This window comes from Lolium rigidum, chromosome 1 (genome assembly GCF_022539505.1).
Source record: "Lolium rigidum isolate FL_2022 chromosome 1, APGP_CSIRO_Lrig_0.1, whole genome shotgun sequence".
Lineage (NCBI taxonomy): Eukaryota > Viridiplantae > Streptophyta > Magnoliopsida > Poales > Poaceae > Lolium > Lolium rigidum.
In genome coordinates, this window is record NC_061508.1 from 90,317,380 (window position 1) to 90,379,512 (window position 62,133).

The 62,133-nt window shown below is 47.1% G+C and overlaps 2 protein-coding genes across 2 annotated transcripts; one reads left to right on the forward strand and one right to left on the reverse strand.

Moving 5' to 3' along the window:
- Positions 1-2,244: 2,244 nt before the first annotated feature.
- LOC124677574 (DNA damage-repair/toleration protein DRT100-like) lies at positions 2,245-3,387 on the reverse strand. The gene has a single exon (XM_047213556.1). The coding sequence runs from the start codon at positions 3,385-3,387 to the stop codon at positions 2,251-2,253; it is 1,137 nt and encodes a 378-aa protein (XP_047069512.1). The 3' UTR covers positions 2,245-2,250.
- Positions 3,388-23,331: 19,944 nt separating this feature from the next.
- Positions 23,332-38,328, forward strand: LOC124677584 (OVARIAN TUMOR DOMAIN-containing deubiquitinating enzyme 4-like). The gene is made up of 6 exons (XM_047213563.1): positions 23,332-23,830; positions 23,965-24,086; positions 24,176-24,216; positions 24,339-24,437; positions 37,177-37,373; positions 37,796-38,328. Exons 1-5 carry the CDS (start codon positions 23,332-23,334, stop codon positions 37,346-37,348), a joined length of 933 nt encoding a protein of 310 aa, XP_047069519.1. The 3' UTR covers positions 37,349-37,373; positions 37,796-38,328.
- The last annotated feature ends 23,805 nt before the right edge of the window (positions 38,329-62,133 follow it).

A 62,133-nucleotide genomic window follows, 5' to 3' on the forward strand; every position in this document is an offset into this window, starting at 1 on the left:
AGAAGATGTCCACGACCATGATCTGGAGAGATTGCCATCCCGGAGAAGCTAGTATCGAGAAGGGCTGGGAAAAAATCCCAGCTTTGACCAGACGGAAATGGGGGACAAGAAACTTACAAGTTGTACCTAATTCAGCTTCATCAGGCGAACGCATAACTTGAGGACACCAATATGCTACGACATCATCCCCTCCACTAAATACCCCCACCGTAGACAAAATACTTATTACGCCACACCTAAAGACCGACGATCAACTCCAAACTCCAACCCATCGACGCTCCTTCGTAGAAGAACACCGATCTAGGACGGGCCAAATGACCTTTATTCTCATCATTGACGATGATGCCCCTACACCTAGAACGAAGTACTCGGAGACTCTACAGAGACCGGTCATCAGATCCAAAGTTTCGCCATCTTGCAGTTCCCGTAGCTACCAATGAAGGGCAAGGGAAGCAGCAGCGACATCCGAGGGTACGAACTAGATCGCTTTAGGTCGGCTCTCTTAACGGAGCCCTAGAAAAACATACTAAACATGTTGTTAAGATGCTTTGTTTTGGCTTTTACTTTGTTGTCCCCCCTCTCCAAACTTTGGCTCCCTATGGACAGTTCGGATCTGGTGACACCCCTTCATAAGCTAACTTATCCCTTCAACTTTAGTGATGAGGAGGGAGGAGAGGAGACACCAAAGAACACCTCTTTGTTTTCTGATCTGCAAAAGGAGCACAAAAATTGAATGGAGAGAGTGGTCCAAATTTTTGATGCATTTGCAAGCTTGGTCACTGCTCAGATCTTGAGCTGGTAGTCAAGAGCAATAGTACGAAACGATAAGCTGTCAAAGTTCACGAAAGAAAAGCCTTGCATTTGTGGCCTTTCTTCTACCGTCTAGAATAGTAGTACAACTCAGGACAGTATTTTCATGTGATTGTGCCTTCGTGGGACACGACAGGACTCGGGAGCAGCACTTAACAACGGAATGAGCGGCTGCACTAATTACCGTGCAGTGTTGTCCAAAGAACAGGACAACGGAGCAGAGCATGAACCTGGGCTAGATAACTGGTGGCAGTAATGACAGAAGGGCCAAGCCCACATTCCGGTGATTATGCAACATAGGTTATAACTTACACAATTATCTTATTCATAGGTCGCTTTCTGTACGATGTCGACATGTGCTTAGCTGATGCGGTTGTATCCCATGAGCTCGTTGATATCCGCTCCACGTAATTCATACCCGTGTCCAGCACGTTGGACATTTGAATATCCGGATTCGTGGATAAAATTTACATCCTCATGGCTGTGGGCATCCGTTGATAAAATTCACATCCATGTATCTGCTGAAGCAAACATGCATATATACATAGTCATTCACATCCTCATGGCTGTGGGCATCCGTTGATAAAAATTCACATCATCGGGAGTGGTGTTTTGGAACATGGGTGCATATGCTCCCTATATTTTGAAATGCATATTATGTACATTTTTAATTTCAAAAAAATTAAAACAAAAATTTGTACGTACATCTTCACGTGCTACGCGCTCACAAAGTCGTTTCATAAAAAATCGAGTTATCATGTGACGTGTGTAAAAAAGACAAAATTCAGTGCTAAAAATAATGTTTTTCACAAGATAAAGTTTCTCCATTTTACTTAGACCACAAAAAATATTGGTTTTTCGTGAAACTTAGCGAATGCACATACATTATGGAGATGTACATGTATAATTTTTTATCTAAATTTTTTGACATTTCAAAATATGTTTTTCTGGTAGAGGGAGCATACGCACCCGGGAGCCGAATTGAATTTCCGACATCATTGTAGCTGCGGAAGCAAGCATGCATATATACATAGTCAGAGCCAACACCGTATATATCTTACACTTCTCAGAATCTGTCATTGACGAGTTGGCAGTGCAAATGCTTGTATACTTTTTGTTTGTACAGCTCAAACTTCACTTAAAGTAACATCATGCTTAATCCAAGTAAGAAATCACTAGCAAAAGAAGAAGAAAATATGAAAGTGAAAGTGAAAAGGAGGAAAGAATGGATTCTCCTTTTCCTCGCCGTTTCCTTGTTCTGCTCACACACGTTCAGCAGTACAATATTTATCTACGTACTTGACTTCTTCTATACCCAACTCGTCACGCACGACCACGCAGTTGGTACCCGACACACACACACACTAGGTCGCTAGTAAAGATCATCCGAATTCGGGTCGAAGCGATCGGACGGCCACGGTGAGCGCTCGCCACGTCCGTTCACGTGCACTTGCCGAGCGGGGACCCGCAGAGGCAGCTGTTGCTGGCGAAGGACTCGGCGTCGAGGTGGTCGAACGGCGGCCCCGCCGGGATGGTGCCGCACAGCCGGTTGTGGCTGAGGTCGAGGTGCCCCACGTACGCCGCCGACGCCAGCGACTTGGGCACGCCTCCGGTGAGCCGGTTCCGCGACAGGTCCAGCAGCATGAAGTACGACTTTGCTGTGAACACGTCTGGGATGGGGCCCTCCACGGCGTTCCGGCTGAGGTTCACGATCCCGAGCCCCTTGGTCGCCAGCAGCTTCGTCGGGATCCGCCCGGAGATGCGGTTGCCGCCGAGGTGCAGCGTCGTGAGCACGCCGGTGCCCGAGGAACCCAGGCTGTCCGGGATCGCCCCGGTGAGACGGTTCTCGGAGAGGTCGAGGTCGGCGAGCCTGGTGAGGGAGCCGACGGACGGAGGGATGGGGCCGGAAAGCCGGTTCCGACTAAGCAGCGCGCGGCTGAGCGTGGCGGCGAGGTTGCCGATGCTGGCTGGGATCCGGCCGGTGAGCTGGTTGTTGGCGAGGTCGAGGTGCTTGATGGAAGCGAGGGAGGTGACGGAGTCGGGGATGGCGCCGGAGATGAGGTTGTCGGCGAGGTTGAGCACGGTAAGGCGGGAGAGGCTGCCGATGGAGCGCGGGATCTCGCCGGTGAGTCGGTTGGCCGGGAGCTCGAGGATGCGGAGGGAAGTGAGGGAGGTGGCGATGCAGGGCGGGATGGGCCCGGATATCTGCTTCCAGTCGGCGAGGATGAGGGAGGAGAGCGCGTCGAGGCGGCAGACGCGGTCGGAGATGTAGCCGGACATGACCCCGGAGGCGGGGCGGCCGGCGGGGGCCATCACGGCGTCCTCCGCCTCGCCGCGGAGGGTCAGGTCGGCGACGCGGCCGTTGGTGGGGTCGCAGCTCACGCCGTACCAGTTGGCGCAGCAGTCGTCGCCCTTCCACGTGGAGAACACGCCCAGGCGCGCCTCCGACAGCGCCGCGCGGATGGAGAGCAGCGCGTCCCGGTCGGACTCTGAGCACGCCGCGGCGGCTGAGACGAGCACCGCGAGGGTGGCGAGCGTGAGGAGCGTCGTGGCCGGGCTCGGAGCGGGAGATGCCATTGCTTTGTCTCCAGTGGAGTGGAGTGGACAGTGCCGAGTGGAGTGAGCCTGCACAGCAAAGCTTTTAGTAGAGGCTTGGAGATTCATCAAATGGCCATTTTACCCTTGAGTAAGCGCGTTCGTGTGCATTTTCTTCCGTTACAAGTTACTCCAGCTTAGTCCTCGTACTAACTGGTCAGACTAGCATCACGTAGGCTACTAACGGTGTCAAGTCAAGTTCACAACATGTTTCCTGGACAACGTAGGCTAAAATTCTACGGCCAGCTTTCTTTATATCGGTTGGGCCAGAGTGGCCTAAGCCTGATGTTCCCTTAAGCTATCTCTAGCGGTTAGATTCATTTTAAACATAAAATATGTACGTTTTGGTTCGTTTAAGTCAGGTCAAGAGAAGTTATATCCTCCTATTTTCATAGGGCAACGGAGACACTAACCAATGGTTATTGCACAACCATAACTATCTCAGTGCAGGATTTTTTCTCCGTCCCATCCCTACTAAGTAACGAGGCAAGTTCTTTTACCATCCCATCTCCATCGGGTAAACAAATAACCATCGGTTAACCATTCCCGCTTTAGCTAGTAACAATGAGCCTAAAATAAAATGAAAACATGGTAGGATGACGGGGCTGACTGGATCAGCAGTTTAGGAAGGAGAGGCAAGCGTTTAGGAGTTAGGGTTTGGAGACTACGGCAGTTGGGGACGGGAGAGGAAATGTGAGCACAATAGGATTAGGGTTTTCTAATATCTATACATACCTATCTTGTACCCTAGTGCCACATGTCATGTGCCTAACGGAGATTTCATGGTTATCTGGTATGGTAATGGTAACACAGACCGATCCTCAGCTTACCTAATGGGGAGAGTTTGCCTCCAATAAGATCCCAACGGAGATGAAGAACTAACCAAAACCGTCCCCTAATAGGTGGATTACCCACCGGGGATCGGGGAATGGGGCCATTGCCAAATTGACTCCTATTACCTGTCTGGGCCAGAGGCAAACCCATCGGCATGATGTATTTGCTTGTGACGGTAAAGCACTAGTCCGTTGGGAACCCCAAGAGGAAGGTGTGATGCGTATAGCAGCGAGTTTTCCCTCAGAAAGAAACCAAGGTTATCAAACCAATAGGAGCCAATAAGCACGTTGAAGGTTGATGGTGGCGGAGTGTAGTGCGGCGCAACACCAGGGATTCCGGCGCCAACGTGGAACCTGCACAACACAACCAAAATACTTTGCCCCAACTTAACAGTGAGGTTGTCAATCTCACCGGCTTGTCTGTAACAAAGGATTAGATGTATAGTGTGGATGATGATGTTTGCGAAGAACGATGAGAACAAGTATTGCGATAGATTGTATTCGATGTAAAAGAATGGACCGGGGTCCACGAGTTCACTAGTGGTGTCTCTCCAATAAGAAATAGCATGTTGGGTGAACAAATTACAGTTGGGCAATTGACAAATAAAGAGGGCATAACAATGCACATACATATTATGATGAGTAGTGTGAAATTCAATTGGGCATTACGACAAAGTACATAGACCGCTATCCAGCATGCATCTATGCCTAAAAAGTCCACCTTCAGGTTAGCGTCCGCACCCCTTCCAGTATTAAGTTGCAAACAACAGACAATTGCATTAAGTATGGTGCGTAATGTAATCAACACAACTATCCTTAGACATAGCATTGATGTTTTATCCCTAGTGGCAACATCACATCCACAACCTTAGAACTTTCCGTCACTCGTCCCGCATTTAATGGAGGCATGAACCCACTATCGAGCATAAATACTCCCTCTTGGAGTTACAAGTAACGACTTGGCCAGAGCCTCTACTAGCAACGGAGAGCATGCAAGATCATAAACAACACATAGATGATAGATTGATAATCAACATAACACAGTATTCCATATTCGTCGGATCCCAACAAACGCAACATGTAGCATTACAAATAGATGATCTTGATCATGTTAGGCAGCTCACAAGATCGAACAATGATAGCACATGAGGAGAAGACAACCATCTAGCTACTGCTATGGACCCATAGTCCGGGGGTGAACTACTCACACATCACTCCGGAGGCGACCATGGCGGTGAAGAGTCCTCCGGGAGATGATTCCCCTCTTCGGCGAGGTGCCGGAGGCGATCTCCCGAATCCCCCGAGATGGGATTGGCGGCGGCGGCGTCTCTGGAAGGTTTTCCGTATCGTGGCTCTCGGTACTGGGATATTCTCGACGAAGGCTTTAAGTAGGTGGAAGGGTAGGTCAGGGGGCGACGCGAGGGCCCCACACGCCAGGGCCGCGCCGCCCTGTTCTGTCGGTGCCTCGTCGCCCCACTTCGTTTCCTTTTCGGAATTCTGGAAGCTTCGTGGAAAAATAGGACCCTGGGCGTTGATTTCGTCCAATTCCGAGAATATTTTCTTACTAGGATTTCTGAAACAAAAAACAGCAGAAAACAGCAACTGGCTCTTCGGCATCTCGTTAGTAGGTTAGTGCCGGAAAATGCATAAATATGACATAAAGTATGTATAAGACATGTGTGTATTATCAATAGCATGGAACATAAGAAATTATAGATACGTTTGAGACGTATCAAGCATCCCCAAGCTTAGTTCCTACTCGTCCCCGAGTGGGTAAACGATAACAAAGATGATTTCTGAAGTGACATGCTATCATAATCTTGATCAATACTATTTGTAAAGCACATGAGATGAATGCAGCGATTCGAAGCAATTGTAAAGACAATGAGTAAACAATTGAACCATATAATAAAGATTTTTCATGAATAGTACTTTCAAGACAAGCATCAATAAGACTTGCATAAGAGTTAACTCATAAAGCAATAGATTCATAGTAGAAAGCTTTGAAGCAACACAAAGGAAGATATAAGTTTCAGCGGTTGCTTTCAACTTCAACATGTATATCTCATGGATAATTGTCAACATAAAGCAATATAACAAGTGCAATAGGTAAACATGTAAGAATCAATGCATAGTTAACACAAGTGTTTGCTTCTAAGACGGAAGGAAGTAGGTAAACTGACTCAACATAAAGTAAAAGAATGGACCTTCGCAGAGGGAAGCATGGATTTCTATATTTGTGCTAGAGCTTTTATTTTGAAAACATAGAAACACTTTTGTCAACGGTAGTAATAAAGCATATGTGTTATGTATAAGATATCCTACAAGTTGCAAGCCTCATGCATAGATTACCAATAGTGCTCGCACCTTGTACTAATTAGCTCGGATTTACATGGATTATCATTGCATAGCATATGTTTTAACCAAGTATCACAAAGGGGTACCTCTATGCCGCCTGTACAAAGGTCTAAGGAGAAAGCTCGCATTGGATTTCTTGCTTTTGATTATTCTCAACTTAGACATCCATACCGGGACAACATAGACAACAGATAATGGACTCCTGTTTAATGCATAAGCATTCAACAACAAATAATATTCTCATAAGAGATTGAGGATTGTTGTCCAAAACTGAAACTTCCACCATGGATCATGGCTTTAGTTAGCGACCCAATGTTCTTCTCTAACAATATGCATACTCAAACCATTGATCATGATAAATCACCCTTACTTCAGACAAGACGAACATGCATAGCAACTCACATGATATTCAACAAATGGTAGTTGATGGCGTCCCCAGGAACATGGTTATCGCTCAACCAGCAACTTATTAGGAAATAAGATACATAAGTACATATTCAATACCACAATAGTTTTTAGGCTATTTTTCCCATGAGCTATATATTGCAAAGACAAAGAATGGAATTTTAAAGGTAGCACTCAAGCAATTTACTTTGGAATGGCAGATAAATACCATGTAGTAGGTAGGTATGGTGGACACAAATGGCATAGTTTTTGGCTCAAGGATTTGGATGCACGAGAAGTATTCCTCTCAGTACAAGGCTTTGGCTAGCAAGGTTGTTTGAAGCAAACACAAGTATGAACCGGTACAGCAAAACTCACATAAGAACATATTGCAAGCATTATAAGACTCTACACTGTCTTCCTTGTTGTTCAAACCCTTACCAGAAAATATCTAGACCTTAGAGAGACCAATCATGCAAACCAAATTTTAGCAGGCTCTATGTATTTCTTCACTAATAGGTGCAAAGTATATGATGAAAGAGCTTAAACATGAGCACAACAATTGCCAAGTATCACATTATTCAAGACATTATACCAATTACCACATGTAGCATTTTCTGTTTCCAACCATATAACAATTAACGAAGCAGTTTCAACCTTCGCCATGAACATTAAGAGTAAAGCTAAGAACATATGTGTTCATATGCAACAGCGGAGCGTGTCTCTCTCCCACACAATGAATGCTAGGATCCAATTTATTCAAACAAAACAAAAACAAAAACAAACAGACGCTCCAAGTAAAGCACATAAGATGTGACGGAATAAAAATATAGTTTCACTAGAGGAACTCGATAATTTGTCGATGAAGAAGGGGATGCCTTGGGCATCCCCAAGCTTAGATGCTTGAGTCTTCTTGAAATATGCAGGGATGGACCACGGGGGCATCCCCAAGCTTAGAGCTTTCACTCTCCTTGATCATATTGTATCATCCTCCTCTCTTGATCCTTGAAAACTTCCTCCACACCAAACTCAAAACAACTCATTAGAGGGTTAGTGCATAATAAAAAATTCCCATGTTCAGAGGTGACATAATCATTCTTAACACTTCTGGACATTGCACAAAGCTACTGAAAGTTAATGGAATAAAGAAATCCATCAAGCATAGCAAAACAGGAAATGCGAAATAAAAGGCAGAATCTGTCAAAACAGAACAGTCCGTAAAGACGAATTTTTTAGAGGCACCAGAATTGCTCAAATGAAAATGCTAAAATTGAATAAAAGTTGCGTACATATCTGAGGATTACTCACGTAAATTGGCAGATTTTTCTGAGTTACCTACAGAGAATACTACTCAAATTCGTGACAGCAAGAAATGCATTTCACGCAGATAATCCAAATCTAGTATGAACCTTACTATCAAAGACTTTACTTGGCACAACAATGCAATAAAATAAAGATAAGAAGAGGTTGCTACAGTAGTAACAACTTCCAAGACTCAAATATAAAATAAAAGTGCGAAGTAAAATCATGGGTTGTCTCCCATAAGCGCTTTTCTTTAACGCCTTTCAGCTAGGCGCAGAAAGTGTGTATCAAGTATTATCAAGAGATGATGCATCAACAGCGGGGTTTGGAGTTTTCTCAACTATGCATTGTATCTTGTATATGTAAGTTTCAGAGGCTCCCTTTTCATTAGTCTTAGGCTTGCTATTCTCATCAAACAAATTTTCAGGAACAAGCCAAGCATAGTTATTTTCTAGAGCTTCATGCATTCCTAGGAGCTTACTAGGTATCGGTGATTTAATCTCCCCACCATCATTAACATTATTAGTGTACCTTATTCTATCCATGTCCATCTTTTCAAGTGTTCTTTTAAAATCAGTGAACAAACCAAGCCTCTTATGCTTAATAAAAACTTTTCTAGCTTCTTTAGCTATATCTTCAAATTCTCTAACAAGGACTTTTAAAACAAAATCTCTCTTTTCTCCCCTCTCCATATCAGAAAGTGTAAGAAACATATGTTGTATTATGGGATTGAGATTAACAAATCTAGTTTCCAACATGTGTACTAAACAGGCAGAAGCACTTTCATAAGTAGGAGCAGCTTTTAATAATGGTATATCTTCAAAATCTTCATCCATGCTAACATGGGTGAAAAATGCTTCTATATTATCTCTTCCAATGATAGACCCTTCTCCTACCGGTATATCTTTCAGAGTGAACTTAGGAGGAAACATGATGAAATAAGTAAAGTAAATGCAAGTAACTAATTTTTTTGTGTTTTTAATATGGAGAACGCAAACATAGTAAATAAAGTAAAACAAGTAACTATTTTTTTTTGTGTTTTTGATATAATGAGCAAACAATGCAGTAAATAAAGTAAAGTAAAGCAAGACAAAAAACAAACTAAAGAGATTGGAAGTAGAAGACTCCCCTTGCAGCGTGTCTTGATCGCCCCGGCGACGGCGCCAGAAAAAGCGTTGTTGACGTGGGAGTTGAAAATCTTTGTGGTGTAACTTTTCTTCTTTCCCCGGCAACGGCGCCAGAAAAAGCGCTGCTTGTGACGGTAAAGCACTCGTCCGTTGGGAACCCCAAGAGGAAGGTGTGATGCGTATAGCAGCGAGTTTTCCCTCAGAAAGAAATCAAGGTTATCGAACCAGTAGGAGCCAAGAAGCACGTTGAAGGTTGATGGTGGCGGAGTGTAGTGTGGCACAACACCAGGGATTCCGGCGCCAACGTGGAACCTGCACAACACAACCAAAATACTTTGCCCCAACTTAACAGTGAGGTTGTCAATCTCACCGGCTTGCTGTAACAAAGGATTAGATGTATAGTGTGGATGATGATGTTTGCGAAGAACAGTAGAACAAGTATTGCAGTAGATTGTATTTGATGTAAAAGAATGGACTGGAGTCCACAGTTCACTAGTGGTGTCTCTCCAATAAGAAATAGCATGTTGGGTGAACAAATTACATTTGGGCAATTGACAAATAAAGAGGGCATAACAATGCACATACATATTATGATGAGTAGTGTGAAATTCAATTGGGCATTACGACAAAGTACATAGACCGCTATCCGAGCATGCATCTATGCCTAAAAAGTCCACCTTCGGGTTAGCGTCCGCACCCCTTCCGGTATTAAGTTGCAAACAACGAGACAATTGCATTAAGTATGGTGCGTAATGTAATCAACACAAATATCCTTAGACATAGCATTGATGTTTTATCCCTAGTGGCAACAAGACATCCACAACCTTAGAACTTTCCGTCACCGTCCCGGATTTAATGGAGGCATGAACCCACTATCAAGCATAAATACTCCCTCTTGGAGTTACAAGTAACGACTTGGCCAGAGCCTCTACTAGCAACGGAGAGCATGCAAGATCATAAACAACACATAGATGATAGATTGATAATCAACATAACACAGTATTCCATATTCATCGGATCCCAACAAACGCAACATGTAGCATTACAAATAGATGATCTTGATCATGTTAGGCAGCTCACAAGATCGAACAATGATAGCACATGAGAGGAAGACAACCATCTAGCTACTGCTATGGACCCATAGTCCAGGGATGAACTACTCACACATCACTCCGGAGGAGACCATGGCGGTGAAGAGTCCTCCGGGAGATGATTCCCCTCTCCGGCAGGGTGCCGGAGGCGATCTCCTGAATCCCCCGAGATGGGATTGGCGGCGGCGGCGTCTCTGGAAGGTTTTCCGTATCGTGGCTCTCGGTACTGGGATATTCTCGACGAAGGCTTTAAGTAGGCGGAAGAGTAGGTTAGGGGGCGACGCGAGGGCCCCACACGCCAGGGCCGTGCGGCCAGGGCCTGGGCCGCGCCGCCCTGTTGTGTCGGCGCCTCGTCGCCCCACTTCGTTTCCTTTTCGGACTTCTGGAAGCTTCGTGGAAAAATAGGACCCTGGGCGTTGATTTCGTCCAATTCCGAGAATATTTCCTTACTAGGATTTCTGAAACCAAAAACAGCAGAAAACAGCAACTGGCTCTTCGGCATCTCGTTAGTAGGTTAGTGCCGAAAAATGCATAAATATGACATAAAGTATGTATAAACCATGTGTGTATCATCAATAAAGTAGCATGGAACATAAGAAATTATAGATACGTTTGAGACGTATCAGTATTTCATCATTTCATCTTTCTTTCAGGATAGAAAACGTTATTCATTGATAGAAACCATCACTCGTATGGATAAATAAGAGGAACAATACATCATCAGTAAACCAAATGTAGAACTAGTACGTTGCGAAGTCTTTCTCATATCGGAGGGTTTGTCGCTGGACGACGGTGCGGGCGGGCCTTGGCCAGAACTTGATCTGCTTGGCCACGTTCTTCTTCAGTGGTGGGTGCTCGTCGTCGAAGCGGTCCAGCTTCTCCTCTCGCTCCTCGCGAAATAGCTCGGCCAATGGAAGCTATTGATGTCGTACTTTGGGTCGAGCCACATTACCTTCTTCTGCCTGCGGCGGAAGACCTCGTGGAAGAAGTTCTTGTCGCCGGGTAGTGGCGGCACGGGCACCCAGCCGAGGCTGATGGCAAAGCCCCTCGACACCATCACTTTTGGCATCACGAGTATGACGTACTTGGTGCACCTAGTGGACTTGTGCCAGCACAGCCAAAGACCGGTCCATGTCGACGGTGGGAGAAGAAGGCTTCAACCCCGGTTTTCTTTGAAGCAGGCATGACTGGAAATGGCAATGGCGATGGATGCGGGAACTAGCGCGTGCTGGCGCTTGACTTCAAATGGAAGGACGGCCAAGATCAGTGCCGGTGCATGAGGTGAGGGGTTGGCATTGATGGTGGCGCAGACCTTGACCTACCATTGCTGATGAGGTAGAAGGGTAAGCGGCCGTTGGGTCGATGTCCAGTTGTCCAAGGACCACTCAAAGGATAGTCTTGGAGTAGTTCGTCGGATCTTGTCGGCCGGATCTGGCGTGTCCTGGGATTCTTATTCTTCACTGCACTGCTCTGGTGGCAAGAGCTGTTGTATGTGGGGATGCAGATCTCAGGGATCTCCGAAAATAAGGCTGAGATCTGGAGTTTTTCCGTTTGGGTGGCCTGGTGCGGCACCGGACGGTCGTCCTTGAGTTTCTCCGACCAGCTTCCAAGGTGGAAGGCAGAAGAGAAGATCCTCAAGGCGAGCTCCTTCAAGTTCTTGTGCTTGTGCTGGAGGCTTTTGGAGATTTGGTGTTGAGCTTTGTTGTTTTCCTTTTCTCGCCGTGGTGGTGTCAGGAGGAAGAAGCAGGCTAGGCTTTCGCACTGTGGCATCGAGCTGCTCCGGAGTTGGGGAACCGCGAAGTATAGAAGAACACTCTCGGTGGCCGTTGTTTGCCAGCCGACCCAGATGGCCAGCAGGTGGCCTGCTCTTACGCCGGTGTCGTTTCCTGGCGTTCTTTCAACCTCCTTGGAGAGACCCTCATCGGAGTTCGCTGTGGCGCTTCACGTCGAGTCAGAAACAAGTGGTCTTGTCCCCGTTTCTGTTGCCGGCGGCTGCAGTTGGGGCTCCAGCTTCATCGGCGGTGGCAGAGGAGGACCCGATGGCTTTTCACTATCTTCTTGTAGGGTCTTCTATGCAAAAGTTTGGAACTGCTTTGTAATTTTTATTTTTTAACATGTTCCTCATGTAAATTGTTCCTGCTCCGCTTTAATATAAGTCGGTTTCTAGGCCCTTCGGGGCAGCTCTGGTTCAAAAAAAAAAGGACACGTGAGCGGTTCGTGACGCATCCGTCCCTTCGCATCCCAAATTTAATCTAGGAATGAGTATACACATGCCAGAATCCGTTTAAATTCAGTCTTTGGGTTGAGTTTTCCTTACCCGGACAAAAGATCCACCGTTTCAATTATTTTGATCGGGCCGCTGAAAATGGCTTACCTTCCTTTACAAGTGGTTGATTTGTACGGCGAATTCCAAATACTCCCTCTGTCCCATCAAGATTATCTAAGATTTTTTAAAATTTGAATATATATTGATGCTATTTAATATCCGGATGCGTTCAAATTTTCTTAAATCCTGGAAAACCTTTAGGGTGTGTTCGGTTCCAGAATCTGGAGGAATGGGATGGAACCGTTCCGCACCTGGAACCCGTTCTCGTGTTCGGTTCGGCAAAGGAACGGAACGAAGTGGTTCCCCGAAAGGGAATATTCCTCAAATATGCGGAACGGACTCGTCCGGCCGAATCGGTGGAATCGCGAGGAACGGCTCGCTAATGCCGAACTAATCCTCTCTCGCGCTCTCCCTCACGTAAACTCTCTCCCCTCTCTCTCACGCGGTTCTTCTCCAACGACGCCGGCGGGGGCTAGCGACGCGGGGCGGCGGGGGCTAGCGGCGCGGCAGCCGGCGAGCAGATGCGGCGGCGCGGCGGCCGGCGAGCAGATGCGGCGGCGCGGCCGGCCGAGCGAGCGAGGCGGCGACACGGCGGCCGGCAGCGAGGCGGCGGCCGGCGCAGGCGAGCAGGCGCCCGGCGGCGGCAGCAGCGGCGGCCGAGCAGGGCGGCAAGCGGCCGGCAAGCGCAGGCGGCGGCCGACCGAGAGCGAGCGAGCGCCCAGCCACGCGGCAGCAAGCGGCAGCAGCGGCGGCCAGCGAGAGCGGCAGCGGCGGCCAGCAGGCAAGCGGCGGCCGGCCGGAGGCGAGCAGGCACCCAGCCCGCGGCAGCAAGCGGCGGCCAGGCACGAGCGGCGGCCTGAGTTGATTTTGCCCTTTTTGACTTTGATTTGCAAAAAAATCATGTTTAGCTCATGTTAATTTTGATTTGGACAAATAAAATCATATTTAAGTCGTTCCGTTCCGCTGTGGAATTCCTGAACCGAACAGAAAACGGAACCATTCCGTTCCTCAACTTTTTCTGAACCGAACACGGGGTCGGAACCATCCCATGCCATCGGAATGGAACCATTCCGTTCCATTCCTTCCGGTTCTCAAACCGAACACACCCTTATAGAACGGCCGGAGCAGTGACGCAGTGTTGTACTGTTACAAGGGCATAGAGGTAATAGCAAGCGGGTGGGACAGGATCGAGTCTGTGCGGGTCACGTGTAGTACCGGTGAGGGGCATTCAGAGCGCCTTTAATCTGCTCTGGCCACGCAGGTTTGTCTGCGCCACACAGTACCAGTGCGCTGCGTTCTGCGTTCTGGTAAACAGGGCAAGCTCCGTACCAAGCCTATTCAATGGCAGCACACCACAAGGCCCGCCTTCGCCACCGTTGGATCCCGATGACAGAGCGAGGCCCTTTACCGTACGTCGCCGATCTCTCCGGCCGGCCGGGGTCGGGACCAGAGAATAGAAGCTACGTCCCATTCGCCGATCTCTCTCAGCAGGCCAAGCGATATCCGAAGCAATCGAGTGGCGGCACCGGCCGGGTAGCGAGAGGAGGATGATGACATGCAATTAACGAGATGAGCGGCGGTACTCACATGGGCATGTGCGTTCCTCGTCGCTGTGCACGGGTCGATGATGGATGTATGTTGCATTCGGCCGGAGATTTGATGTGATATACCAGCGGGGAGGGGACCGCGTGCTCACGTGAATGGGCTCGATGGGTTCACGTCCCCGTTCATGCATGCATGGCATGGGCTTGCGACGAGAAGGGCGGGCACGCGTCACGCGGTTCGCTTTCGGACACACATGGAGAGTAGGTCGATCTGTCATCTGTGCGGCTCACATGGAGAGGCCGTGCGAAGCGACACGATGTGACTCGGATTGGGCTATGGGTATATGGATGAAACTCACATTATTGCGACAAAACTAGGACAGCCGGAGGGGTCCCGATCGACGCTCATGTGACGCGCGGGCCCGGATTTAAGAGGACTAGTGCCTAAACTAGAATCTAGATCCAAGGTGATGAGTAATCGATCAGGCAAAGCTAAACTAAACTACTCCAGTACTAATCCATGCTGCAAACACGAACCGGCTGATCCGGAGACGTCCCTCCGTCCTGAACGGTACATTTACCCGTCTCTCACCAGTATAGGGCCGTGTCGGTATTGTCCGTGTGCCCGTGTACCACATGATGCATGCATCTGCTTCGTGCACCGTAGCTAGCCAGCTGGTCCGGACATGAACGAATTTCTTTTGCAGCGCCATCTCTATCGAACAGCCCGCCTACCTGTCAGGTGTCAAAGATTATGAGCAGACCACCCTTTGCTAAAGCTCGTGGCAAATGCAAAAGAGCCGGCTAGCTTTGAAATAATGCATTTCTTTATAATGATGATGTAGCCACGTGAAAGTGAAAATGCGCGAGGTCGTGTTTTGAACTATATACGCAGTTATACACACTATGCTGCATTTAGAGAGCTAGTATGGCATATCCAACGACATCGATCAGTATGTGTTTGGGCAAATAGCATCTCAAGTTTGAAGGCCCCTTTGATTCATAGGAAGTGTAAGAGCATCTCTAGCAGAGTACCGTAAATATGCGAACTGTAAAACTCGAGTTTAGGCTATCGAACTCGTATTTATGAGTGAAAAAGTGCCGGCGCAGATCAGAACCCGTAAACTAAAACTGTAAAAAAAGCAAATTTCTAAATATGCCACTAGACCCACATGTCAGACGTTTTTTTTTTTCCTTTCCTCCTTCTACCTTTCTCCATCCACCCACGTCTGCCCACGCATGTCCGGCCGAGCTTTTCTGTTTGCATACGATCTCCGATGAAAAAGATTTTATATGAAAATGTATCTACGGAAAATTTTACATCCGATTTCAGGTTTTATAAAAAGTTGCAAAAAAAATCAGATAAAACATACCGCTGGCACACTGGCATATTGGTGCGCCGGCAGTAACCTATCCTATATATTGAAATGAGCCAACTCTCCTCCTCGTTCTCCTTCACTTCTCCTTCTCCTCCTCCTGCTCCTCTTCCCTCCAGCCACCTTCTCTTCTCCTTCCCTTTCCCTTCTCCTTCTCCTTCTCCTCTATCTCCTACTCCTCCTCGTCCTCGTCCTCGTCCTCCCCTCCCCCTCCTCCTCCTAGTAGTGTCCTCCACTTCTCACCGTCGACCACATCTAAGGACACCTAGATCAGAGACCACCTACCCAACCTCCCTCTAGCGACCACCTCCTCGACCTCCCTCCGACGACCACCTACGGCTGACCACTCTCCTCTCACTCACCCCGTTCTCCTTCATGCGTGACGACAAAGGGCACGGCGGGATGAACACGATAAACGCGACGAACGACCTAGATCTAGATCTGGATCTAGCCTCTTTTTTTTAATTTTGGAAAATGTTACCGCCGGCGCACCTGGCTGGTGCGCCGGCGCACCCGGTGCGTCGGCGGTAACGCGTTATCACCGGCGTGATACCACCAACGCACCACATTTTTCGCGTGTGCGCTTGTGGTAGCCGATTTTGGTGCGCCGACAATAGGCCTTTTCCTCCCTGATCAATGTTGAAGGTCGGATGCTACAAGTGGGATTGTGGGAACCTAGCCCTCACAAAGATGCACAATGAATCTCCCAAGACATGACGCACTACTTGCCCCTCAATGCTGCTAAGCACGCTATTAACAAGGAGAGGAGCCAGCGAGGCCTAATTTGATACTCTTATTACAGCGTGTTTGGTTGGGGGGATTTTGAAGTAGGGAATGGGAATTGAGGGGCATGGGTCTAATAATCCCTTGATTGGTTCGTGGTAATGGGAGTTGAGGAGGGAAAGGGAAGGGGAGTTTGGGACGTCAACTCCTCACAATCTCTTCCCTGGTCAGAGCAGGTAATTCAACTGGGAATTGGGAATTCAAGAAAAATGTTGCCTCTTCGTTTCACCACCTGCCGCACACGAGCCTCAACATAGACAGAAGCGCGCGGCCGCTGCTGGACGATTAGAACCTGATCGACCAAGATGCGACCAACGGCAGGTTGTGAAGCAGCATAGGAACTTCATGGTGCTTGTGCACGTAGGGCTCAGCGTCAGCGTATCCATAGCGGCATAGCCGCGCGGCCACAGGCGCCTCTCCATCACGTCAGTTCGCTCAGTCCCCGCTTGCGGCCTTAGCGTCATGTTGTTCAAGAATGACCTGCAGTAGTCATTCTCCTTAACCGAAAATGATCGGTGGTGCATGAATCGTTCCCGTAGTGCATCAACAAGTTGCTCTTTGATTGTCGTTCAGGAGAAGTGCATCTTGGTTTTAATGGCGCTGCTTTTGGCGTGCACGTGATGTCAAGTCTGGTAGCTACAACAAAAGTATCGATGTATACGGATGCAAGGTTTCAGTGGGCGGACGTCGGCGAGCTAACGAGCTCTATGGGCATAAGAGCGCCGCTGGCTGCTGATGCTCAACCTTCCCGTCGCCAATAATGGAGACAAGTGAATCTCATGAAGAGGACATGCACGGTAGTTCCAGGTGGAGGCGACGAAAGACACCAGACCTAGCTAAATGCGAATGGAAAATAGCTTCCTGGCCAAATTCGCCGAATAACTGTAGAACGATAGAGAGGGAGAGAGATTGACGTAATATGTTGGATGTATTATTGAGCCTCATAGGCGAGTATATATAGGCGTACAGGGATCATCTTGGAGTGCAAGGCAAGACACGAGAGTCCTATCTCTATCCTAGACTATCCGTGCGTACACGGAATATATCTCTAACACTCCCCCGCAGTCGTAGCGGGAGCGTCGTGAACAACATGAACAACGTGGACGGTCAGACTGGAGATAAACCGAAGTGGACCCCAAAAGGCTGACACTCCCCCGCAGTCGTAGCGGGAGCGTCGTGGACGATGTCGCGTCGCGGATGCTTGGACTGTAGAAGAGCCGAGGTGCTCATGCGAGGTGATAGCCCTTTGTGCCGATGTCGAGGTAGCCGAGAGCGTGGGTGCTGCAACCTTGGTCGGGGTAGCCGCGCGAGGGGATGCCGTGGTCGATGTCGTGGTCGGGTGCCGGTGTCGAGGTAGCCTCACATGAAGCCGCAAGCGCATAGTGCGCGAGGAGAGTGACGGAGACGCGTCGAGGCAGTCGTGGAGGTTGTCGATGCCGAAGTCGATGCAGTCCGAGCCGTCGAGGACGAGGTGCTGCCCTAGTTTTGTCAGAACTAGGCGCACGTCGGGGACGAAGGCATACTTCGGTTTTGCCAGAACCGAGTACGCAAAGACGAAGTCGGCGACGCGGTCGAGGCAGTCGTAGAAGAGTCGATGCCGATGAAGACGTTGTCGAAGCCGATGAAGACGAGGCGCTGGCCCGAGTTTGCCAGGCTCTGGGGCGCGTCGGGGACGAAGGCACGCGTCGGTGTTGCCAATACCGGGCGTGCGAGGGAAGGGACCATCATGGACCGCGAGGTCGTGGTGGACGGAGACGTAGAAGGCGGCGAAACCAGCGGTGACCAGGAGTGACCATGCCGGATGCCTAGGCCGTAGAGGTGGTCGGCGAGGCCTGCGACGACCGAGTGGTCATGCGGGGTACTCGTGGAGGTGCGGCGGCGGTACTCGAAGTTGGCGAGGAGGAACCCGGCGGCGTGACGTAGACCTTGCGCTGACGGTGGCGACCTGCGCCGATGGGGCGGCGCGGTAGTAGCCTGGAACGTCGGTGCGCGGGGACGGCGAAGTAGACTGCGTGCGGCGACGTCTCGGCTCGAGGGGCCGGCGTAGGCTGCGGGCGCGAGTCGATGCAGCGGCGGGAGACCACCAGCAACGTACACGCCTTGGAAGGCGCGTCGGAGGCCGGTAGCATGGACCAAAGGCGGCGGCGCTGCGGCCCGACGGGGCGACGCAGCGGCAGCCCGTAGCTCGATCGGTGGTAGGCGCGTGCTCGGGGGACGTGCTTGGTGGAGAACTGACGGCGGCGCTGTACGCGCCATGGCGTGGACGACGTGCCGCAGATTGGAGTCGTTGGCGACGTTGTCGGTGATGTCCCGGGCGATGACGGCGAAGACGGACCAGCGATGGAGACCACGCGGGCGAGACAGCCTGCTGCGTCGCACGTAGGCGTCCCGTGTGTGACGCGTGCGGCCGTGCCGCGCGGTTGATGAAGATGGCCGGTGCAGTCGATGCCGAGGTTGGAGTAGAGGCGCGTGATGACGACGGCGGTGGGCGACTCAATCCGATCTATGATCGGCAAAAACCAAAAAAGAAAACGCCGGTCGAGCGACCGGCGGCGCAAAAAGAAAACCAATCTACAGATTGGAAAAAAAAAGGACTCGAGGGCAGCGGATCAACGGATCGGCGGACGAACCCTCTTACGGGTTGCGCAGCCCCTGGAGTAGGCCATGGAGAGACCTCCCCGGGGGCGGCGCGGCGGCTAGGTCAGGAACTTGCGGCTGATACCATATAGAACGATAGAGAGGGAGAGAGATTGGCGTAATATGTTGGATGTATTATTGAGCCTCATAGGCGAGTATATATAGGCGTACAGGGATCATCTTGGAGTGCAAGGCAAGACACGAGAGTCTTATCTCTATCCTAGACTATCCGTGCGTACACGGAATATATCTCTAACAATAACTATCACAACAAACCAAACGTGGGATTGGGACTAATAATCCATTTCCCTTGCTAATCCCCCAACAAACTTCCCAGCCCAAACTCCCATTCCCTATCCTCAAAGTCACCAAACACGCTGTTAGGAATATATCGTTGCCCTATGATTATGCCGAAATTATAAAGCAAAATTAGTTATAGATGGAAAGATGTTAAACCACGCTCTTATGATTTTTTTTTTTTTGAGAACACAGTACAACGCAGACGCTCACAAACACGTACGTACAAACACCCCTATGAACGCACGCACGCACACCCTACCCCTATGAGCACCTCCGAGGGACTGAGCCGGCATATCTTGAGGTTGACGAAGTCACCACTGGCGCGCATAGCGCCGGTTAAAACCTGGAATAAATCCAGGAAAATGCAAACACCCATGTCAAGTCTAGGACTTGAACCTGGGTGGGCTGGTTCCACCACAAGGGACCTAACCACCAGAGCCAAGCTCTGTTTGCACGGTCTTATGATTTGATTGAGTCAAACAAGGTTGTCATGTCTAATGTTGAGGAAATAGTTTATCAGAGGGTCAACTCGATCAGCGATTGGAGATTAATGGGCAAATTAGTCGACAAATCGGTTAATCGGTCGATAAATGAGTTAATCGGCTAATCGGTGACCCACCAAGTTGCGATTAATCGGTTAATCGCTGAATCGGCCAATTTTTTGAACAATGGTCATGTCTCTTTTCTTGATCTGTTTATGTAATTGTTTCCTTTGGCCATATATAAACATATAACAGGTGCGAGACAAAACATTGCATACCACACAAAAAGAAGGTTCCTAAACATTTTCACATCACCTGCCACACCCGGCGAGAATCTCCACGAGGCACGGCACCCGGTATCAATCAAAGATTGGATTTGTTCATTAGATCATCCCAGCCGTGTGCTCCAAACGACATACGACACAAGCCCCGGACAAACAGTTTGGGGGACACCGGTGCGGGTTGCCGCTTTTGGTGGACGTCTTTTCCCAGCGGCGTCCCCTAAATCGAAAATTTTAAAATGTTAAACTTCACAAAAATTTAAAGGAACCAGCCGATTTCATTCAAAGTTCGTTAAATTTTACAAGTTTGAATGAAAATACGGTGAAATATAAACCCTAAACTAATCGTGGTGTGGGTTGGCGTGCAAGAACCACTCCATGCCAATGGGATCCTCCTCTGTTGCCTCCTCCTCCTTGATGGCCGTGCTACCGCTCGCGCATGCGATGTCACCGTGCCTCCTCCCATTGGCTGCGCTAGTCCCTTCGTCGACCATGAGGTCAACAAGCTTGCCGGACTCGCTAGCCGACCATACGATGCCAAGGGAGAGCGGCGCCTCGTGGCGATTGTTCATCGAGTTGGCTAGGGCTTTAAGAAGCCTCGGCTCGCTCTCAGGGTCGCCGTCGTTGCCCATCGCCGCCACCTCCCGCACGTACTCCTCCTCCCACCTCTGCCCGACCATGGCGGCCGCGACGTCTAGAGCAAGGCGATGCCGGCTTGTGGAGGCGGTGATGGCTTGCACTTCACGCGACGGAAGCGACGAGGAGGCGACGGCTCGCGTGCCTTGCCGATCACGATGCCGCCGGTGTGGTGGCGTTTCCTTGGAGGAGACACTAGTAAAGTATCTTCTTAAACAAGTTGATCAAACAACATGATCAAACACGAAGATCAGGCTGAACACTGTAAGAAAGGGCAGCAGCACCTGCAGTTATGCTGAAAAAACTTAGTGCATTGTTTTTTGAGGATGCACATATTCTTCTTTAGGAAGGACATAACTGCACATTTGAAGGGCCATGGGCCAGATATGCCGAATCCTCTAAGCTCAGCAGGCCCAGACCTACCGATAAGCCCATCCATGCCTTCCTTCGCCGTCCTGGTTGGTTCTCGAATCATCTCGAGCCTGGGAAGGGAAACCCGAGCTGTCCGCATCCTCCCTGCAGCTCCCTCCCCCTCTTCCTCCTCCTGCCGCCATTGTTCCGGCTCGAAGTAAAATCCAGTTTTCGTCCGTTCCCCGCCTAGGCGCTTCTCCTTTCACCTCTCTCTCACTTCTCCCCACCACCCAAGCAAGAGGAAGGCAAATCCTATAGACCTGACCGCCCCCCGCTCCTTCCCGTTCGCCTGCGTCATTGGGAATTCTCTCTTCCTGGAATTCGCTCATTGTGGCGGTACTGTATACTTCTATCTCGTTTACTTGTTTTTACTACTCTGTAATCTTTCATCAGGTATTTGACTTGATTCATGGCGCGATATTACTTAAAACCGATTTTACCTATGTTTTCGCACATTTGTTTCTTCATTTCATTTGCGAGCAGAGCGGCGGGGCTGTCTTTCCTCAGCTGGCATGATTGGCAGCATGCCATCTGCCGATTTGGATGCGGAGCTTTTTTTAATAAAGGGAATATATTAATATTAAAAGATATACTAATTACACTCAACCTCTGCAACAACGCACCACCCTAATAGTAGTACGGATGCACCCAGCCAAAAAAGGAAAAAGAAAACTAAGAAATAAAAGTTCCGTCACAGTATCCCAGGCCTAGCAACAGCAGTACATCCATCACCAAAAACAACACCTGAAATATAGACTTTCTAAAAGCGATGCCTCCAAGAAGGGAAAAGTGCGCCAGCACTGTCGTCCGATCAAAGATCTTAAGTTTTCACCTTGAAGATAGTCCCCGCTCTCAAAATAATGTCTCTAACAAGATCATTGCCAGACCTTGGGTTTTCACCTTGAAAGTTAGGACTCTAAACTTCACTTGTGTTGTAGCCCCGACTTTCATACCACTGCTGCAAATTCCGGAATACCAAGCAAGCTCCTCAACATCGTGAAGACTTGAACCTTCTTTAGCTAATCCCCCAATCTCACCTTCATGATATTCTCTGACTTCACCATGGACCAAAAGTCTCTTGATGTCAACAAAGAACAGAGCTTCACGCCGCTCCCTCCGGAATCAAACGGCCGGAATAAAAGCATGGGTGCGCGCGACCGAATACCACCCGATCCTGTGAACTCCAGGCAAAAAAGGCAAAAATGCACTGTTACGTTTGCTGTCGGAGCCTTCCAGAACTCATCACTCCGGCTGGATGAAGAAAGATCGGCATCTGGAACGTCTTTATCTTCGCGAAAGAAGAACCCTAAATGGGGAGAATTTCAATTCCCGGCCTCTGCACCAACCAGGGATGCACACAGCCATTTGGCATGAGTACTAAGATTTTTAATCTTGGTTAAGATTAAAGCATAGTTTTCAAGATAAATTGCATGAGTACCCTGGGCCTTAAGTATAAATAGGAACCTTAATTTGCGTCTGTGAGGATTTAAACTCAGGTGCTAGGTTTGTACATCCACTCCTCCAACCAGTTGAGCTAGGCTCACTTCCTAGAAAAATCTTTTGCCGAGAAAAATCTGAGAATGTGATAACTCTGAATATTGAGCAACACTCTTACCGACTTTACTTTGCTTGCCATGTTAAAAAAATGTTTTGGGAATTGTAATTTTAGTTTTTCATGTTTCATCATGATGACATGAATTTAAATTATCTAGACCAAGCAAATAATACCACGTCTTCTGTTGTCCAGTCGGCAGTCATGACATGTCAGTCCACAACAAGAGTAGGCAAATATTTGGTGTACCTATGTGCAGTTATTTGGTGTACCTATGTGCAGTTATCCTTTTTCGAGAACCTGTTTGCAGTTATCTCAAATAATTGTTGTGGATAGTGTATCGTCTGAATACATTTTCAGTTCCTGATGTTCAACGCTGTGGATTGATCTATTTAGTTTGTATGATGGTCTTATTTTAAGTCTAAAACAGTGGTAGTATCTTGTTCCACTAGTTCTTACTTGTCATTTGTCCGCATATGCACAGCTGATACTATTTGAACTGGATGCGGCTCTATTCATCTGCAATCTGTTTGCGGCGATCTGCCTCAAGTAACATGTATGCCCATTCCAATCAGTTTCAAGGAGGAGGCACACAGAGTATGGCCATACAGAAGTGCTTCGGGCCGCAGTCAAGCCGTTCTCATATGACATCGGGATCAGCCAGTTTTTCTTTTAATAAAAATTTAAGACCTGCTGAACCGCAGAGTCTGAAGTACTTTGCTAGCTTAGTGGGCCGACGATTGCGTTGCGGATTATCAACTAGAGAGGGCAGTCTAAGTGTAAAGCTCGACATGCTTTCACGTGAAAGAATTTCGGGTATGAATTGGAATTGGAGAGGCATGCATCAAAAATTAGGAGCTACAGCTGGTGGGCTTTGTTTCGGATTTTCAGTTACTGGGACTGCAAAAGCTGAGATGCCAGTTGACAGGAATATTAACTGTTCAGAAACATCAGCATCATCTACTCATGAGAAGAAAGTCTACACAGATTATTCTGTTACTGGTGAGAAATGCATTTTTGTTAGGCTTAATAATTGTTTTAGTTAAGAAAACACACTCCTATCATATTTATATTTGCGGATATTTCAGCATGGCATTAAGCTGACTACTCGTGACTGTTTTACCTGGATTTACCAGGCATTCCAGGAGATGGAAGATGCTTATTCCGTTCCGTGGTTCACGGTGCATGTGTCCGGTCAGGGAAAGCTATACCCAATGAAGATCTTCAGAGAAAGCTAGCTGATGAATTGAGGTCAATGGTATGTCTGGAATGTTTCTAGGTGTTCTTGTTTTTCGTGCTATTGCCTTTCATTCTCTAAATCCGCTATATAAATATATTATTGTACAGGTTGCCGATGAATTTGTCAGTAGACGGGAAGAGACTGAATGGTTAGTTGATGCACATTTTTACTGTTATTTTCGTTCTTCTGGTTTTAAGATAAAGTTGCTACATGAATGGAATTATTGATGCATTTTAAACTGTTGCATTTTCTTGCAACAACTATTGACAGGTTTGTTGAGGGCGATTTCGATACATATGTTTCTCAGATTAGGCAGCCACATGTGTGGGGTGGTGAGCCAGAACTGTTCATGGCTTCACATGTTCTTCAGTAAGTAATTGGACCTGTTATGCATTCTTTTCCTCATGGGTACCAAAAGTGGCTACCAGCAATAAAACATCGAGGTTCACTTATGTTTTGTTAGCCAATATGTTATGACCGGTTTGGCCTATAGCAGAAAGAAGCCCATTAGTGGGCCTAAATTAGGGGCTTAGCCCATTTATCTTTAGGTTTTCAGCTTATAAATACCTCTGTAAACTCACGTGAAGAGGCAAGCAATAAACATACGTTCATTGCCCGACTCCCTCAGGAGTCGGCTCCCCAAACCCTGCCGCCACCTCTTCCAGCGCCTCCTCCTTCCTCGCGCGAGACGGCGCCTAGCCGCCGGCGACCGCGAGCCTCACCACGTCCTCCTCCCTTCCACCCCTACAACCTACGTTCGTTGCCTGGTAGACCCCGAGTCTCTACCAATTTGGTATCAGATTCTACGGTTTCGATCATGTCTTCGAGCCCGCCCGCCGCCACCGTCGTCACCACCGCCGGGCCGCCCATGGCCTCCACCGCCGGGCTGCCGCCGGCCTCCGTCGCCGCCGCGGGCGTCGCTGCAGGCGCCGCTGCGCCCCCCGTCCTCTCCCCAGCGGAACTCTCTGCGGCCGTCCGCGACCTCTCCCTGGCGGTTTCGAACCTGCGGACGTACCTGCAGGGACCGGTCGCCCCACCACCGCCGCCGCCGGCCGCAGCCTTCACGGCTCCGCAGCCGCCGGCCGCAGCCTTCACGGCCCCGCAGCCGCCGCCGCCCACCTCCGTCTACCCGCAGGGGGTGCCGATCACCCAGATTCGTTTCCCGCCCTCGCCATCGCCGATTCCATCGTGGGCCGACGCCCCCATCTTCACTACGGCGGCGCCCCAACCCACTGTTTTGCAGGTTCCGGCGTCCACGACAGCCCTGGGGGGCTTCGCCGGGTACATCGACCCGTTTGCGGGAGGGCCCTTCACCACCACGCCGCCCGCCCCGCAGCCTCCGCGCTTCACCAAGATGGAGTTCGCCACGTACGACGGCACCGTCGACCCCCTGAACTGGCTCAATCAGTGCGACCAGTTTTTCAGGGGGCAGCGGACCTTGGCGTCCGACCGCACTTGGATCGCCTCGTACCACCTCCGCGGCGCCGCCCAGACATGGTATTACGCCCTCGAGTAGGACGAGGGCGGGATGCCGCCGTGGGAGCGCTTTCGCGACTTGTGCCTCCTTCGGTTCGGCCCGCCCATCCGTGGCAGCCGCCTTGCCGAGCTCGGTCGCCTACCCTTCACCACCTCCGTGCAGCACTTCGCCGACCGCTTCCAGACGCTGGCCTGCCACGCTCCGGGCGTCACGGCTCGCCAGCGCGCCGAGCTCTTCGTCGGCGGTCTTCCCGACCACATCCGCGTGGACGTCGAGATGCGCGACACCCCGGACCTGCAGACCGCCATGTACTACGCCCGCGCATACGAGCACCGCGCCCTCGCCCTGCAGCAGACGCTCCACGGTCGCGGCGTGCGACCACCACCACGCGCTGCCCCGGCCCCGGCAGCCTCCGCTCCGCCACGCCCGGCCCTGCCAGCCGCACCTTCGGGGGCGCCCCCTGCCCCAACACGGCCCTTCCGCCGCTTGACGTCGGCCGAGCAGCTCGAGTGGCGCCGCAAGGGCCTGTGTTTCAACTGCGACGAGACATACGCGCCCGGCCACGTGTGCGCCCGTCTCTTCTACTTAGAGACCGTCGACGACGGGGACGTGGAGACCCTCACCACCGAGCTCGCGGCGTCGATGCTCTCTGAGTCCGGTGTCACAACCTACGGGCCGGTCGACGCTACCGCCTTCGTCGTCTCCCTCCACGCGCTGGCGGGTATCAAGACGCCAAAGACCATGCTGCTTCCGGTGACCATCAACGGGGAGCGCCTCACCACGCTCGTCGACACGGGCTCGACGCATAACTTCCTGTCTGGGGCTGCCATGCGCCGCCTCGCCTTACCGCCCTCCAGCACCGACACTCTCAGCGTCACCGTTGCCAACGGGGACCGCCTGGCCTGCCAGGGTGTGGCACGGCAGGTTCCCATCCTCATCGGCGACGAGCACTTCTCCATCGACTGCGTCGGCATCGACTTGGGCTGCTACGACTTCATCCTCGGCGTCGACTTCCTGTCCACACTCGGTCCTATACTTTGGGACTTCGACGCGTTGAGCCTCATCTTCTGGCGCGGGGGCGGCCGTCGCGTCCAGTGGACGGTGATACGTCTCCAACGTATCGATAATTTCTTGTGTTCCATGCCACATTATTGATGTTATCTACATGTTTTATGCACACTTTATGTCATATTCGTGCATTTTCTGGAACTAACCTATTAACAAGATGCCGAAGTGCCGGTTCCTGTTTCTCGCTGTTTTTGGTTTCGGAAATCCTAGTAACGAAATATTCTCGGAATCGGACGAAATCAACGCCAAAGTTCCTATTTTCATCGGAAGCATCCGGAACACCCGGGAAGGACCGAGAGGGGGCCACGGGGCCACCAAACCCTAGGCTGGCGCGGCCAGAGGGGGGGCCGCGCCGCCCTATGGTGTGGCCCCCCTGTCAGCCCTCCTGCGCCGCCTCTTCGCCTATATAAAGCCCCTGGATCAGAAAACCCGATACCAATTGACGAAACCCACGAAACCTGCCGGAGCCGCCGCCATCGCGAAGCCAAGATGCGGGGGACAGGATCTCTGTTCCGGCACCCTGCCGGAGCGGGGAAGTGCCCCGGAAGGCTTCTCCATCGACACCGCTGCCATCTCCACCGCCATCTTCATCACCGCTGCTTGCTCCCATGAGGAGGGAGTAGTTCTCCATCGAGGCTCGGGGCTGTACCGGTAGCTATGTGGTTCATCTCTCTCCTATGTAGTTCAATACAATAATCTCATGAGCTGCCCTACATGATTGAGATTCATATGATGATGCTTGTAATCTAGATGTCATTATGCTAGTCAAGTGAGTTTTACTTATGTGATCTCCGGAGACTCCTCGTCCCACGTGTGTAAAGGTGACAAGTGTGTGCACCGTGTGGGTCTCTTAGGCTAGATTTCACAGAATACTTACTCATTGAATGGCATAGTGAGGTGCTTATTTATATCTCTTTAAGATTGCAGCATGTTGTATCACAATTTATCCATGTGCTACTCTAGTGATTTGTTATTAAAGTAGTTTATTCCTCCTGCATGTGTGCAAAGGTGACGATGCGTGCACCGTGTTAGTACTTGGTTTATGCTATGATCATGATCTCTTGTAGATTATGGAGTTAACTATTGCTATGATAATATTGATGTGATCTATTCCTCCTACATATGCATGAAGGTGACAGTGTGCATGCTATGCTAGTACTTGGTTTAGTAGCGTTGATCTATCTTACACTAAAGGTTACTTAAACATGAGCATTATTGTGGAGCTTGTTAACTCCGGCATTGAGGGTTCGTGTAATCCTACGCAATGTGTTCATCATCCAACAAAAGTGTAGAGTATGCATTTATCTGTTCCGTTATGTGATCGATGTTGAGAGTGTCCACTAGTGAAAGTGTAATCCCTAGGCCTTGTTCCTAAATACTGCTGAGTTACTACTGCTTGTTTACTACTACTTGCGTTACTACTGCTCGAGTTACTACTGCTTGTTTACTACTACTTGCGTTACTATCTGCTGCAATACCACCACCATCAACTACACGCCAAGCACTTTTCCGGCACCGTTGCTACTGCTCATACTTATTTATACCACCTGTATTTCACTATCTCTTCGCCGAACTAGTGCACCTATTTGGTGTGTTGGGGACACAAGAGACTTCTTGCTTTGTGGTTGCGGGGTTGCATGAGAGGGATATCTTTGACCTCTTCCTCCCCGAGTTCGATAAACCTTGGGTATCCACTTAAGGGAAACTTGCTGCTGTTCTACAAACCTCTGCTCTTGGAGGCCCAACACTGTCTACAAGAATAGAAGCTCCCGTAGACATCAAGCACTTTTCTGGCGCCGTTGCCGGGGAGGAAAGGTAAACGGCACACACACACCGGCAACCCCGGCAACTAGCCACTTTTCTGGCGCCGTTGCCGGGGAGGAAAGGTAAAAGGCACTCATACTACGGTCTCAGGTAAAGTATTTTTCCGGCGCCGTTGTGTGTGTGCTCAAAGCTATTTCCTTTAGATCCTGCAATTGCATCTTTTTGTTTCTTGTTTACACTAGTTTGGCATAATGTATAAGAGTGAGCTTCTTGTTCTATTTCCTGATTTAAAACTTGGATTGTTTGATGCGAAAATTAAAAAACCTATGAAATCTTATTTGCATGCTTGGTAGTAATATTAGTATGAACGCTTTGAACACCATGGTTGATAATGATATAGAAAGTTCTAAGCTTGGGAAAGCTGGTTTTCATGATATTTTTAGTCCCCCAAGCATTGAGGAGAAAATTTTCTTTGATGATACTTTGCCTCCTATTTATGATGATTATAATGATAGTGGTCTTTTGGTGCCACCTACTATGGAGAGTGAATTTGATTATGATTACAATATGCCTCCTACACTTGATGAGAATAATAATGATAGCTACTTTGTTGAATTTGCTCCCACTACAACTAATAAAACTGATTATGCTTATGTTGGGAGTAGTAATAATTTTGTGCATGAGACTCATGATAAGAATGTTTCATTTGATAGTTATATTGTTGAGTTTGCTCATGTTGCTACTGAAAGTTATTATGAGAGAGGGAAATATGGTTGTAGAAATTTTCATGTTACTAAAACACCTCTCTATGTGCTGAAATTTTTCAAGCTACACTTGTTTTATCTTCCTATGCTTGTTACTTTGCTCTTCATGAACTTGTTTATTTACAAGATTCCTATGCATAGGAAGCATGTTAGACTTAAATGTGTTTTGAATTTGCCTCTTGATGCTCTCTTTTGCTTCACATACTATTTCTTGCGAGTGCATCATTAAAACTGCTGAGCCCATCTTAATGGCTATAAAGAAAAGAACTTCTTGGGAGATAACCCATGTGTTATTTTGCTACAGTACTTTGTTTTATATTTGTGTCTTGGAAGTTGTTTACTACTGTAGCAACCTCTCCTTATCTTAGTTTTGAGTTTTGTTGTGCCAAGTTAAGCCGTTGATAGAAAAGTAAGTACTAGATTTGGATTACTGCGCAGTTCCAGATTTCTTTGCTGTCACGAATCTGAGCCCACTGCCCTGCAGGAAGCTCAGAAAATTATGCCAATTTACGTGCATGATCCTCAGATATGTACGCAACTTTCATTCAATTTGAGCATTTTCATTTGAGCAAGTCTGGTGCCATTTTAAAATTCGTCAATACGAACTGTTCTGTTTTGACAGATTCTGCCTTTTATTTCGCATTGCCTCTTTCGCTATGTTGGATGAATTTCTTTGATCCACTAATGTCCAGTAGCATTATGCAATGTCCAGAAGTGTTAAGAATGATTGTGTCACCTCTGAATATGTCAATTTATATTGTGCACTAACCCTCTAATGAGTTGTTTCGAGTTTGGTGTGGAGGAAGTTTTCAAGGGTCAAGAGAGGAGGATGATATACTACGATCAAGGAGAGTGAAAGCTCTAAGCTTGGGGATGCACCCGGTGGTTCACCCCTGCATATATCAAGAAGACTCAAGAGTCTAAGCTTGGGGATGCCCAAGGCATCCCCTTCTTCATCGACAACATTATCAGGTTCCTCCCTCGAAACTATATTTTTATTCCATCACATCTTATGTGCTTTACTTGGAGCGTCTGTGTGCTTTTGTTTTTGTTTTTGTTTGAATAAATTGGATTACATCATGCTTGTGTGGGAGAGAGACACGCTCCGTTGGTTCGTATGAACACATGTGTTCTTAGCTTATAATATTCATGGCGAAGTTTCCTCTTCGTTAAATTGTTATATGGTTGGAATTGGAAAATGATACATGTAGTAATTTGCTATAATGTCTTGGGTAATGTGATACTTGGCAATTGTTGTGCTCATGTTTAAGCTCTTGCATCATATACTTTGCACCTATTAGTGAAGAATACATAGAGCATGCTAAAATTTGGTTTGCATAATTGGTCTCTCTAAGGTCTAGATAATTTCTAGTAAGGTGTTTGAACGACAAGGAAGACGATGTATAGTCTTATAATGCTTGTAATATGTCTTTTATGTAAGTTTTGCTGTACTAGTTCATACTTGTGTTTGTTCCAAATAACCTTGCTAGCCTAAACCTTGTATCGAGAGGGAATACTTCTCATGCATCCAAATACTTGAGCCAACACTATGCCATTCGTGTCCACCATACCTACCTACTACATGGTATTTCTCCGCCATTCCAAAGTAAATTGCTTGAGTGCTACCTTTAAACAATTCAAAATTTATTACCTCTTATTTGTGTCAATGTTTTATAGCTCATGAGGAAGTATGTGGTGTTTATCTTTCAATCTTGTTGGGCAACTTTCACCAATGGACTAGTGGCTTCATCCGCTTATCCAATAATTTTGCAAAAAGAGCTGGCAATGGGATTCCCGAGTCCCAAATTAATTAACAAAAATAGACACTCCTCCATGGTATGTGATTGTTGGACGGCACCCGAAGGATTCGGTTAGCCATGGCTTGTGTAAGCAAAGGTTGGGAGGAGTGTCATCATAATAAAACTAAAATAAAAGGGCACTCCTTCATGGTATGAGATTGTTGGCGAGGCACCCGAGGATTCGGTTAGCCATGGTTTGTGAAAGAAAGGTTGGAAGGAGTGCCATCCAAAAATAAAATAAAATGGGAGCCGCTCTTTGAAGGTTTGTCCGGCAAGGGGGTTAGAGTACCCGCTACCATTCGTTGACAACAACATACACCTCTCAAAACTTTATTTTTATGCTCTCTTTATGTTTTCAAAATCAAAGCTCTAGCACAAATATAGCAATCGATGCTTTTCCTCTATGAGGACCATTCTTTTACTTTCAATGTTGAGTCGGTTCACCTATTTCTCTCCACCTCAAGAAGCAAACACTTGTGTGAACTTTGCATTGATTCTTACATATTTGCATATTGCATTTGTTATATTGCTTTGCATTGACAATTATCCATGAGATATACATGTTACAAGTTGAAAGCAACCGCTGAAACTTAATCTTCCATTATGTTGCTTCAATACCTTTTACTAAGAATTTATTGCTTTATGAGTAACTCTTATGCAAGACTTACTCGATGCTTGTCTTGAAAGTGCTATTCATGAAAAGTCTTTGCTATATGATTCACTTGTTTACTCATGTCATATACATTGTTTTGATCGCTGCATTCACTACATATGCTTGTACAAATAGTATGATCAAGTTTATGATGGCATGTCACTCCAGAAATTATCCTTGTTATCGTTTTACCTGCTCGGGACGAGCGGAACTAAGCTTGGGGATGCCGATACGTCTCCAACGTATCGATAATTTCTTGTGTTCCATGCCACATTATTGATGTTATCTACATGTTTTATGCACACTTTATGTCATATTCGTGCATTTTCCGGAACTAACCTATTAACAAGATGCCGAAGTGCCGGTTCCGTTTCTCGCTGTTTTTGGTTTCGAAATCCTAGTAACGAAATATTCTCGGAATCGGACGAAATCAACGCCAAAGTTCCTATTTTCATCGGAAGCATCCAGAACACCCGGGAAGGACCGGAGGGGGCCACGGGGCCACCAAACCCTAGGCTGGCGCGGCCGGAGGGGGGCCGCGCCGCCCTATGGTGTGGCCCCCCGTCAGCCCTCCTGCGCCGCCTCTTCGCCTATATAAAGCCCCTGGATCAGAAAACCCGATACCAATTGACGAAACCCACGAAACCTGCCGGAGCCGCCGCCATCGCGAAGCCAAGATCCGGGGGACGGGATCTCTGTTCCGGCACCCCGCCGGAGCGGGGAAGTGCCCCGGAAGGCTTCTCCATCGACACCGCTGCCATCTCCACCGCCATCTTCATCACCGCTGCTGCTCCCATGAGGAGGGAGTAGTTCTCCATCGAGGCTCGGGGCTGTACCGGTAGCTATGTGGTTCATCTCTCTCCTATGTAGTTCAATACAATAATCTCATGAGCTGCCCTACATGATTGAGATTCATATGATGATGCTTGTAATCTAGATGTCATTATGCTAGTCAAGTGAGTTTTACTTATGTGATCTCCGGAGACTCCTCGTCCCACGTGTGTAAAGGTGACAAGTGTGTGCACCGTGTGGGTCTCTTAGGCTAGATTTCACAGAATACTTACTCATTGAATGGCATAGTGAGGTGCTTATTTATATCTCTTTAAGATTGCAGCATGTTGTATCACAATTTATCCATGTGCTACTCTAGTGATTTGTTATTAAAGTAGTTTATTCCTCCTGCATGTGTGCAAAGGTGACGAGTGCGTGCACCGTGTTAGTACTTGGTTTATGCTATGATCATGATCTCTTGTAGATTATGGAGTTAACTATTGCTATGATAATATTGATGTGATCTATTCCTCCTACATATGCATGAAGGTGACGAGTGTGCATGCTATGCTAGTACTTGGTTTAGTAGCGTTGATCTATCTTACACTAAAGGTTACTTAAACATGAGCATTATTGTGGAGCTTGTTAACTCCGGCATTGAGGGTTCGTGTAATCCTACGCAATGTGTTCATCATCCAACAAAAGTGTAGAGTATGCATTTATCTGTTCTGTTATGTGATCGATGTTGAGAGTGTCCACTAGTGAAAGTGTAATCCCTAGGCCTTGTTCCTAAATACTGCTGAGTTACTACTGCTTGTTTACTACTACTGCGTTACTACTGCTGAGTTACTACTGCTTGTTTACTACTACTGCGTTACTACTGCTGCAATACCACCACCATCAACTACACGCCAAGCACTTTTCTGGCACCGTTGCTACTGCTCATACTTATTTATACCACCTGTATTTCACTATCTCTTCGCCGAACTAGTGCACCTATTTGGTGTGTTGGGGACACAAGAGACTTCTTGCTTTGTGGTTGCGGGGTTGCATGAGAGGGATATCTTTGACCTCTTCCTCCCTGAGTTCGATAAACCTTGGGTATCCACTTAAGGGAAACTTGCTGCTGTTCTACAAACCTCTGCTCTTGGAGGCCCAACACTGTCTACAAGAATAGAAGCTCCCGTAGACATCAGACGGGCATCGGCGGCACCACTCCTACGACGCCCCAGCTTCAGCTGATGGCGGCAGCTCTCGACGAGGCGCACCCCCTCCTGGCCGACTTCCTGCAGCAGCACAGCGACATCTTCGACGAGCCACAGGGCCTCCCACCGGCGCGGCCCTGTGACCACCGCATCCACCTGCTGCCTGACACGGCACCTGTCGCCGTGCGCCCGTACCGCTACCCCCAGCTGCAGAAGGACGAGCTCGAGCGGCAGGTGGCGGTCATGCTCGCACAGGGCATTATTCGGATCTCAACGTCGCCATTCTCCGCCCCGGTGCTCCTCGTGCGCAAGTCCGACGGCACCTGGCGCTTCTGCATCGACTATCGCGCACTCAACACCCTGACGTCCAAGGACAAGTTTCCCATCCCCGTCGTGGATGAACTCTTGGACGAGCTACACGGCGCGCGCTTCTTCACCAAGCTGGACCTGCGCTCCGGCTATCACCAGGTGCGGATGCATGAGGACGACATCGAGAAGACGGCGTTCTAGACTCATCATGGCCACTTCGAGTTCTTGGTGATGCCCTCTCCAACGCGCCGGCGACTTTCCAGGCCTTGATGAACGACGTGCTCAGCCCCTACTTACGCCGCTTTGTGCTTGTTTTCTTTGATGACATTCTTATATACAGTGCATCGTGGGCGGAGCACCTCCAACACGTGGCCATCATCTTCAACGAGCTTCGAGCGCACCGCCTCCACCTCAAGCGCTCGAAGTGCTCGTTTGGCACAACCTCCGTCACCTACTTGGGCCACGTCATCTCGGCGGACGGTGTTGCGATGGACGCCGACAAGGTCGCCGCCGTGGCTGCGTGGCCGACCCCGCAGTCTCCGCGGGCTCTCCGCGGCTTCTTGGGCCTCGCCGGGTACTACCGGAAGTACATCCGGGACTTCGGCATCATCGCCGCGCCTCTGACGCGTCTCCTTCGCCGCGACGCCTTCTCCTGGGACGAGGAGGCGACGACGGCCTTCCAGGCCCTACAGCGGGCCCTCACGACAGGCCCCGTCCTCCAGATGCCGGACTTCGACATGCCGTTCGTCGTGGACTGCGACGCCTCTGGCATTGGCTTCGGCGCCGTCCTCCACCAAGGCGAGGGGCCGCTCGCTTTCTTCAGCCGACCCTTCGCCCCTCGCCACCACAAGCTTGCGGCATACGAGCGCGAGCTGATCGGGCTGGTCCAGGCTGTGCGCCACTGGCGCCCTTACCTCTGGGGACGGTCGTTCCGGGTGCGCACGGACCACTACAGCCTCAAGTTCTTGCTGGACCAGCGCCTCTCCACAGTTCCGCAGCACCAGTGGATCAGCAAGCTCTTCGGCTTCGACTTCACCGTGGAGTACCGGCCCGGCCGCCTCAATACTGTGGTCGACGCCCTATCCCGCCGTGACACTGAGGATGTTGACAACGACGCGGCACCGGCAGGCGCCGCCCTGTGCATCCGTTCAGGGCCGTCTTTCGCCTTCATCGACGACGTTCGCCGCGCGACGGCCACGGCCGCGGACGCCCAGACACTCCGCGGGCGCCTCGCCGACGGCGACTTGGGGGCGCCGTGGCGCCTTGTCGACGGTCTCCTGCTGCACGGCCGCCGCATCTTCGTGCCCGCCCACGGCGACCTCCGCCAACAGGCCCTATCGCTGGCACACTCCACCGGCCATGAGGGCGTGCAGAAAACCCTACATAGCCTCCGCGCTGATTTCTACATCCCCGGGGATGGTGCGCTTGTTCGCGACTTGGTGCGATCATGCGTGACGTGCCAGCGGAACAAGACTGAGACGCTGCGCCCAGCAGGTATGCTCCAGCCGCTGGACGTGCCCTCCCAGGTGTGGGCAGATATCTCCATGGACTTCATCGAGGGCCTTCCCAAGGTGGGCGGCAAGTCCGTCATCCTCACGGTGGTCGACCGCTTCTCCAAGTACGCGCATTTCATCGCCCTCGGCAACCCATATTCAGCTGCGTCCGTGGCGCGGGCCTTCTTCGACGGTATCGTCCGCCTCCACGGATTTCCGTCATCCATCGTCAGCGATCGTGACCCTGTGTTCACTGGTCACGTCTGGCGGGATCTCTTTCGGATGGCCGGCGTGAAGCTCCGCATGAGCACGGCATTCCACCCTCAGACCGACGACCAGTCCGAGGTGGTCAACAAGGTGATCGCCATGTATTTGCGATGCGTGACGGGTGATCGACCACGAGCTTGGGTGGATTGGCTCCCATGGGCGGAGTACTGCTACAACACGTCCTATCACTCCGCCCTGCATGCCACGCCTTTTGAGGTGGTCTACGGGCGACCGCCGCCGGCGATGCTTCCTTATGAACCGGGCACGGCTCAAACCGAGACAGCGGGCGACCTGCTTCGCACCCGCGACGAGATACTGACTGAGGCGCGTCAGCGTCTTCTCCAAGCACAGCAGCTGGCCCGGAAGTACTATGATGCTCATCACCGCGAGGCGGAATTTGCGGTGGGCGATTGGGTCTGGCTGCGCCTCCTTCACAGGACCACGCAGTCCCTGGACCCACGCTCCAAGCGCAAGTTGGGACCCCGCTACGCCGGTCCTTTTCGCGTGCTGGAACGCGTTGGCACCCTCGCATACCGCTTGGAGTTGCCAGCTGCATCGCGCCTACATGACGTCTTCCATGTCGGCCTACTCAAGGCCTACCGCGGGGACCCGCCGGCAGTAACGCCGGACCTTCCCCCTACTGCAGATGGTCGTCTTCTGCCAGCTCCAGCCACAGTGGCGAAGGTGATGCAGGCGCAGCAGCGTCGCGGCGTGTGGCATGTTCTGGTGCACTGGACCGGTCTGCCCGAAGAGGAGACTACTTGGGAGAAGCTCGAGGAATTCCGCTAGCAGTTTCCAGACGTTCAGCTCGAGGACGAGCTGTTTGTGAAGGCGGGAGAGATGTTATGACCGGTTTGGCCTATAGCAGAAAGAAGCCCATTAGTGGGCCTAAATTAGGGGCTTAGCCCATTTATCTTTAGGTTTTCAGCTTATAAATACCTCTGTAAACTCACGTGAAGAGGCAAGCAATAAATATACGTTCATTGCCCGACTCCCTCAGGAGTCGGCTCCCCAAACCCTGCCGCCACCTCTTCCAGCGCCTCCTCCTTCCTCGCGCGAGACGGCGCCTAGCCGCCGGCGACCGCGAGCCTCACCACGTCCTCCTCCCTTCCACCCCTACAACCTACGTTCGTTGCCTGGTAGACCCCGAGTCTCTACCACAATATCTATATCCCCATAAGCTATATAGCTTTACGAAAAAAACAAGGGTAATGAAAAGACTGGACTTCTTTCTTTATTCTGTCTGACTTTCTTCCTACTATGCTTATGTCAAATCATTACAAGCCACAAATGCCAGTAGGGATAATGTTCAATTTTTTATTTCTAGAACTGTGCAAAATACATTAAGTGGACAAAATAAAATGAAGTTGACTAAATTCTGGTCATAGTTATAATTAGAGAGCTAAGAAGCTCTCATGTTAATGCAAACCAAAAAAATCCTTCTTGATTTGATGTATGTTCTGCTAACAACTTAACTTGCACTTAAGCAGTACTTTCCATGAAGTAAGAAGTAAGAACGCCATTACTTTGTTTACACAGGATGCCAATAACTGTGTACATGCGTGATGAAGATGGGGGTGGTTTAATAAGTATCGCTGAATATGGCCAAGAGTATGGTAAAGAAGATCCAGTACAACTTCTGTATCATGGTTTTGGCCATTATGATTCCCTTCAGATTCGAGCCAATAGGGGTCCAGAGGCAAGAATGTAGAATTTTGGAGTTCCAGATGGACAAGGTATGGTCAACTATTCTGATTTCCGTCTTTTCACGACGATATATTGTTGAGATACTGATGGCTTATACAGTGAGAGTGAGTGTTTAATTGTTTATATAGCCTCAATGTGCATTACAAGCTTTGGAGCAATAACTATGTCGCAAAAAAACCACATTACATTAGGTTTCCTGAAATAATGTAGTGACAAGTAAGAAATCACGAGTCGGAGTAGGCATTATTATTTTTGTTCCCTCCTGTATAAGCCGTTATTCCTTAATCATTTGGGAACCTGGAGATTTACCACATGACCGTTACGTCCATATCCACCCCCTTTTCAGACAATCTAGTGCATGAATAAAGAATACTTAACAAGTTATGAATCCTGAACTTCTTACGCAGTTACCATTTCCTTAGAAAGTATTCCTGACTCAAAAAAATTGCTGGCAGGCACGTTGCAAAAGCATTGATCTGTGGATACCAGATGTCTTTGTCTAGGGACATGCTCGTAGAAAATGGTAAGAGATGGACGACATTCCATTCTCTGTTTGAAGCTGCCCAACGAGCAAAATTTGGAGCGATCCATTGCATCTGATTCTGCTGAAGAAATAGGCAGGAACTCAACAAGGTAACATCATTAGGGGAGACGACTGAATCCTGCTGTGTTGGTTCATGTACTCACCATGGAGTGGTGTAGACTATTTCTCGAAAACCTCACCATGGAGTGGTGTAGATAAACATGTACTTGTAAGGCTGTAACTAGATGTAATCTCTGTTGCTCAGGCAATAAAAGGGTTGGGATTATTAATAGATCTTGCCTTCAATGTTTTCCTCTAGAGGGTCTTGATCATGAACCGTTTTGAACAGCGAATGCTTGCTCTGTACATAATGACTAAACTATGGATGGCAAGTGAGAACAGATCAAGTAAGATGTTGGTTGACAGGCGGCAGAAAATATGGTGCCTACTGTCTGGTGTGATTTCCTGGAGTATATTGTTATGTTGTAGGGATTCAGTCACACTTGGAGGAAATCCTAATTTGAGACACAATTTAAGAACCAAAAATGACAAATCAAATGAGTACAGCCGTTTGATTTTCTTCCCGATGAACAACAAACAGTAGATAGGTGCAGGTTCTGCATATTATCCCTAATCTACTTCCCGCTGCCGTGTCTGTCAGCAAGCAATACAGTTACAATATGCAGAGGAGTGCTCAGCCATGAACATAGAGAAGTACAATAAGTTCAGAATTTAATGGTAACATATGGTTCGATCATCCGGGTCTGTAAATGGGATAAAGAAACAGAATACTAGTATTTGTGAAAAGTTGTTGACAGATCGATCAATACAACGACATCCATTACAGGATTGAACATTATGGAAACATTCGAACTATTAAGAAGTATGTAAATGCAACAGGTCCAGAATCAACGACCACTGTTCGCCACGTTGAGGATCAGATAATCATCCAGCTCCCAGTGGCAAGCACAAAGATCAAGCTCGCGATTTCGACCTTTGCGGGCTCTAGGCTGCGTAGTCGTCCGATCCTGGAAGCGGTAGGCACGGAAATGACCAAGTTGTTGCAGATAATAGTTGAGGTATACCGAATTGGCGGCAATCTTAGGGAACTTCTTTGTGGACACCATGACAGAGCCAGCCCCCGCGAGGAAGGCTGCATGGTCGTTGCCGACCCCGCTCTGGGGGACTAGCCGTCTCCTCGCCATGTCCACCTCAAACACCTCCACGCGGGCTGGGCGTCCGCGCCACATGAATATCTCCGTCTCGTTGTAGCCACCTCCCCGCATCAGGTTGAAACCGAACATGTAGCGCACCATCAGCATCCTGTCCTGGGACCGGACGAGGAAGGAGGTGGTTTGTGCGGTCACCGGCGGGTCCTCGTCGAGGAGGAACTTCATGAGAGGCCATCGAGACCCCGAGCTCAGATCCAGCGACATTATCCTGCCGGACACCGTCGTGAAGTAGCAACACCCTCCCAAGGTCACCGGCGACTGGACTAGTGATACCATGTGCGCGATGCCCTGCTTGGCGACGCGCCCGTACACCCAGTTTTCGTCGCCGGGCTTGGCGCAGACGATCGGATACGCCCCCGGTCGGAGGCAGAGCATGAGCGTGCACGGGGACGTTGAGTCGTCGATGCCCGCGCCGGTGATCACTCTTGGGTCCACCCGGGGCCAGAGCGTCAGGAAGCATGAGGGTTGGTCGGCCGGGTCGACGGTGAGGGGCGGGAACCGGATGAGCGCGCCGGTGAGCGGGTTGAGGACACTGACGTCGTTGCCGCCCTCGTGAAGGAGGACGAGGAGACCGTCGGCAGTGCCTAGTTGTTGGTTGGTGGCGAGCTCGGGGAAGTTGACATTGGCGCGGGCACCGGTGGCCACGTTCACGAGGGTGCGGCCCGACGGGTGGCCGCAGCGGTAGAGCACGATCCAGTCGCGCGGGCGGAAGCGGGCGTCCATTCCGTCGCCCGCGCGGGGGTTGTCGGTGCAGTCACGCCAGGGCTTGCACGCAGCCCGGAAGCGGAGGTACTCGGCGACGTCCAAGGTGAGCAGTCGGTCGGCGATGTCCATGACCAGATCGGTCGGCAGGTTCTTCCAGTCTCGCCATTTCATAGCGGCGCGGGTCCGTTTTGCCACGGGCTCATAAAGGCTCACAGCCTGTTGCGACGTCATCTTTACTGTCCATAATTGGAAACACGTTCATAAGCAAAATTGGAATGCAACGGCATCAAGTTGGGAAATAATTGTTTATCACAATAATTGTTGTGAAAAAAGCAATCGCCACTGTCCAGACCAGAGGCGATTGCTTTTTTCAGTACTGTTTATCACAATAATAACAACGAACATCACGTGTTCTAGACCCATAACAAATAGACTCTAAGAAAGACCGGCCAATGCAACGAAATTCCCCAAATATATATATATAAAGAAAACTTTTTTAAAACATTAAAAAATATAAACATGTTTCTTTTTCTATGGTACCAAACCTTGTTATAGAAACTTTTGCTTCAAAGAAAAAGAGATTGACAGTATCTTACCAATACAGGAAATATACCACAGTATACTCTCAAACATGTAGATCTGAGAAAATTACCAACCACAATTTTACTTACCTTTTTGATGGCTATGAACTATTCCTCGACGAAACCCTTACTCTCCTCTCTGAGAGCAACAATTGCGATATTACCATAGAACACAACGACGCAGTAGCTCGACTCTTGGGGAACCTGAAAAGACGTCGGGTGGGTTTAGAGATTGGTTTTAGAAATTGTGGCTTATATAAACAACTGAAAACACGCAATATAATTTGATAGATCTAGATCTGGGGAAAAGTACTAAAAATATGAAGCACTAAAAAAATTTCCAAGTATATCCGACACCTTTTTACCTTTGATTTATCTACGCTTTGTGTTCTCCATCTTGTTTTTCCCGAAAGCAACAGTAGGAAGAGCGATGAGGAAGGGGTAGGAATACTGGGGCTTGTTTAGGGTGATGGCGGCGGGAGGAGGGAGAGGACGAGGAGGACGAGGGGGATATGGTAGGTTAGGGTTTGCCGTGTGAAATGGGGATAAGTAGGTGAGTGTAGTCTGGAGAGCCAAAATAATGGGTGGGCTAGTCAGCAGAGAGTGGCTTGTAAGTAGAGTTTTTGCTCCTAATGGGCCAAAATTATGCTAAATTCTAAGGGAAAACCTACAGATATGGGTGGGCCACGACCATCCCACCCATAGACCGCTAGTGGGTGAGTGGTTCGGCTCGTTCACACTTTAAGGAGATCAAAGGAGACACAAACATCAAAAAGAGGTAATTAAGTTCAGATTGGGATAAAAACTCATTAAGATATCCGGGAGACATTTTAATAGAACATTAGAATGACATTCTTGAAGGTGTACTTGGTGATGATGGTTAACCTCGGCAATATTCATGGATGTGGAAATAGGGTTTCGGGGAAATAGTTGTGCTGGTGATTTCGTCGGCTTATCAAACAAACTAGGTGGTCTGGTGATGTATTGATTATGAGGCAAAGTCGTCATATTGCTAGAACAAAACTAGGATTACAAAAAATGTATAGTGGATCCTCTAACCACTGGCTCTTCCTAGCCTTTATATGAGAGGTTGGGTATCAGAGCCCAGTTCGGTCGGTTTACAAGTGTCCTAATAAGGCTATGCTTATGTCGTCTCATTTGGGATTTTCCTTATTGTCCACGTCTAACCCCTGTGCTAAGACTTTGGGCTTCATGGGCTTATTCCCAAATATGTACCAGGGATACCAATGCAATAGGCTCAATAAGGTATGCCCATGTCAGGTCCAAAAATTCTACTCGAGTCACATACTTGGGTTAAACCTCCAAACTTTAACTTATTCATTTGTACAACGAGCCTGGAGTTTCAAGTAAATAACTTCTTGTTATGGGGATATTGGTAAATGAGCCCCTCTAACAGATCAGGAACCAGCTAATTGCTTTTGGGCAAAAACATTGTGAACCTACGTCAAACTTAAGTCCCTAGACTCGAATCTGGTATGTGTTGGTGTAATTCAGTTCGGACCGCGAAAGTCTTATCGAGTTATGAATTCTAGTTTTATGTTTTGGGTATCCAACTCATCTGTCGGGATTTTTCATCATATTGTTGATATGGAAATTATGTAGCAGATCGCGGCTTGTGCGAGTGCTAGGCCTCATAGGATGGATCTTGGGGTCTTACCTTCATGCTTATGAGCACGACATTCTAACATATTATCGCGGCAGACGCGTTCCGAGAATAATTTTATATCGACTGCCTTGTTTGGATGTTGCACTAGTTGAAGTTGTCGGGTTCTGGTTTACCCGAATTTTGATACTTTTGTCAGGTGCACAATAGACGCTCCCGATGGGAGTAATTGACGAGTCTATGTTTCTAGTGTTTACCACCGATAATGGACTCGAAGATTTATCCTCTTCTCTATTTCTCGAAAACCTCGCCATGGAGTGGTGTAGACTATTTCTCGAAAACCTCACCATGGAGTGGTGTAGATAAACTTGTACTTGTAAGGCTGTAACTAGATGTAATCTCTGTTGCTCAGGCAATAAAAGGGTTGGGATTATTAATAGATCTTGCCTTCAATGTTTTCCTCTAGAGGGTCTTGATCATGAACCGTTTTGAACAGCGAGTGCTTGCTCTGTACATAATGACTAAACTATGGATGGCAAGTGAGAACAGATCAAGTAAAATGTTGGTTGACAGGCGGCAGAAAATATGGTGCCTACTGTGGTGTGATTTCGTGGAGTATATTGTTATGTTGTAGGATTCAGTCACACTTGGAGGAAATCCTAATTTGAGACACAATTTAAGAACCAAAAATGACAAATCAAATGAGTACAGCCGTTTGATTTTCTTCCGATGAACAACAAACAGTAGATAGGTGCAGGTTCTGCATAATATCCGTAATCTACTTTCCGCGGCCGTGTCTATCAGCAAGCAATACAGTTACAATATGCAGAGGAGTGCTCAGCCATGAATATAGAGAAGTACAATAAGTTCAGAATTTATTGGTAACATATGGTTCGATCATCCGGGTCTGTAAATGGGATAAAGAAACAGAATACTAGTATTTGTGAAAAGTTGTTGACAGATCGATCAATACAACGACATCCATTACAGGAATGAACATTATGGAAACATTCGAACTATTAAGAAGTATGTAAATGCAACAGGTCCAGAATCAACGACCACTGTTCGCCACGTTGAGGATCAGATAATCTTCCAGCTCCCAGTGGCAAGCACAAAGATCAAGCTCGCGATTTCGACCTTTGCGGGCTCTAGGCTGCGTAGTCGTCCGATCCTGGAAGCGGTAGGCACGGAAATGACCAAGTTGTTGCAGATAATAGTTGAGGTATACCGAATTGGCGGCGATCTTAGGGAACTTCTTTGTGGACACCATGACAGAGCCAGCCCCCGCGAGGAAGGCTGCATGGTCGTTGCCGACACCGCTCTGGGGGACTAGCCGTCTCCTCGCCATGTCCACCTCAAACACCTCCACGCGGGTTTGGCGTCCGTGCCACATGAATATCTCCGTCGCCTTGTAGCCACCTCCCCGCATCAGGTTGCCACCGAACATGTAGCGCACCATCAGCATCCTGTCCTGGGACCGGACGAGGAAGGAGGTGGTTTGTGCGGTCACCGGCGGGTCCTCGTCGAGGAGGAACTTCATGAGAGGCCATCGAGACCCCGAGCTCAGATCCAGCGACATTATCCTGCCGGACACCGTCGTGAAGTAGCAACGCCCTCCCAAGGTCACCGGCGACTGGACTAGTGATACCATGTGCGCGATGCCCTGCTTGGCGACGCGCCCGTACACCCAGTTTTCGTCGCCGGGCTTGGCGCAGACGATCGGATACGCCCCCGGTCGGAGGCAGAGCATGAGCGTGCACGGGGACGTTGAGTCGTCGATGCCCGCGCCGGTGATCACTCTTGGGTCCACCCGGGGCCAGAGCGTCAGGAAGCATGAGGGGCGGTCGGCCGGGTCGACGGTGAGGGGCGGGAACCGGATGAGCGCGCCGGTGAGCGGGTTGAGGACACTGACGTCGTTGCCGCCCTCGTGAAGGAGGACGAGGAGACCGTCGGCAGTGCCTAGTTGGTGGTTGGTGGCGAGCTCGGGGAAGTCGACGTTGGCGCGGGCACCGGTGGCCACGTTCACGAGGGTGCGGCCCGACGGGTGGCCGCAGCGGTAGAGCACGATCCAGTCGCGCGGGCGGAAGCGGGCGTCCATTCCGTTGCCTGCGCGGGGGTTGTCGGTGCAGTCACGCCAGGGCTTGCACGCAGCCCGGAAGCGGAGGTACTCGGCGACGTCCAAGGTGAGCAGTCGGTCGGCGATGTCCATGACCAGATCGGTCGGCAGGTTCTTCCAGTCTCGCCATTTCATAGCGGCGCGGGTCCGTTTCGCCACGGGCTGATAAAGGCTCACAGCCTGTTGCGACTTCATCTTTACTGTCCATAATTGGAAACACGTTCATAAGCAAAATTGGAATGCAACTACACTCAAGTTGAGAAATTTACTATACTACTCCAGAGGCGATTGCTTTTTTCAATACTGTTTGTAACCATAATAACAACGAACATCACGTGTTCTACACCCAGGACAAATAGACTCTAAGAAAGACCGGCCAATGCAACGAAATTCCCCAAATATATATATAAAGAAAACTTTTTTAAAACATTAAAAAATATGAACATGTTTCTTTTTCTATGGTATCAAACCTTGTTATAGGAACTTTTGCTTCAAAGAAAAGAAGATTGACAGAATCTTACCAATACAGGAAATATACCCCAGTATATTCTCAAACATGTAGATCTGAGAAAATTACCAACCACAATTTTACTTACCTTTTTGATGGCTATGAACTATTCCTCGACGAAACCCTTACTCTCCTCTCTGAGAGCAACAATTGTGATATTACCAAAGAACACAACGATGCAGTAGCTCGACTCTTGGGGAACCTGAAAAGACGTCGAGTGGGTTTAGAGATTGGTTTTAGAGATTGTGGCTTATATAAACAACCGAAAACACACAATATAATTTGATAGATCTAGATCTGGGGAAAAGTACTAAAAATATGAAGCACTAAAAAAATTCCACGTATATCCGACACCTTTTTACCTTTGATTTATCTACGCTTTGTGTTCTCCATCTTCTTTTTCCCGAAAGCAACGGTAGGAAGAGCGATGGGGAAGGGGTAGGAATACTGGGGCTTGTTTAGGGTGATGGCGGCTGGGGGAGGGAGAGGACGAGGAGGACGAGAGGGATATGGTAGGTTAGGGTTTGCCGTGTGAAATGGGGAAAAGTAGGTGAGTGTAGTGCCGGAGAGCCAAAAGAATGGGTGGGCTAGTCAACAGAGAGTGGCTTGTAAGTAGAGTTTTTGCTCCTAATGGGCCAAAATTATGCTAAATTCTAAGGGAAAACCTACTAATATGGGTGGGCCACGACCATTCCACCCATATACCGCTAGTGGGTGAGGGGTTCGGCTCGTTCACACTTTAAGGAGATCAAAGGAGACACAAACATCAAGAAGAGGTAATTAAGTTCAGATTGGGATAAAAACTTATTAAGATATCCGGGAGACATTTTAATAGAACATTAGAATGATATTTCTTGAAGGTGTACTTGGTGATGATGGTTAACCTCGGCAATGTTCATGGATATGGAAATAGGGTTTCGGGGAAAGAGATGCGCTGGTGATTTCGTCGGCTTATCAAACAAACTAGGTGGTCCGGTGATGTATTGATTATGAGGCAAAGTCGTCGTATTTCTAGAACAAAACTCGGGTTAGAACAATTGTATCGTGGATCCTCTAACCACTGGCTCTTCCTAGCCTTTATATGAGAGGTTGGATCTTCAGAGCCCAGTTCGATCGGTTTACAGGTGTCCTAATAAGGCTATACTTATGTCGTCTCATTTGGGTTTTTCCTTATTCTCCACATCTAACCCCTAGGCTAAGACTTTGGGCAATAAAAGTTAGGTCGGTAAAGCTCGGTCAACAATCGAGTTAGCTCGACTCGATTCGTTTAACAATCGAGTCCAGATTTGAAACTTGGCTCGACTCGCAAAGCTCACGAGTAACTCACGAGTAGCTCGTTTAAAACTGTCAAATAGAACATGTAAAATGTACAATAATGCATTTTCCCGAATATTTGGACATGAATGATGAACAACAAGCATTATGACTATGGTACCAGAACAATATAAATCACAACGATCAATATATCATGAGCATAAGATTGCTAAGTTGAGAAACGACAAATATACTTGCCCATTTTGGTGGGCTTGGACCGACTCCATTTTTACCGAGCTAAACGAGCTACTCACGAGTTTGATGAGCTCGGCTTGTTTAGCTTGAACTTATTTAACGACAAAATATGAAACTTGGCTTGACTCTTTATACACCGAGTTCGAGTCGAGGCGAGTCGAGTCGCGAGTTACTCGTTTATCTCGCGAGTTTCGGGTTTTAATTCCAAGCCTACTCGGATCCCCGCTCTCAAGAACGACGAGGATAAAGAGGTATCAGGTCTTCAAATCACGACCCACTTTCTTCGACTTCGAGTCCAGCCCATGCAAGCCAGAGCTTCCACCATGTGAACCTTCTCCCGGGCGAATGACCCGTCAGGGTTTCTAAGGATGATTTGTCCACCAACAAACTCGAAAAGCTTGCCCGGCATTTCACCAGGTTTATCCAAAAATACGACATCCCCTCTTCATGTCGGGTTGATCCCTTCGACAAGTAGCATCCGTTAACAGCAGTAAGTTTTCATATTCTTTTACTTTCTATGTTGACTTATTTTCCTTTTCTTTTCGTGCTCCTTACTCAATAATCCCCAACTTTGCAGGATCACATCTTTCTCTCCTGCCTTTCCCCATTGCCTGAGGGTGGCGAAGTATCCGAAGTTGTCGTGGACCGTGAGGGAGATGTTGAAGCTTTGGAAGGCGAAGAGAATTCTTCATCTGATTCTTGCCTTCCATCAAGTCCTCATCTTGAGGTACTAGATCCGATATCCATTCGCTCTCAGAATCGCGGAAGACATCATCAAAAATATCGGCGTGATCCCCCCGTTTGCGGCGGAGTCGATATTGTTGACGGTGATTGGCGGTGAGTTTTCCTCGCTTGAATATCTGACATAAGATGTCGACGTTTTTGCTGGCATGGAAATTTACGCCGATAGACCCAAACAGATCAGATCCAAAAGATGAAGAGTGCCCTGAGACCCGACGCGAAAGCTAAAGCTTCCGATTGCCAGATCCATCTCCTGTTCGAGGTTGTCGCAGACTGGACGAAGGGCGGGTGGGTGCGGAATAAAAACGATGGAGCCAAAATGGATCTGGCCACCGATGATCGTCACGTTGCTGCTTGGCAAAATCGAAGAAGCCGACGAATTCATTACTCCAACGTCCAGATTTCCCACATACGGTGTCAATTGACGAGGTTTAACCTCGGTAATGTCCATGGATATGGACTTAGGGTTTCAGGGAAAGAGTTGCGTTGGTGATTTCGTCGGCTTATCAGACAAACTAGGTGGTGTGATGATGTATGGATTATGAGGCAAAGTCATCGTATTGCTAGAACAATACTAGGGTTACATCAATTGGATCGTGGATCCTCTACCCGTTGGCTCCTCCCAGCCTGTATAAGAGGCTAGGTCTCAGAGCCTAGTTCGGGTCGGTTTACAAGTGTCCTAATAAGGCTATGCTTATGTCGGCTCCTATGGGCCTTTCCTTATTCTCCGCGTCTAACCCCTGGGCTTTGGATGCTTCCATGCCTTTGGGCTTCATGGAATTCTTCCTGAATATGTGATACGTCTCCGACGTATCGATAATTTCTTATGTTCCATGCCACATTATTGATGATATCTACATGTTTTATGCATACTTTATGTCATATTTATGCATTTTCTGAAACTAACCTATTAACGAGATGCCGAAGAGCCAGTTGCTGTTTTCTGCTATTTTTGGTTTCAGAAATCCTAGTAAGGAAATATTCTCGGAATTGGACGAAATCAACGCCCAGGGGCCTATTTTCACAGGAAGCTTCCAGAAGACCGGAGAGCTAACGAAGTGGGGCCACGAGGCGGCCAGACGATAGGGCGGCGCGGCCCAAGCCCTGGCCGCGCCACCCTATGGTGTGGGCCCCTCGTGACGCCCCTTGACCTGCCCTTCCGCCTACAAATAGCCTTCGTCGCGAAACCCCCAGTACCGAGAGCCACGATACGGAAAACCTTCCAGAGACGCCGCCGCCAATCCCATCTCGGGGGATTCAGGAGATCGCCTCCGGCACCCTGCCGGAGAGGGGATTCATCTCCCGGAGGACTCTACGCCGCCATGGTCGCCTCCGGAGTGATGAGTGAGTAGTCTACCCCTGGACTATGGATCCATAGCAGTAGCTAGATGGTTGTCTTCTCCTCATTATGCTTCATTGTCGGATCTTGTGAGCTGCCGAACATGATCAAGATCATCTATCTGTAATGCTATATGTTGTGTTTGTTGGGATCCGATGAATAGAGAATACTATGTTATGTTGATTATCAATTTATATCTATGTGTTGTTTATGATCTTGCATGCTCTCCGTTACTAATAGATGCTTTGGCCAAGTTGATGCTTGTAACTCCAAGAGGGAGTATTTATGCTCGATAGTGGGTTCATGTCTCCGTGAACTGCGGGGAGTGAGAGAAACCTCTAAGATTATGGATGTGCTGTTGCCACTAGGGATAAAACATTGATGCTATGTCCGAGGATGTAGTTACTGATTACATTACGCACCATACTTAATGCAATTGTCTCGTTGTTAGCAACTTAATACTGGAAGGGGTTCGGATGATAACCTGAAGGTGAACTTTTTAGGCATAGATGCATGCTGGATAGCGGTCTATGTACTTTGTCGTAATGCTCAATTAAATCTCACAATACTCATCATATCATGTATGTGCATGGTCATGCCCTCTCTATTTGTCGATTGCCCAACTGTAATTTGTTCACCCAACATGCTATTTATCTTATGGGAGAGACACCTCTAGTGAACTCGTGGACCCCGGTCCTATTCTTTACATCTGAAATACAATCTAATGCAATTGTTCTACTGTTCTCTCGCAAACAATCATCATCCACACTATACATCTAATCCTTTGTTACAGCAAGCCGGTGAGATTGACAACCTCATCTGTTTCGTTGGGGCAAAGTACTTTGGTTGTGTTGTGCAGGTTCCACGTTGGCGCCGGAATCCCTGGTGTTGCGCCGCACTACATCTCGCCGCCATCAACCTTCGACGTGCTTCTTGGCTCCTATTGGTTCGATAAACCTTGGTTTCATACTGAGGGAAAACTTGCCGCTGTACGCATCACACCTTCCTCTTGGGGTTCCCAACGGACGCGTGCTGTACGCGTATCAAGCTCTTTTTCTGGCGCCGTTGGCGGGGAGATCAAGACACGCTGCAAGGGGAGTCTCCACATCGCAATCTCTTTACTTTGTTTTTGTCTTGCTTTATTTTATTTACTACTTTGTTTGCTGCACTAAATCAAAACACAAAAAAATTAGTTGCTAGTTTTACTTTATTTGCTATCTTGTTTGCTATATCAAAAACACACAAAAATTAGTTACTTGCATTTACTTTATCTAGTTTGCTTTATTTACTACTGCTAAAATGAGTGATCCTGAAGTTGAAGTTCGTTCGTTTAAGCAACAAGGGGGAGAATGTTTAAGAGATGCTTGGTATAGAATTAGTGATGCCCATAAAAGGTGCACTAAGAAACACTCCACCACTATCCTACTCAGGAATTTTTATGTTGGTGTCTCTAGCTGGAATAGGTATGTTCTTGATTGTCTCGCGAGAGGTAACTTCCTAAGTACTCCTGCATTAGAGGCTACTTGCATTATTGAGAGCTTATTTGGAATACCACCTGTTAATGAAGTTAAAATTGAAACCTCTCTTGAAGACGTCATGAAAAAGTTGGAAACCATAGAGCAAAACCTTCCAAGTATTGATACTACTTTGGGAGCATTACTTGATAGCACTGATAAACTTGATAAATCTCTAGGTGGAATTAATGAGAAAATTGCCATTTTGGAATCTTATGCTATTCATGATAATCAAACCCAAAGGATTAGTGAACTTGAAGAGGCTATGAGAACATTGGGTTCAACCTTTTCATCTATAAAGTTTAGAGAGAAAGCTTATGTGGGTAAGGAGCAAAAGTTCATGTATGTCTCTAAGGGGCCTAAACCAAAAAGCTATTATAGGCCTAAAATTGATAAAGCTCTTAAAACCACTATAGATAAGGTAGCATCTAAGATACCTAATGGGATAAATTCTGAAAATGATGTTGATGTTTCATCACTTGACAATACTTGATATACACTTTCTGCGCCTAGCTGAAAGGCGTTAAAGAAAAGCGCTTATGGGAGACAACCCATGTTTTTACTACAATACTTTTATTTTATATTTGAGTCTTGGAAGTTGTTTACTACTGTAGCAACCTCTCCTTATCTTAGTTTTGTGCATTGTTGTGCCAAGTAAAGTCGTTGATAGTAAGGTTCATACTAGATTTGGATTACTGCGCAGAAACAGATTTCTTTGCTGTCACGAATCTGGGAAAAATTCTCTGTAGGTAACTCAGAAAATTATGCCAATTTACGCGAGTGATTCTCAGATATGTACGCAACTTTCATTCAATTTGAGCATTTTCATTTGAGCAAGTCTGGTGCCTCAATAAAATTCGTCTTTGCGAACTGTTCTGTTTTGACAGATTCTGCCTTTTATTTCGTATTGCCTGTTTTGATATGTTCGATGGATATTTCGATTCCATTGACTTTCAGTAGCTTTGTGCAATGTCCAGAAGTGTTAATGATTATATCACCTCTGAACATGTAAATTTTGATTGTGCACTAACCCTCTAATGAGTTGTTTTGAGTTTGGTGTGGAGGAAGTTTTCAAGGATCAAGAGAGGAGGATGATACAACATGATCAAGGAGAGTGAAAGCTCTAAGCTTGGGGATGCCCCGGTGGTTCACCCCTGCATATATCAAGAAGACTCAAGCTGTCTAAGCTTGGGGATGCCCAAGGAATCCCCTTCTTCATCGACAACATTATCAGTGTTCCTCCCCTGAAACTATATTTTTATTCCATCACATCTTATGTGCTTTGCTTGGAGCGTCGGTTTGTTTTTGTTTTTGTTTTGTTTGAATAAAATGGATCCTAGCATTCTTTGTGTGGGAGAGAGACACGCTCCGCTGTTTCATATGGACAAATATGTCCTTAGGCTTTACTCATAATATTCATGGCGAAGTTTCTTCTTCGTTAAATTGTTATATGGTTGGAATTGGAAAATGATACATGTAGTAATTTGCTATAATGTCTTGGGTAATGTGATACTTGGCAATTTTTGTGCTCACGTTTAAGCTCTTGCATCATATACTTTGCACCTATTAATGAAGAAATACATAGAGCATGCTAAAATTTTGTTTGCATATTTGGTCTCTCTAAAGTCTAGATAATTTCTAGTATTGAGTTTGAACAACAAGGAAGACAGTGCAGAGTCTTATAATGTTTACAATATGTCTTTTATGTGAGTTTTGCTGCACCGCTTCATCCTTGTGTTTGTTTCAAATAGCCTTGCTAGCCTAAACATTGTATCGAGAGGGAATACTTCTCATGCATCCAAAATACTTGAGCCAACCACTATGACATTTGTGTCCACCATACCTACCTACTACATGGTATTTCTCCGCCATTCCAAAGTAAATTGCTTGAGTGCTACCTTTAAAATTTCTATCCTCTACCTTTACAATATATAGCTCATGGGACAAATAGCCTAAAAACTATTGTGGTATTGAATATGTACTTATGCACTTTATCTCTTATTAAGTTGCTTGTTGTGCGATAACCATGTTCCTGGGGACGCCATCAACTACTCTTTGTTGAATATCATGTGAGTTGCTATGCATGTTCGTCTTGTCTGAAGTAAGGGAGATTTACCACTAAATGGTTAGAGCATTGCATAATGTTAGAGAAGAACATTGGGCCGCTAACTAAAGCCATGATCCATGGTGGAAGTTTCAGTTTTGGACAAATATCCTCAATCTCATATGAGAAAATTAATTGTTGCTACATGCTTATGCATTAAAGAGGAGTCCATTATCTGTTGTCTATGTTGTCCCGGTATGAATGTCTAAGTTGAGAATAATCAATAGCGAGAAATACGATGCGAGCTTTCTCCTTAGACCTTTGTACAGGCGGCATAGAGGTACCACTTTGTGACACTTGGTTAAAACATGTGCATTGCGATGATAATCCAGGTAATCCGAGCTAATTAGGACAAGGTGCGGGCACTATTAGTATACTATGCATGAGGCTTGCAACTTGTAGGATATAATTTACATAACACATATGCTTTATTACTACCGTTGACAAAATTGTTTCTTGTTTTCAAAACCAAAGCTCTAGCAGAAATATAGCAATCGATGCTTTCCTCTTTGAAGGACCTTTCTTTTACTTTTATTGTTGAGTCAGTTCACATATCTCTCTCCACCTCAAGAAGCAAACACTTGTGTGAACTGTGCATTGATTCCTACATACTTGCATATTGCACTTGTTATATTACTTTGCATTGATAATTATCCATGAGATATACATGTTATAAGTTGAAAGCAACCGCTGAAACTTCATCTTCCTTTGTGTTGCTTCAATATCTCTACTATGAATTATTGCTTTATGAGTTAACTTTTATGCAAGACTTATTGATGCTTGTCTTGAAGTACTATTCATGAAAAGTCTTTGCTATATGATTCAGTTGTTTACTCATGTCATTTACATTGTTTTGATCGCTGCATTCATTACATATGCTTACAATAGTATGATCAAGGTTATGATGGCATGTCACTCCAGAAATTATCTTTGTTATCGTTTACCCGCTCGGGACGAGCAGAAACTAAGCTTGGGGATGCTGATACGTCTCCGACGTATCGATAATTTCTTATGTTCCATGCCACATTATTGATGATATCTACATGTTTTATGCATACTTTATGTCATATTTATGCATTTTCTGGAACTAACCTATTAACGAGATGCCGAAGAGCCAGTTGCTGTTTTCTGCTGTTTTTGGTTTCAGAAATCCTAGTAAGGAAATATTCTCGGAATTAGACGAAATCAACGCCCAGGGGCCTATTTTCACACGAAGCTTCTAGAAGATCGGAGAGCTAACGAAGTGGGGCCACGAGGCGGCCAGACGATAGGGCGGCGCGGCCCAAGCCCTGGCCGCGCCACCCTATGGTGTGGGCCCCTCGTGACGCCCCTTGACCTGCCCTTCCGCCTACAAATAGCCTTCGTCGCGAAACCCCCGCATCGAGAGCCACGATACGGAAAACCTTCCGCAGACGCCGCCGCCGCCAATCCCATCTGGGGGATTCAGGAGATCGCCTTCGGCACCCTGCCGGAGAGGGGATTCATCTCCCGGAGGACTCTACGCCGTCATGGTCGCCTCCGGAGTGATGAGTGAGTAGTCTACCCCTGGACTATGGGTCCATAGCAGTAGCTAGATGGTTGTCTTCTCCTCATTATGCTTTATTGTCGGATCTTGTGAGCTGCCGAACATGATCAAGATCATCTATCTGTAATGATATATGTTGTGTTTGTTGGGATCCGATGAATAGAGAATACTATGTTATGTTGATTATCAATTTATATCTATGTGTTGTTTATGATCTTGCATGCTCTCCGTTACTAGTAGATGCTTTGGCCAAGTTGATGCTTGTAACTCCAAGAGGGAGTATTTATGCTCGATAGTGGGTTCATGTCTCCGTGAATCTGGGGGAGTGAGAGAAACCTCTAAGGTTATGGATGTGCTGTTGCCACTAGGGATAAAACATTGATGCTATGTCCGATGATGTAGTTATTGATTACATTACGCACCATACTTAATGCAATTGTCTGTTGTTAGCAACTTAATACTCGGAAGGGGTTCGGATGATAACTCTGAAGGTGGACTTTTTAGGCATAGATGCATGCTCGGATAGCGGTCTATGTACTTTGTCGTAATGCCCAATTAAATCTCACAATACTCATCATATCATGTATGTGCATGGTCATGCCCTCTCTATTTGTCAATTGCCCAACTGTAATTTGTTCACCCAACATGCTATTTATCTTATGGGAGAGACACCTCTAGTGAACTGTGGACCCCGGTCCTATTCTTTACATCTGAAATACAATCTAATGCAATTGTTCTACTGTTCTCTCGCAAACAATCATCATCCACACTATACATCTAATCCTTTGTTACAGCAAGCCGGTGAGATTGACAACCTCACTCGTTTCGTTGGGGCAAAGTACTTTGGTTGTGTTGTGCAGGTTCCACGTTGGCGCCGGAATCTCCGGTGTTGCGCCGCACTACATCTCGCCGCCATCAACCTTCAACGTGCTTCTTGGCTCCTACTGGTTCGATAAACCTTGGTTTCATACTGAGGGAAAACTTGCCGCTGTACGCATCACACCTTCCTCTTGGGGTTCCCAACGGACGCGTGCTGTACGCGTTTCAATATGTACCGGGGATACTAGTGCATTAGGCCCAATAAGGTATACCCATGTCACTTGGTGATAGAATTAGCGAATTCGTTGAAAATGTTGCATACTAATGGGTGGACTATACAAAACTTATGATCTAAAAGAGTAGGAAACACTACAAGTGCATATGGCTGCACCTAATTTTTTTTTGGACAACACATCTCAAAATTGCATGCAAAAGCTTTTGACCCATCGGATCCACCTTTCACGACGAATATCGAAGCCGGCGGAATATTATATGTCATGCTCCAGTCGATACTTGTACATAAGGTACTGTGGTAGGTGTCATACAATACCGAGACTTTCTTATGGCACATTATGGGAAATGAGTCATTAATTGTTACGGCATCCATCACAAGCGTCGTTAATTGTGGGTCCCACACTAGGAAATGGTCAAGCACACTTCGCCGACTTGCCAGGCATGTTTCGAAGACTAGTGTGATCCGCCATCGCCTAGCTGAAGTTACCTTAATATTTCGCACTACACTCCGAGACCTCCACGAGCGGATAGAGACGGCCATGATTGTCTAAACACCAGGTGACGACACAAATATGGAAACTCTGCCAGTGGAGGATATGTAAGTTACTTATTTTGTCTACATCGATTTTGGTTGTTGGATCTCACAAACATAATTTGAGGGTTTTATCAGAAAGATGTACTACCTCAGTGGATTTACACTACAAAAAGTCATTATTAGCAACATACTTTCCCGACGAACTGTGGTAGAAGGTGACTCATCTAAAACTTTTTGTGTTGGTTCAGTGGTAGATTGCAAAACCTTTTTTTCTCGCTTTGGAGGTCCTCTACCACCAAGGATTTGGAAAAAACATTGGGTAGATGCTCGGCCGGTGTGCGGTAGATGTCACTTTTTTTATTGGACATGCAAAATTGATTCAGATCTAGTTGTGGGGCCACAGTGGCAGTGTCTCTAGCGGACATTCTTTCGTCGCGCCCGCTACCTGAAATATTTGCTCAAGGCTGTGTTATCTTAGATCGCTTCTTAACCATTATTGTGGGCTACTTAACTTTTATTTTTGAACCTTGCCATTAAATTTTACGCTGTTAACGCTGAGGGACACTATAGGATGATGGGTCCTCAATGTTATCGTCTTTGTACAAAAAGTGTGCGCTTTCTTAGATTATTTTTACCTGTGATTGTGGCATACTTGACTTTATTTTCAAATCCTACTGTTAAATTTTACCTTGTTAATGTTGAGAGTCACTGCATGTTGATGGGTCTCCGATGTTAGCATCTTTGTTCAAGAAATTTGTGCTATTTTGGATTATTTTGTTACCTAGGATTACGGATGACTCGAATTTTATTTTCAAACCAAACCGTTTAATTCAACTGTGTTAGCATTGAGAGACATTGCAGACAGATGGATCCTCGAGTTCATCTTATATCTACATGAACCATGTGCTATCTTGCATTATTTTTAATCGTGTTTGCAGGCTACTTAATTTTTTTTTCGACCGCTACCATTAGATTTTACTTTGTTAATGTTGGTCCCTGATCAGCCTCACGGTAAAAGAAACCGCTGCTATGTTTGATTACTATTTGTTACAGTAATTGACGCTACTTGAATATATTTTCGAACGTGGATTGTTAAGTGGATACTCAGATGGAATGTGCATATATGCACAGCAGTATATTTCCTTTAATATAAAACATTCTTGTACAATGCTATTTATAGAGGAAGTACAAGGGGAAGGAGACACACGCACGCACACGGCAACAAGTCTCTGTGGCAAATCCTAGCTAGGCGGGCGGCGCGTGATCGATGTGCTGCATGTCATGCATGCACGCACGGGATAAGGGAGGATCAGGTCTTGATCCTTATCAACACCTCCTCCCCTCCCCCGCAGTGTCAACGGGAGGTTCCTGGACGGTGAGATTGGAGCGGAACTCAACAAATGCAGTGGTAGGAAGACCTTTGGTGAAGACATTGGCATACTGGGATGCCGTCGGTATTTGCAGAACGCGAACGTCACTGATGTCTACTCACACTTCTTTTTCCTGAAGACAGTGTTGGGCCCCCAAGAGCAGAGGTTTGTAGAATAGCAGCAAGTTTTCCCTTAAGTGGATCACCCAAGGTTTATCGAACTCAGGGAGGAAGAGGTCAAGGATATCCCTCTCAAGCAACCCTGCAATCACGATACAAGAAGTCTCTTGTATCCCCAACACACCTAATACACTTGTCAGATGTATAGGTGCACTAGTTCGGCGAAGAGATAGTGAAATACAAATAATATGGATGAATATGAGTGGTAATAGCAATCTGAATAAAATATGGCAGCAAGCAAACATGCAACAGAACAGCAAATAAACGGAGATTCGATGTTTGGAAATAAGGCCTAGGGATCCTACTTTCACTAGTGGACACTCTCAACATTGATCACATAACTGAAACTACTCTACACTCTCTTGTTGGATGAAAAACACCATTAATTGTGTAGGGCTACAAGAGCACCTCAATGCCGGAGTTAACAAGTTCCACAACATTCGATGTTCGTATTTAAATAACCTTAGAGTGCATGATAGACCAACGCAATTATACCGAGTACTAACATAGCATGCACACCGTCACCGACAGGCTATGAAAGGGGGAATAGATCGCATCAATACTTATCATAGTAATAGTTAACTTCATAATCTACAAGAGATCACAATCATAGCTTATACCAAGTACTACATGATGCACACACTATCAACATTACATCATGGAGGAGGAATAGACTACTTTAATAACATCACTAGAGTAGCACATAGATGATATTCAACTAGATCACAAAGAGAGAGATGAACCACATAGCTACGATAGAGCCCTCAGCCTCGGGGGAGAATTACTCCCTCCTCATCATGGAGACAGCGATGGCGGTGAAGATGGCGGTGGAGATGGCGGTGGAGATGCCTTCCGGGGGCAATTCCCCATCCCGGCAGGGTGCCGGAACAGAGACTTCTGTCCCCCGAATTGGAGTTTCGCGATGGCGGCGGCTCTAGAAGGTTTTCTGGTGTTTCGTCAATCCGTGTCGAAGATTTAGGTCAGGACGGCTTAAATAGGCGGAGAGTCGGAGTCGGAAGGGGTCTGGGCCCCCTCACAGTAGGGGGCGCCCCCTAGGCCGCGCCGCCATGTTGTGTCACCGCCTCGTGGCCCCACTTCGTAATCTCTTCGGTGCTCTGGAAGCTTCAGGGAAAAATAAGGTTCTGGGCGTTGATTTCGTCCAATTCCGAGAATATTTCCTTACTATGATTTCTGAAACCAAAAACAGCAGAAAACAGGAACTGGCACTTCGGCATCTCGTCAATAGGTTAGTTCCGGAAAACGCATAAAATCATCATAAAGTGTGAACAAAACATGTAGGTATTGTCATAAAACAAGCATGGAACATCAGAAATTATAGATACGTTGGAGACGTATCAGCATCCCCAAGCTTAGTTCCTACTCGTCCTCGAGTAGGTAAACGATAAAAGAATAATTTCTAAAGTGACATGCTACCAACATAATCTTGATCATACTATTGTAAAGCATATGAGATGAATGAAGTGATTCAAAGCAATGGTAAAGATAATGACTAAACAACTGAATCATATAGCAAAGACTTTTCATGAATAGTACTTTCAAGACAAGCATCAATAAGTTTTGCATAAGAGTTAACTCATAAAGCAATAGATTCAAAGTAAAGGCATTGAAGCAACACAAAGGACGATTTAAGTTTCAGCGGTTGCTTTCAACTTGTAACATGTATATCTCATGGATAATTATCAACGCAAAGTAATATAATAAGTGCAATAGGTAAACATGTAAGAATCAATGCACAGTTGACACAAGTGTTTGCTTCTAAGATAGAAGGAAATGGGTGAACTGACTCAACATAAAAGTAAAAGAATGGCCCTTCGCAGGGAAGCATGGATTGCTATATTTGTGCTAGAGCTTTTATTTTGAAAACAAGAAACAATTTTGTCAACGGTAGTAATAAAGCATATGTGTTATGTATAAGATATCCTATAAGTTGCAAGCCTCATGCATAGTATACCAATAGTGCCCGCACCTTGTCCTAATTAGCTTGGATTTACATGGATTATCATTGCATAACATATGTTTTAACCAAGTATCACAAAGGGGTACCTCTATGCCGCCTGTACAAAGGTCTAAGGAGAAAGCTCGCATTGGATTTCTCGCTTTTGATTATTCTCAACTTAGACATCCATATCGGGACAACATAGACAACGTGATAATGGACTCCTCTTTAATGCATAAGCATTCAACAACAGATAATATTCTCATAAGAGATTGAGGATTGTTGTCCAAACTGAAACTTCCACCATGGATCATGGCTTTAGTTAGCGGCACAGTGTTCTTCTCTAACAATATGCATGCTCAAACCATTCAACTCATGATAAATCACCCTTACTTCAGACAAGACGAACATGCATAGCAACTCACATGATATTCAACAAAGGATAGTTGATGGCGTCCCCAGGAACATGGTTATCGCTCAACAAGCAACTTATTAAGAAATAAGATACATAAGTACATATTCAATACCACAATAGTTTTTAGGCTATTTTTCCCATGAGCTATATATTGCAAAGACAAAGAATGGAATTTTAAAGGTAGCACTCAAGCAATTTACTTTGGAATGGCGGAAAATACCATGTAGTAGGTAGGTATGGTGGACACAAATGGCATAGTTTTTGGCTCAAGGATTTGGATGCACGAGAAGTATTCCTCTCAATACAAGGCTTAGGCTAGCAAGGTTATTTGAAGCAAAAACAAGTATGAACCGGTACAGCAAAACTTACATAAGAACATATTGCAAGCATTATAAGACTCTACACTGTCTTCCTTGTTGTTCAAACCCTCACCAGAAAATATCTAGACTTTAGAGAGACCAATCATGCAAACCAAATGTCAACAAGCTCTACAGTATTTCTTCACTAATAGGTGCAAAGTATATGATGCAAGAGCTTAAACATGAGCACAACAATTACCAAGTATCAAATTATTCAAGACATTATACCAATTACCACATGTAGCATTTTCTGTTTCCAACCATGTAACAATTAACGAAGCAGTTTCAACCTTCGCCATGAACATTAAGAATAAAGCTAAGAACATATGTGTTCATATGCAACAGCGGAGTGTGTCTCTCTCCCACACAATGAATGCTAGGATCCAATTTTATTCAAAAAAAACAAAAACAAGAACATAAAGACGCTCCAAGTAAAGCACATAAGATGTGACGGAATAAAAATATAGTTTCACTAGAGGTGACCTGATAAATTGTTGATGAAGAAGGGGAGGCCTTGTGCATCCCCAAGCTTAGAAACTTGAGTCTTCTTGAAATATGCAGGGATGAACCACGGGGGCATCCCCAAGCTTAGACTTTCACTCTTCTTGATCATATATCATCCTCCTCTCTTGACCCTTGAAAACTTCCTCCACACCAAACTCAAAACAAACTCATTAGAGGGTTAGTGCATAATAAAAATTCACATGTTCAGAGGTGACACAATAATTTTTAACACTTATGGACATTTCCCAAAGCTACTGGAAGTTAATGGAACAAAGAAATCCATCCAACATAGCAAAAGAGGCAATGCGAAATAAAAGGCAGAATCTGTCAAAATAGAACAGTCCGTAAAGACGGATTTTTATGGGGCACTAAACTTGCTCAGATGAGAAAACTCCAAACTAATGAAAGTTGCGTACATATTTGAGGATCACTCACGTAAATTGGCAGATTTTTCTGAGTTACCTACAGAGAACCCTGACCAAATTCGTGGCAGCAAGAAATCTGTTTCTGCGCAGAAATCCAAATCTAGTATCAACCTTCTATTAGAGACTTCACTTGGCACAACAATGCAATAAAATAAAGATAAGGAGAGGTTGCTATGAAGGAGATATGCCCTAGAGGAAATAATAAAATTGTTATTATTTATATCTTTATGTTTATGATAAATGTTTATATATCATGCTATAATTGTATTAACCGAAACATTAGTACATGTGTGATATGTAGACAACAAGAAGTCCCTAGTATGCCTCTTAAACTAGCTTGTTGATTAATGGATGATTAGTTTCATAATCATGAACATTGGATGTTATTAATAACAAGGTTATATCATTGTATGAATGATGTAATGGACACACCCAATTAAGCGTAGCATAAGATCTCGTCATTAAGTTATTTGCTATAAGCTTTCGATACATAGTTACCTAGTCCTTATGACCATGAGATCATGTAAATCACTTATACCGGAAAGGTACTTTGATTACATCAAACACCACTGCGTAAATGGGTGGTTATAAAGGTGGGATTAAGTATCCAGAAAGTATGAGTTGAGGCATATGGATCAACAGTGGGATTTGTCCATCCCGATGACGGATAGATATACTCTGGGCCCTCTCGGTGGAATGTCGTCTAATGTATTGCAAGCATATGAATAAGTTCATAAGAGACCACATACCACGGTACGAGTAAAGAGTACTTGTCAGGAGACGAGATTGAACAAGGTATAGAGTGATACCGAAGATCAAACCTCGGACAAGTAAAATATCGCGTGACAAAGGGAATTGGTATCGTATGTGAATGGTTCATTCGATCACTAAAGTCATCGTTGAATATGTGGGAGCCATTATGGATCTCCAGATCCCGCTATTGGTTATTGGTCGAAGTGAGTACTCAACCATGTCCGCATAGTTCACGAACCGTAGGGTGACACACTTAAAGTTGGATGTTGAAATGGTAGAACTTGAATATGGAATGGAGTTCGAATATTTGTTCGGAGTCCCGGATGAGATCCCGGACATCACGAGGAGTTCCGGAATGGTCCGGAGAATAAGATTCATATATAGGAAGTCATATTCCAAGTTTGGAAATGATCCGGTGCATTTATGGCAGGTTCTAGAAGGTTCTAGAAAAGTCCGGAAGAAATCACCATGGAAAGTAGAATCCCGGAGGGACTCCACCATGTATGACCAGCCAACCCTAAAGGGGAGGAGTCCAAGGTGGACTCCCCTAGGGTGGCCGGCCAACCCACCTCAAGGAAAGGTGGGAGTCCCACCTTGGGTAGGACTCCCTCCTTGAGTAGGTTTCCCACATATGGGAGGTTTTAGTGTTGGGGTCTTATTCGAAGACTTGGACTAGAACTCTTGGGGCTTCCACCTATATAATGAGGGGCATAGGAGAGGGGGCTGAACACTCAAGCCTCAGCCTTGGCCGCACCCCTTAGAGGTCCGGCGCCCAACCCCCCTCTCTCCCCAAACCCTAGCGGTCTCTCTCCTCCACCACATCCCGCACGCTTAAGCGAAGCTCCGCCGGATTTCTCCACCACCACCGACACCACGCCGTCGTGATGTCGGATTCAAGAGGAGCTACTACTTCCGCTGCCCGCTGGAACGGGGAGGTGGACGTCGTCTTCATCAACAACCGAACGTGTGACCGAGTACGGAGGTGCTGCCCGTTCGTGGTGCCGGAAGCGATCGTGATCAAGATCTTCTACGCGCTTTTGAAGCGGCAAGTGAACGTCTACCGCAGCAACAAGAGCCTCATCTTGTAGGCTTTGGAATCTCTTCAAGGGTGAGACTCGATATCCCCTCGTTGCTACCGTCTTCTAGATTGCATCTTGGCTTGGATTGCGTGTTCGCGGTAGGAAATTTTTGTTTTCTATGAGCAATGCATGCTTTAAC

Excerpts from the sequence above, each read along its gene's own strand:
- LOC124677574 (XM_047213556.1), bottom strand. The coding sequence starts at position 3,387 with ATGGCATCTCCCGCTCCGAGCCCGGCCACGACGCTCCTCACGCTCGCC.
- LOC124677584 (XM_047213563.1), top strand. The coding sequence starts at position 23,332 with ATGCGGCTCTATTCATCTGCAATCTGTTTGCGGCGATCTGCCTCAAGT. Across the intron at positions 24,087-24,175 it reads CTGATGAATTGAGGTCAATG|GTTGCCGATGAATTTGTCAG; the intron begins GTATGTCTGGAA and ends ATTATTGTACAG. Across the intron at positions 24,217-24,338 it reads AGACGGGAAGAGACTGAATG|GTTTGTTGAGGGCGATTTCG; the intron begins GTTAGTTGATGC and ends AACTATTGACAG.